General features: G+C 40.8%; 1 protein-coding gene across 2 annotated transcripts; it reads left to right on the top strand.

Moving 5' to 3' along the window:
- Nucleotides 1-28,891: 28,891 nt before the first annotated feature.
- On the top strand, nt 28,892-48,033 carry COPS8 (COP9 signalosome subunit 8). 2 transcript variants are annotated; one of them, XM_053698864.1, is made up of 7 exons: nt 28,892-29,046; nt 29,134-29,204; nt 29,869-29,917; nt 42,540-42,672; nt 43,127-43,234; nt 45,137-45,199; nt 46,614-48,033. In XM_053698864.1, exons 1-7 carry the CDS (start codon nt 28,969-28,971, stop codon nt 46,691-46,693), a joined length of 582 nt encoding a protein of 193 aa, XP_053554839.1. In that variant the 5' UTR covers nt 28,892-28,968; the 3' UTR covers nt 46,694-48,033. The 2 variants fall into 2 exon arrangements, with proteins under 2 accessions (XP_053554839.1, XP_053554840.1); XM_053698865.1 differs by lacking the exons at nt 45,137-45,199; nt 46,614-48,033 and adding an exon at nt 43,793-45,050.
- The last annotated feature ends 24,056 nt before the right edge of the window (nt 48,034-72,089 follow it).

Genomic DNA, 72,089 nt, shown 5'->3' with positions numbered 1-72,089 from the left:
CCAAAGTATTGATCTAGGCCCATTTTGGTATATTTCATGCCACCCTTTCACCGCCAAATGAGATCAAATAAAAAAAATTGTTCACTTTTTCACAATTTTTTTTCACAAACTTTAGGTTTCTCACTGAAATTATTTGCCAACAACTTGTGTAATTATGGCATAAATAGTTGTAAACACTTCTCTGGGATCCCCTTTGTTCAGAAATAGCAGACATATATGGCTTTGGCGTTGCTTTTGGGTAATTAGAAGGCCGCTAAATACCGCTGCGCACCACACGTGTATTATGCCCAGCAGTGAAGGGGTTAATTAGGGAGCATGTAGGGAGCTTCTAGGGTTAATTTTAGCTTTAGTGTAGTAGAAAACCCCAAGTATTGATCTAGGCCCATCTTGGTATATTTCATGCCACCATTTCACCGCCAAATGCGATCAAATGAAGAAAAAAAAAAAACGTTACATTTTTCACAATTTTAGGTTTCTCACTGAAATTATTTACAAACAGCTTGTGCAATTATGGCACAAGTAGTTGTAAAAGCTTCTCTGTGATCCCCTTTGTTCAGAAATAGCAGACATATATGGCTTTGGCGCTGCTTCTTGGTAATTAGAAGGCCGCTAAATGCAGCTGCGCACCACACGTGTATTATGCCCAGCAGTGAAGGGGTTAATTAGCGAGCTTGTAGGGAGCTTGCAGGGTTGATTTTAGCTTTAATGTAGAGATCAGCCTCCCACCTGACATATCACACCCCCAGATCCCTCCCAAATAGCTCTCTTCCCTCCCCCACCCCACAATGGTCCCCGCCATCTTAAGTACTGGCAGAAAGTCTGCCAGTACTAAAATAAAAGGTAATTCCAAAAAAATTTACATATGCTGATGTTTAGGATCCCCCCTTAGCCCACAACCTCCCTGATCCTCCCTCAAAGAGCTCTCTAACCCTCCCCATCTAACGTATTAGTAGCCATCTTGGGTACTGGCAGCTGTCTGCCAGTACCCAGTTTACAATAAAATATATTTTTTATTATTTTTTTTATAATTTTTCTGTAGTGTAGCTTGCCCCCCCACCTCCCTCCGAGATCCCTTAGATCATTTTTATTTTTTTCCCACTTTCTGTTCAAATTTTTTCTATCCGTGCGCGGCTCCCGTGCGCTCGCCCCGTGCAAGCGTGCGCTCCCGTGCACGCACCCCAGTGATCCCGCCCCCCTCCACATCACACGGCCCATCGATGGCCGCCCACCCGCCTCCCAGACTGGCTCCCACCCACCGATACCGGCCATCGATGTCCGGTGCAGAGAGGGCCACAGAGTGGCTCTCTCTGCATCGGATGGCCAAGGAGAGTTATTGCAGGATGCCTCCATGTCAAAGCATCACTGCAATAACCAGAAAGCGGCTGGAGGCAATCAGGATCGCTTCCAGCCGCTTTAAACCCTAATGTCGTACAGGGTACGTCGCTGGTCTTTAAAGACCAGGTTGTGTGCGACGTACCCTGTACGATATGCGTCGTTAAGGGGTTAAATAAAGCCCCGGGCCCTGATGGGCTAACGGCAGAATTATATAAAATACTAAACAAAGAATTACAGGGCACTTTATTGAAATTACTTAACCAATACATGTGTGAGAATATTATAAACTCTCTGTATTTTGTGGACTCTATCATAATACTTATCCATAAAAAGGAAAAGACCCAGAAGATATGGGGGCTTACTGCCCGATATCGCTGTTAACAATGACTATAAATTGTTGATGTCAATCCTAGCCAAAAGGATTAAGAAAGTAATTGGCCCTATCATTCATCCTGATCAAACGGGGTTCATGCCAGGACGGAATGTTGTTCGTAATATTAGAAAGGTGCTGTTGACCATAGATACCCACTATAATAAAATCAAACAAAATATCCTGCCCAGAAAAGACCTGACATAATTAATATTGGATGTGGCAAATGCCTTTGATTCAATAATTTGGGAACACCTTTTTTTGGCCCTGGCAAATTTTGGTTTTGATGGGAACATACTGAACTTTCTTTGTGGGATATATAAAAACTCTAGGTCACGATTATTAGTTAACGGGGATCTTTCCCAGCACATCATATTACAGAAAGGTACGCGACAAGGGTGCCCCTTATCCCCCTTCTCTTTAATATTCCCTTAGAGCTCCTCATAATCTGGCTTAGACAAGAGCTACGTGGAATGATATTAGGTAAACAGAATATTACACTGTCATTATACACGGACGACCTTATATTATACTAAAGTGACACCAAGAAGAGTATTCCGCATTCTCTTCATCTTATTATTTGTTTTAGTAAATTTTCGGGGTATATAATCAATGTCACAAAATCTGAGATCATGTGGATTTATAAGACTTCAGAAAGCAGCAAGCTTCATACCTTTAAAGAAGTACAATGTATAAAATACCTGGGTATTAAAATCAGCAGAAATCCCAATGAATGGTATAATCTTAAGTATGGAGATGTATTTAGAAACATCACTAATGAGATGAAGAGCTGGAAACTATTATATTTGTCTTTATCTGCTAAGGTAATGTTACTCAAGACTATTTTCTTTCCGCGGATATTATTTCTACTACCGAATCTTCCTTTGTTTATTACTAAACGTGATAGCCAGCGGTTTAATAGTGCATTAAAGTCGGCCGCAAATTTCTATGGTGAGACTGATACAAAAATTGCAATTGATTGGATAACTGAGGCAGATCACGTTACGCATTTAGACATTGAGACAAATTTAGTAGATCCTTTTGACTTAAGGGCACTGTTACATTATTTTCCCACTAGACAACCAGGTAATATTATACATATGCAGACATTTGCAAATATAATCTCCACCTGGCAGAAGTACTGTAAGACAATGGGTCACGACCCGTGTGCTTCTTTAATTCTACCCATTACCGGCAATCCTGATTTTGCTCCTGGGCTACATGACCCGGTGTTTCATATATGGAAAGGGAAAGGAGGTTTATATCTCATATTTTGCAAGGAAATAAAAAGGCGTTTCAATCTTTTGCTGAACTGTCAGTAAATTATAATCTCTCGACAAAAGATGTATATGCTTTCCTATAGATCAGGAGCTATACAGCCCAAACTTCATAGCCTGGAGTGGGGAGCTCCTGAGATCCCTAACAGGATTAAACTATACAAGGTATGGATCCCTGTTGATCAAGTTGGGGCAAAAAAACCTTAAGAAACTTAAAGATAATCTAATAAAATATTTTCCAAAAATAACAGAACAGGATATTACAAAGAGCATTAGATTATCAGTGGCTGCGACGGCTAACATAAACTGGAGGGAATCTCAAATAAAGTTACTGAACAATTACTATTTTACCCCATATAGAATCTATAAATTTTCCAAAGTAAATAAACATTTACAAAATAAAATATATTATATTGTTCCAAGTTTTTCTTTTTCTTTGTTCTTTGATAGTACGTAATATCGGAGTGAATTTGTGTTCATACAATTTGGTAGGATTAGCTGTGATGTGGATCCCCAAGTAAGTTAAATAGTTATCAACCGTACGAAATCGGGAAGAAAATGCTCTCCCTCCCCATGCCGAAGCCATAAAATCTCTGATTTGCCGACGTTCACCTTATATCCCGAGAACTCCCCAAACATTTGAATGGCCTCTAGAATTTTAGGTATATAGGTTTCAGGGTCAGAGACAAACAAAAGCATGTCATCTGCATAAAGGGCGATCTGCATCTTGTGCAATTGTATTTCAACACCTGGGAAGATAGCTCTCAAGTGAAGTGCTAGGGGCTCAAGAGCCAAGTTAAATAGGATTGGGGATAAGGGACATCCCTGTCGGGTGCCTCTATGCAATGTCACAGGAGGGGAGTAATGGTTATTAACCAATAGGTATGCAACAGGACTGGTATATATATTTTTTACAGAAAATGAGATTAAAATCCAGCACTCAGTGCTGGATTTTAATCTCATTTTCTGGATTACTACTGCTATTATCCCTGCACCTACCCTGCTATGGAGGACACATTAGATTCTCAAGGAGCAAAGGTTTTTGCATACACAGATGTTGAAGCTGCCAGAATCACTACCCTGGTAAGGGGCTCTCGTGACTTTCTGAGGACACCACAGACAGAAGTCAATATGAATAATTATGAGAGACTTGCTAAAAGAAATATGTCTTATCAATTGCATGCATCTACTTTGGCAGAATACTACAGAATTAAACGTATCCCTAGAGGATTGAGGATGAGTACAAGACCAACACTTTTATCAAGCAATAAGGACTACTGCACTAAATTTGAACAAATTTTGAACAAATGTTCACTGGACTTAATCGTACTCACGGTTGAGTATTTGCAGATGGCCATTGATGCCCAGACAGATGAAATCAAGGAGGTAGTCGCAAGCCTCAAACAATCCGCAGGAGATCTCGACATCGATAAATCTATAAAGGAAATAAACATGAAGATTATGGAGCTGAAAAAAGAGCTTGAAAATAAGAAGCGGATCAAATTCAACCGTGATGAGAACGATTACCTTACCAGAGCGGTTTACAGGTGGACCCGGGACCCAACCGGAAGTTCAAGAAACGTCACTTCCGGTGCGGCTCGTCGACGAGAACGGAGGTCACAGAAGACGGCTAGCAGCTCTGACAGTACCATGGAATCCACCTCAGGGGATTCAGATGTCAGAGGAGACGGGGCGGTAGGAGGCATCACCGCAAAACCAGTCCACAACAAGGTGTCACAGGTACCGCCAAGGAAGACACGCCGGGCGAACAAACACTAGTGCTGAACATCTCTAAGGTAGAACTTTCAAATGCCCAATACAAGGTGTTGGAGAAGGGACTTTCTTTTTGTAAACAAGATCATTGCAATTGGTTTAAATTAGATCAGGACCTTTACAAATTTAATAGAAACCTTAAGCTAAAATCCTTTTTTTCCAATGCTTATGATGGGTTTAAAAGTCAATTGAAAAATGTTTCTACCCCTGATGATTTAGCTATTAAGAGTCTTGGATTGAAAAATAAGAGTGCATTTGTTCCAACTTGCTATGATTCAAGTATTGATGTTTTCATGAAATTGGTTAAGTCTGATTTGGATAACCTTAAGAAAAAATGTTGTAAGAAGAAATTACGTTTTTTGCCCAATATGTCTAAAGAAGATAGTCAAGCCTTACAAGCAATTTGCAATAATAAAGAATTGATTTGCAAACAAGCTGATAAGGGCGGTGCCACAGTTATTTTAGATAGGGGGTACTATATTGGGGAAATTAAATCTCAATTAGCTAACACTGATGTATATATGCTATTAACCTCAGACCCCACATCTAAAATTGCAGTAGACATAAAAAGATGCATCCAGAGAGCATTCCAGAATGGAATTATTGATAATGAAACTAAAAATTATCTTATTAAAGAGGAATACACTATACCAGTACTTTACACTCTCCCAAAGGTTCATAAGAATCTAGGGACTCCCCCTGGACGTCCCATAGTGGCGGGTTCTGACTCTATTTTTACAAATATATCCATATACCTTGACAGACTGTTGAGACCATTTGTAGCTCAGGCTATGTCTTTTATTAAAGACACTAATGATTTTTTATCTAAGATTGAGGGTCTGCCAGGAAATATGGATAAATGTATCTTGTATAGCTTGGACATTGTTAGCCTCTACACGTCCATACCACATAGCAGTGGGTTAGATTCTATCAGATATGCTATTGGCAAAAGTAATAGGTTCACTGCTATGCAACAGCAATTTATTATAGAGTTAATGGAAATTATTCTGCACTGTAACTATTTCCTTTTTGAGGATTCTTATTTCTTACAAAAACAAGGAACTGCTATGGGGTCCAACGTCGCCCCTACCTATGCCAATATTTTTATGAATATTTTCGAGGAGAAATTTGTATATGAAAATGAGCTCTTCATTCTATGTGGCGCCACCTGGTGGCGTTACATAGATGATATATTTGGCATTTGGTGGGGTGACGTTGGATCCCTACAACAATTTGTGAGTGAATTGAACAGGGCATCAAGATGTATTAAATTTACAATGTCTTGGAGTGAAGAATCTATTAACTTCCTTGATACTAAAATCTATAAAGATGGTTCCCTTCTAAAAACAGATATATTTAGAAAGGATACTGATAGGAATAGCCTCCTACACTTCTCTAGTGCCCATTCACCTGCTTTGGTGAAATCTTTGCCTTACAGTCAAATGTTAAGAGTAAAGCGAATAGTGAAAGACAAAGCTTTGGCTTTGCAGAGACTACAGGAGATGGGCATTAGATTTGTGCAGCGTGGTTATCCCCCTGGTTTGATTCAGGGGACTATTGATAAGGTGATACAACTACCTGACGAAAGGGTCAATACTGGAACTACCAATAAGAGAAAGGACCCTGATAGGATGGTATTTGTGTCTGAATACAATTCTTGCAGTTCAGAAATACAAAGGATCATTAGGAAACACTGGCATATTTTGAGTGAGTGTAATCCTGAGGTACTAGCATTCCGCCAACCACCTATGCCAGCCTACACTAGACTTCCTAGTCTAAAAGACAAAATTGTTAAGGCTGACGTGGGTTCTAGTAAGAAATCCAAATTGGGGTACATTACTTCAGAGAGAAATGGCTGTTTCCCTTGTCTTAATTGCTCCAGTTGCAATAACATGATAAAATCTGATATATTCATCCACCCCCTTACGGGACAGAAATTTAAAATAAAGGGCTACTACAATTGTAATGCTAATTTTGTTATATATCTAATTAAATGTCCGTGTGGGTTAATTTATATCGGAGAGACGACCCAGAGGGTGAGAGACAGAATAATTCAGCATAAATCCAATATTAGGACAGGTGATTTAAAGGCCCCAGTTGCCCACCATTTTTTGAGTAAGGGTCACTCTATTGCACAACTAAGATTTCAAATAATAGATCATATACAGAGCCCTAGACGTGGCGGCAATAGAGAACTGCTGCTCAAAAAACGTGAGGCATTTTGGATCAATAAATTAGATTGCTTAATCCCCAATGGTATGAATAGGGAACTTGATTTAAGTGTATTCCTGTAAAGTAAAAGATCTTTATCTTTATACAATTCCTTTTCTGGCATTTAATTTTATAATTTTAAATTTTGACATTTTTTATATCTGCTCTTCAACAAATGTGATTATTCTCTTTTTTAAAAAAAAATATTTTTTTGTATAATAAAATTATATGTTTGATATGGGTTAGACCACTAGATGGCAATAGAGGCTAAGAAAAATGTATATCTAAGTAATTAAGGTAAAAGGTGTGGTCTCACCTGACTGATGGCTATTTAAAGGTGATTAAGTCTAACAAACAGTATGTGAACATGACTAAGGGATAACCACCCGAAACGTCGTTCTATTTTACCTGCTCCTACTATGTGTTTAATAAAGGAACTTTTTATATGAGAAGTGGTGCTGCTGCATTCTTTGAAGATTTTTTATATATATTTTTTACAAAATCAAGGAAGCAGCCACCTTTTCCGAAGTTTCCCATAGTGTGGAACAAGTGATTACACTCCCCTCTATTGAAGGCCTTCTCTGCGTCTAGTGAACAGCAGGTAGGCCTCCGGTAAATCCTGTCCATTCCCCTCTCTGCTCGCCTTCCAGTAATGGGCGACAACATGAAGGACCCGTCTAATATTAGTAACAGAGGTGCGCCTTGCTGTACAGCCAGTCTGGTCGGGATGCAGCAGTGTGGGTAATAAAAATTTAAGACGATTGGCTAGGAGCTTTATCAGCACCTTATAATCAGCATTAAGGAGGGAGATGGGTCTATAGGAGTCAGTTAATGTGGGGCCCCTTCCCGATTTATGAATGACCGAAATATTGGCTGCTGAGAAATTCATTGAGGGTCGTTGTGAGTGGGTGAAGTAGCTATTAAATAAGTGAGCTAATGTGGGGATGATCTGGTCAGTAAGCATACGATAGAACTCTGTAGGGAGTCCGTCCACTCCTGGTGCCATCCCCAAAGCTAAGGATTTTATCGTAAACTGCAACTCCTCCGGTGTTATTGGAGCATTAAGCTTCTCATTTTGGTTGGAGGAAAGTTATTTTGTGCATCTAGATTGGCAGGTTGTGTTGTATATAGATTTGCATAGAATTCTGTAAACTCCGCCACTATGTCAGCTGTATTATGGGTGAAGGATCCCCCTCTCTTAATCACTAAGATACTTCTGTTGGTTTGTTGATCTTAATTAACGAGGCAAGGTACTTGCCCGTTCTATTTCCGTGTCTCAGAAATCTGCCCTGTCTTCTATTCTCCTGGTGTATAGTGTTTTGAAGGAGAAACGTGTCCCTTTCTTTTCTCTTTTGAAAATAGTCGAGTCTGCTTGTTGTGTTTGGGGATTGTCGATACTTTACATAGGCCCTCGTCAATTCATTGTTGTATTGCTTTTCCCTGCTTCGTGTAATTTTATCATTTTGGTAAGGTAAGCTATAATGTCCCCTCTTAAAACTGCCTTAGCTGTTTCCCAGTAGAGTTCTGGGGTATGTTTATGTGATATGTTGTGTGTAAAGTCATCCCAAGGTATGCTCGAAAGTCTGGTGAAGTTAGCAGATATGAGGGGAAGCGGAACACTCTTTTATTGGTAGGGCTAGGAGTAGGGAATCTCATAGAAACAGGGGCATGGTCTGATATGGTGATATTGTGAATCTTAGTTTCAGTAATAAGAAGTTCTTGTGAAGTTGATGTAAAAAAAGATCTATACGAGAGTGTATTATGTGCCCTAGAGGAGCATGTGTAGTTTCATTCTGTAGGGTTTTGTCTTCTCCAGATATTCTGAATGCCTAGTTTGAAATATAAAGTGTTGAATATTCTCTGTGAATATGTATTAGGAGTGTAGGGTTGCAAAGTTACATGAGGCCTCTCCGGGTCTCCGAACCTATCTAGTACAGGATTAGGAGTCATATTATAGTCTCCAGCAAGAATAAGCCTAGTATCCAAGAAAGGAACTAAGTGTTGGATTAATGCCTGCCAAAAACCTAGGCTGCGCTGATTAGAACCATTGACATTACATATAGTATACCATTGATCATGCCATTTCAATTTGAGTATCACAAATCTTCCATTTGGGTCTACAATCTTATCATCAATTTCACATTTAAAGTCTTTGTGTAGCAGCAGTGCAACACCCCTGCTGGAGTTATTATAAGGGGCACAAATTATTTCAGATATTCAATTTGTTTTAAGCTTTTCATGCTCACAGGAGTTAAGGTGGGTCTCCTGCAGCAGCATGATATCTGCACAGGTTTTTTTTAAGATAGTTTAGGATTGTTTTTCTTTTCATAGGGGAATTTATTCCTCCAACATTCCAGGATATTATTTTAGCCGTCATTGGGGCATACTAAACAACTGATCATACAAAAAGATATATATATAAATATAAGCACAGGGTAATCCACATTTCTCCAGCAAAGGTGGGCATCCAAGGACAGGCTACCCAACAACCAGCAATCTCTCACAGTTAAACCATTTACCAACCAAAACATTTAAAACAGTATATAACATAATAAACAGTCACTACATAAACTTTCATACAACCTGAGAGGATCTGCATCCATTAGCATTCCTCAAATTTAGTATAGTCACTGTACCCCATCAACAGGGTGCTACACAGTGTAGGAGTATACCTGGAGGTAGAAACATCAACCAGGAGAGTCTTGGTGTTGTTCTGAGGAGGGTAAGAGGGCGCTTCTATGTTGGTCCAAGAATTCCTTTCTTCTCTGGGGGTGTCAAAGAGTGTCACCTCGTAGTGTGTCGATACGGAGACAAGCTGGGTAGAGCAACGTAGCTTGCCTATTCTATTTATGAAGTAAGGTACACAAAGGTGAAAACTCTTTTCTTTTCTTCAGTCCTTCAGCCGAGTAGTCTTGGAACAGGTACAGACGCTTATCATCATAGATGAGCATTTGAAGCTTATGATATGCCCTCAGAAGCTGTATTTTAGATTGAAAGTTAAGATATTTGATCATAACCCCTCTTGGCGGGGCATTCTTTTCAGAAGAGTGGGTTCTGTCTCCTCCGATTCTGTGCACTCTCTCTGCCTTCATTGGGATAAATTCAGCTGGAACTTTCAGGAGATTAGGAAGGGAGTGCTCTGCAAAATATAATAGCTCAGAGGGTATGTCAGGGTTTTTTCCCTGTTGTGTTTGCCATGTGCTGCTGGCAGCCATTTTACTCACCTCTCTTCCTGACTATGGTGCATTGTGGGGGATGCTGCTCATTTCCTGCAATTCCTTTTATGGCCAGACTGGTGTGCATCATCCATGTGAGACAGGATGTAGTCTCAGAATTGTGATGTCATCACTTATTATTTAAATGGCCTCTGTTCAGTATGCTTTGCCTTTGCGTTGTCTCAGACCTGTTTGTGAGAGTTCCTGTGTATTACCTGGCTGCCTGACGTCCTTCCTGGTTCCTGATCCCTGGCTTGTTCCTGACTCTGCTGTTTTCCTTGTTCCTGATTCCGGCTCATCTGACTATTCGCTTTGGCTCCTGACTCGGCTCGTCTGACTACCAGCTCTGGTTTTGACTCCTGGCTTGTTATTTGACTTGTGGACTTTTTATTATTTTTTTGCTATTAATAAAGGTGTGATTATTTTTGCATTTCTCGTCTCAGTCTGATTCCTGGCACCCTGACATTACGCAAAGGCAATGAATCCTGATGGTGCTAATAATCCACCTTTACCTACCATCATTTCCAGGATGGATGAACAGGATCACCGCTTGGATCGATTTCCACTAGCCCTGCAAACCCTGCTGACTCTCACTGCACATTTGGACCAAAGTGTCCCGCAAGTTATGGCTGCTCCTGTTTCCGCTGCTGCACCTATGCCTACCAGGAGCATGTCCGGTTCTGCACCTCTACCTCAGCGATATGGAGGTGATCCTATTCAGTGCAGAGGGTTTTTGAACTAGGTGGGCATTTACTTTGAGATGTTACCTCAGGCGTTTCCCTCTGACAGAGCTAAGGTGGGATTTTTTATCTCGTTACTCTCTGACACAGCTTTTGCCTGGGCTAATCCCTTGTGGGAGACTAATAAACCTGTGATTTCAAATTACCCTGAATTTGTGGCCTCCTTTCGAAGGGTATTTGATGTTCCGGATGGCTCCTCCTCTGCTGCTAAACGACTCATGTCCATTCAGCAAGGTACAAGATCTGTTGCTTAGTATGCTGAGTTCTGTACGCTTGCCGCAGAGGTAGGTTGGAACAATGAAGCCCTTGTTGCCGCCTTCTTTCATGGGCTCTCTGATGCGATTAAAGATGAAGTTGCTGCCAGAGATTTACCAGAGGATCTCCAGGCATTGGTGTCTTTTTTTATCCTAATTGACATCAGACTCAGAGAGAGGCCCTCTTTCAAGGAGCGCTTGCAGAAGCCTCCTGTTCCGTTGTTTCCTACGTGTTTGTTCCCACCCATGCCTCCCTCTCCTCCCATTCCTCCTGGTCCAGAGTCATCAGGTACTGCTGAGCCGATGAAGTTGGGATTCACGCGTCTCTCTGCGGAGGAGAGGGCCTTTAGGAGGAGGGAGGGGCTCTGCCTCTATTGTGGGTTACAGGGCCACCTTTTGAAGTCTTGTCCTACACGGCCGGGAAACGCTCACACCTAAGGTCCTGTCGGGGGCAGACCTTGGGTGGTTTATCCTCGTCACCGGAACCTTTGGTCACGGTTGTCCTTTCCTGGGTGGACTCCTCCATAGTCACTCAGGCTCTTGTTGACTCCGGTGCTGCAGGCTATTTCATTGACAGTGCTTTTGTATCAAAGCACTCAATTCCTGTTTTGCCTCGGTCCGTTCCGCTTGCTATTGAGGCCATTGATGGCAGGCCCCTTCAGCCCGCACTCGTTACTCACGAAACTGCTCCATTGTCCATGGCTGTTGGGGCTCTCCATTTTGAAACCCTCCAGTTCCAGGTGATAAACTCTCCACATTTTCCGGTTGTTCTGGGTTATCCGTGGCTCCAAAAGCACAATCCCAGTCTCGACTGGTGCAGGTCCGAAATGTTGTCGTGGTCCCTGCAATGTATTTCCACTTGTCTTCGGAAACCAGTTAAAGTCTTGTGCACTTCTTCGGTATCTCAAATGCCAGAGGAGTACCAAGAGTTCCTAGACGTGTTTGACAAGGTGCATGACGGTACGTTGCCTCCTCACCGGTCTTACGATTGTGCCTTAGACCTGCAACCCGGAGCCATTCCTCCTCAGGGCCCGGGTGTACCCTCTGTCTGTTGCAGATAATTGGGCTATGGAGGAGTATGTTGCCTATGCTCTGTCGCGGGGGATCATCCGCAAATCCTGCTCTCCTGCAGGGGCTGGCTTCTTCTTTGTGAAGAAAAAGGGTGGCGAGTTAAGACCATGTATTGATTATAGGGGTCTTAATCGTCTTACCATTAAGAATGCTTACCCTATTCCGCTTATTACGGAACTCTTTGACTGCCTCAAGGGAGCTACGGTCTTTACTAAACTTGATTTGAGAGGAGCGTACAATCTCGTTAGGATTAGGGAGGGCCACGAATGGAAAACAGCATTTAACACCAGGAGCGGGCATTATAGGCCCTTTGGCCTATGTAATGCTCCTGCTGTTTTTCAGGAATTTATTAATGATGTCCTACGAGATATGTTGCAACAGTGTGTTGTGGTGTACTTATACAACATCCTGATACACTCACCCACACTTGAGGCTCATCGTTCTGATGTTACACGGGTTCTTCAGAGACTACGTGAGAATGGCCTGTTTTGTAAACTCGAGAAATGTGAGTTCCATCAGACTCATGTAACCTTCCTAGGTTATGTTATCTTCATTGCAGGGTTCTCCATGGATCCTGACAAGTTATCTGCAGTTCTGCAGTGGCCTCGCCCAGTTGGTCTTCGGTCTATTCAACGTTTTTTGGGGTTCGCCAATTACTATAGAAAGTTTATAAAACATTTTCTTCCTTGGTCAAACCTATCACAGACATGACCCATAAAGAGAATGATCCACTCCATTGGTCACCTACTGCCATTAAGGCCTTTGAAAGTCTTTAGACTGCCTTTGCTGCCGCTCCAGTTCTGGCTCATCCTAACCCTGTCCTGCCTTTCATTCTTGAGGTTGATGCGTCTGAGACTGGAGTAGGTGCCCTCTTGTCTCAACGTCCTACGTCTGACGGTTCCTTGCATCCGTGTAGTTTCTCCTCTAAGAAATTGTCTCCAGCGGAGTGCAATTATGAAACTGGCGACAGGGAATTACTGGCCATAATTTTGGCACTTAAGGAATGGAGGCATCTTCTCGAGGGTACTAGCGTGCCAGTGCTCATTCTTACTGACCACAAGAATTTAACTTATCTATCTGAAGCAAAATGTTTGTCGCCCCGACAGGCCAGATGGGCGCTATTTTTGTCTCGGTTTAATTATGTGGTCTCCTATCTGCCTGGTAGTAAGAATGTTAGGGCTGATGCCCTCTCTCGACAATTTTCGCCTCTGTCCAAGGAGGAGTCTGTACCTACTCCTGTTATACCCCCTGACCATATTTTGGCTACCATACGTACTAATTTGACTTCTCCCTTGGGGGAGGAGATGCTGGCTGCACAAAGCAATGAACCTCCTGAGAAACCTAGTGGTAAGTGTGTTGTTCCTGAGAATCTTCAAACTAAACTTTTGCACACTTACCACTATCCTAAAGCCGCAGGTCACCCAGGCAAGAACCAAATGATTTGGTCTGTCACTCGACAATTCTGGTGGCCAGGTCTTTGTTCTGATGTTGCTGCGTATGTTGCCTCCTGCTCAGTTTGTACACAGAATAAGACTCCTCAACGTCTTCCTGTGGGTCTTCTTCAACCTATTGCTAATGGTGAGCGTCCTTGGACAAATCTTTCCATGGACTTCATTGTCGAGCTCCCTGTTTAGAATGGCAATACTGTTATCCTTATGGTCGTTGACCCTTTTTCTAAAATGTCACATTGCATTCCCAGGAGCTTGCTTCAATTTTTGCCCGGGAGGTCTTCCGTTTACATGGGTTACCCAAGGAGATAGTGTCGGACCGGGGTAGCCAGTTTGTCTCCAGATTTTGGCGTTCCTTTTGTGCTCAAATGGGGATCCAGCTTTCCTTCTCCTCGGCATATCACCCTCAATCCAATGGGGCTGCAGAACGGTCTAATCAAGCTCTGGAACAGTTCCTCCATTGTTGCTATGTCTCAGATCACCACAATAATTGGTCTGAACTGTTACCTTGGGCAGAGTTTGCTTGTAATAGTGCTATTAATGCTTCCTCCAAGTTATCCCCGTTCATGGCGAATTATGGGTTTCAACCATCCTTGTTGCCCGATTCATGTCTCAGGGTATTCCGGCTTTGGAGGAGCATCTCCGGTAACTCCGTTCCACGTGGGTGCAGATTCAGGATTGCCTTCATCGTTCTATGCAGCGCCAAAAGTTGCAGGCTGATCGTAGGCATCTGCCCGCACCTTCCTACCAGGTTGGTGAGAGAGTTTGGCTGTCCTCCCGCAACTTGAACCTTTGTGTGCCTTCCAATAAATTGGCTCCCCATTATGTTGGTCCTTTTCGAATACTCCGATGGGTTAATCCTGTGGCCTACACTCTTGACCTTCCTCCTGCTATGCGCATCTCCAATGTTTTTCATGTCTCCCTCTTGAAACAATTGGTTTGTAATCGGTTTACCACTGTGTTGCCTCGTCCCCGTCCTATCTTTGTTGACAACCATGAGGAGTATGAGGTCAGCAGCATTATTGACTCTCGTATGTCCAGTACATACGTATGTCTCGTATGTACAGTATTTGGTTCACTGGAGGAGCTACGGTCCGGAGGAGCGTTCTTGGGTTCCCTCCTCTGATGTTCATGCTCCCGCCCTCCTCCGTGCCTTCCATGCCCGTTTCCCCAATAAGCCTTTTGTCCTCACACGGGGGAGGGGTCGTTGAGGGGAGGGTACTGTCAGGGTTTTTTCCCTGTTGTGTTTGCCATGTGCTGCTGGCAGCCATTTTACTCACCTCTCTTCCTGACTATGGTGCATTGTGGGGGATGCTGCTCATTTCCTGCACTTCCTTTTATGGCCAGACTGGTGTGCATCATCTATGTGAGACAGGATGCAGTCTCAGAATTGTGATGTCATCATTTATTATTTAAAGGGCCTCTGTTCAGTATGCTTTGCCTTTGTGTTGTCTCAGACCTGTTTGTGAGAGTTCCTGTGTATTACCTGGCTGCCTGACGTCCTTCCTGGTTCCTGATCCCTGGCTTGTTCCTGACTCTGCTGTTTTCCTTGTTCCTGATTCCGGCTCATCTGACTATTCGCTTTGGCTCCTGACTCGGCTCGTCTGACTACTAGCTCTGGTTTTGACTCCTGGCTTGTTATTTGACTTGTGACTTTTTATTATTTTTTGCTATTAATAAAGGTGTGATTATTTTTGCACTTCTCGTCTCAGTCTGATTCCTGGCACCCTGACAGGGTCCAACTTTCTCTGGCAGGCCCACCAGTCTGACATTATTCCTGCGAGATTTTTCTAAATCATCAATCTTCTGGTGTAGAGAAGTATTTTGCAGTTCTTTTAGCTGGATAGAAGCGGAGTTTTGACCATCCTCCTGATCAAATATGCGCTGCTCTGCAACTGTCAATCTAGAATTAAACTGTTTTACTTCAGTTGTGAGGTTGTCAATACCTTTTTGTAGGTTATCTAACTTGGCCAGGAGCAAGGAAGTCACCTGTTGTTTCTGCCGGCTGTAATGGGGCTTCAGTATGGGTATTATCATTCACCCCAGATGGGGAGTGTATTGTAACTTCAGGGGTTCCCTTCGCCCTTCTCTCTTGTGGCTTATTGCTATGCGACATCCTCTGTGAGGTCAAGAACCTGTCCATTTAGCAAGTACAAAATTGGTAGAGATTGAGAGCCAAAAACACACAATACAGTCGTCATTACCCCAATATGCTGTATCTTAGACATGTGGCACTGTTTGTGCAGAGTTTCACATGTCACAGTCTTAAAATATTGTAAAACGATCTCCCAGGTGGATACCTTCAGTTTCAGAGCTGCATACCACAGATGCCATTAGCTTTGCAGCTGTGATGTCTCATCATCAAGATAAATACTGGCCGGTTATATTACTTCCCTCCTTCAGGGCTCTATCATGGGGTTTCTGCAGCATGGGACAGCCAGGTTCCGCTTGCTGCTTATATATAAATGTAGCGCAATTGGAGGTGTGGTTCTAGTATTAAGAGTTGGCTATGTTTAGGTGTAGTACATAGAGGTACGTGTAGGGTACTTATCTACAACACCCGTATATCCTGAATCCTCTCTCCTCCAATCAACGTGGCAACTGTGTGTTGTATAAGGCTGCAGACAGAGCATCCATTAACAACAGGAGCGGCTTAATAATCGCAGTAGATACCGCCCTTGCTAGCAGACTTTCCTCCTATCTCCCAACACCTGTTGCCTTAGACCCGCGGTCCGTGCTTGATGCTCTCTCCATGAGAACGAGTAGGCCTCAGTTCTGCCAAGATGGCAGCTAAGCGGTCGTGCCAAGGTCTCGTGCGGGCTCCCTGGGGCAGGGCAATGAAGCGGCCCTTCACGCTATTCTGACCAGCTGGCTTAGTAAAGCTATACAGCAAGGTTTGCGCATGGGAGAGCGAGTAATAAACAATTTATGTGTCTAGTTGTGTATTATGAACATGGAGCTCTGAAGTCCCCAAGTTTTTTTTTTATTCCCTGTCCACTGTGTTGCCGGGGAACGACTTTTGATAAACTTTACTATCTTGGCGGTTCGTAACCAATTATTACGTGAGTGGAAATCTGTTAAGGTTCCTAGTATAAGTGAATTTGCTGAAATTACAAATGGCTATTGAATCACATGACCTAAAAATAAATTCTGACCCACACTGTAGAGCTTTCCTTGCCAAGTGGAAAAATCTCATTTTTGCCTGGCCTGTAGCCTTACAACACCAATTTATAGAACCTTATAGAAATTTCCCCACTCTGATATCACTTGTACTTGAGGGAGAGTTTCCTCAGCACTAGTTAGAGTGTGATTGGAGGCCTGAATAGGGAAGATAAGCTGATTCTCTAGATCTTTGGACTTGAATAACCCAGCGAGAGGGGTTATACTACGGGGGGTTGTGTCAACCCCCCTATATTTCGGTGCTGTATAAATTTATATTTTGTTTGTCTCTCTTTCCATGACCCAATGGATATGTTTCAATTATACTATTTCTGCTAATGTTGAATAGAATAAGGTGAAATTAATTATGCATAATTATTCATTTGTTTTGTCGTTTTTCTTTTTTTTTCTTTGTGTCTTTTCTCTAAAAACTATTATGTACGGTAATTCTTCAAGGTAAATGTAATACATTTGGTATTGTTTTATTCTTCTTTTTCTCATATTCTGGTGCTGTATGAACCCATATAATTTTGTTTGAAAACCCAATAAAAAAAAAAAAAAAAAATCCCTCTCAATAATTACGGCTACTCTATACTAATTTCCTTATCCCATGCCATGGAAGACATCCCGCCAGTGCTATAAGCTCTCATCGAAGACTTCGAATTGGCAATACTGCGAAGCTTGGATTGCCTAACGCAGATAACTCAGCCTAGGAAGGTGCAAGATCCTGATACTATGAAATCATCTTTAAATGTGCAGATACCAATAGAAGAGCAACAGCGACAAACTATTAGGAGTCCTGAGTTGATATGTGATGACCAGACCTCATGGGAAGCGGTCGATCCCTTGGGGCGAATGACAGAGCATTTAGCTTGCAAGCTTGAAGATTCGGATGCTATTCAGGATCAGGACACCTTATGAGACAGCGCAGTATGTGTATTGATGAGGGCAGAAGTGAGGGACTCTAACTGGCAACGTAGTCAATTATGTAGCTGGACAACCACTATAGCAGAGACCGCGCTACAGAATACCTACCTCCAAGACACAGAGCGGACAGTCCGACAGGATCCAAAAATACCCCATATTACCCCTTTGCGACAAGAAGTCTGGAGCACCGGCATCGAGAGGACTGTTTTACAAGTTTCAAAGATTGCATACAATGCCCCTCTGTGGCAAGAGTTCTTGAGCACCGGTATAGGGAGGGTAGACTATCATGCTGTGCCAAACTTCAAAGGGACTGCGTCAATGTGTCAACTCGGCATCCCACTTGACCACCTTAATAATCCTATTTCATAATTGGAACTATCTGAGCAGACATTGAGATTTGAAGCACAGACCCCCTGATATTTACAAGACCCGCTGCCTAAAGGGACACTGAACCCAATTTTTTTCTTTCGTGATTCGGATAGAGCATAAAATTTTAAGCAACTTTCTAATTTACTCCTATTATCAAATTTTCATTATTCTTTTGGTATCTTTATTTGAAATGCAAGAATGTAAGTTTAGATGCCGGCCCATATTTAGTGAACAACCTGGTTTGTTCTTGCTGATTGGTGGATAAATTCATCCACCAATAAAAAAGTGCTGCCCACGGTCTGAACCAAAAAAAGCTTAGATGCATTATTTTTCAAATAAAGATAGCAAGAGAACGAAGAAAAATTGATAATAGGAGTAAATTAGAAAGCTGCTTAAAATTGCATGCTCTATCTGAATCCCGAAAGATTTGGGTTCAGTGTCCCTTAAGTTAGAGCTAACTCCCACCTATAGTTAACATTTTTATTAAATGGCTGTGAATTCTATATCCCATGTGTATCATATGCCTATAGTCTAGTAAATTATCTTCTTTGTTGTTTGTAAACTTTAATTAAAATGCGTATATGTAATGTATAACCATATTTATATTTTCACTATATATGTTGAGGCAGGAACTAGTTATCCCCTTTTATCCGACTGTTTATTTTTTGTTTCCCAGCAAAAAGCCCTTTTAAGGGCTACTGGTAGTTTATTCTTAGAGTAGGGGTGTTTTTATTTTGGGGGTGCTTTTTATTTTCATAGGGATTAGGTATAATTTTTTTTAAATTTGGTCATTTTTTTTTTATTTTATGTAATGTTAGATTTTTTTATTTTATGTAAATTTAGCTTAAAGGGACAGTCTACACCAGAATTTTAATTTTGATTAGACTGTCCCTTTAATTTATACTTAGTTTATTTTTATTTTTAAAGTAGTGCTTTTTTTTTATTTTAATAGTAACTTTAGTATTTTGTAATTTAGGTAATTTTGGTTCATTTAGGGGGTGTTAGGTTAGGGGGTGTTAGGCTAGGGGGTGTTAGGCTAGGGGGCTTAGTAATTTATTTATTTGCATTGTGGCTTTGGCGGTTTAGGGGTTAATACTTTTGTTAGGTTTATTGCGTTGTGGGTATTGGCGGTTTAGGGGTTAATAATTTAGTTATTAATTGCGGTGTGGGTTTGATGGCAGATATAGGGATTAATAGTTTAATTAGGCTTATTGTGTTGTGGGGGGGGGGTTGTTGGTTAAGGGGTTAATATTTATTAGTTCCGATGTGGGTTTGATGGCGGATATAGGGGTTAATACGGCTTATTAGTTATTGCGGTGGGGGATGGGGGATTGACAGGTAGATAGATATTGCGCATGCGTTAGGTGTTAGTTTATTTTTGCAGCCAGTTTCGGGAGTTACGGTGCTCCCATACTCAGCGCAAGGCCTTTTGCGGCTGCCTTGTATGGCGAGGTCAAAATGGAGTAAGATTTCTCTATTTTCTCCACGTAAGTCCTTGTACTGAATATTGGATAACGATTTGCGACACGGTCCCATGTTAGCCTATGGGAATAAAAATTGCGGCCGACGGGTGAAATATACGTGCCGCATTTATATGCGGCGCTGTATATAGGATATTAACCCGCGCAAAAACCGGCGTTGCCAGCTTTTGCGGGCGACGCTGCATATGTAATGGGGCCCTATATGCGTAGCAGAGTTTTATTCCCTTACTTGTAATTTGATTCATATATATATATTTGAGTTTAAGCCTATGACTTTATTGTAGAAATGTATAGAACCTTGACAGAATTTGGTATTTGTACCTATATATATTTACTCTTAATGCAGCTTAAAACCTTAAAAAAATGTATACCTAGGTAGATGGTAGATTTCTAGTATATTTTTATCTACTTATTTATTTTTTATTTTTGGTATCTTACATATATACCAGATTTATCCACTAGGTGGGAGTAAAACCATAATTCAAATATTAGTGATAATAACTGTTCATTACCCTATATATTTGTTTTGATGATTACTATGATACTATAGGGATAGTTAAATATATATACCTGATTTTATAGTTCATTTTAAGCCTCAGAAGTTTTTGGCTAATAGCTAAACTAATATGTTTCAGTTGGGGCTCCAAGTGTTTGGAATACATCCTGTAAAAATTGAGAATCCATTTAATATTTCATTGTGATTGGATAGGCTTTCCTCCTATGTAGTCATTGTCTAGTTTAATGAGACCCAAGAGTGGCCTCTCTAGTTTGAGGAGGGCAAGTTACTTTTCTAATATAATTAAAAATGAGGATGATATTACTAAGTGCAAGAGAATATTTCCTATAAGACAGTGGCTATAATAGTTAAAAACTGAGGTTCAGTAATATTTTATTATTATCGGTTATTTGTAGAGCACCCTCAGATTCAGCAGCGCAATAAACATAGGCGGAACACAAGGAAACAGTTATAGGGATCAGACAGGTAGAGCGCCCTGCCAATAGTCACACTGTTGTAGTCAGCTCTAAAGAAGGTGATCTACAAACAGCATGGCTCTTAGGCTTACATGCTAAGGGGGTTCAAGGGGATAGCAATGGAGAGGAAATGGTATAAAGAAAGGTTAGTGTAGGTTGTATGCATCCCTGAACAGTAGAGTCTTTAGGGAGCGCTTGAAGTTTTCAAAACTAGGGGAGAGTCTTGTGGAGCGAGGCTGAGAGTTCCACAAGATGGGAGCCAGTCTGGAGAAGTCCTATAAGCGGGAGTGTGCGGAGGTAACAAGAGAGGAGGAGAGTAGGAGGTTGTGAGCAGAGCAAAGGGGACGGGAGGGAGAGTATCTGGAGACAAGGTCAGAGATATAGGGGGAGCAGTGCAGTTGAGGGCTTTGTATGTCAGAGTGAGAATTTTGTGTTAAATCCTAGAGCCAAGAGGAAGCCAGTGAAGGGATTGGCAGAGAGGTGCAGCATATTAAGAGCGACGTGTAAGGAAGATGAGCCTGGCAGAGGCATTCATTATGGATTGTAAAGGAGCTAGGTGGCAGCTGGGGAGACCAGAGAGGGCAGAGTTGCAGTAATTGAGGCGGGAAAGGATAAGAGAGTGGATTAAAATCTTAGTTGTGTCTTGTGTACGGAAATGTCTAATTTTAGAGATGTTTTTAATGTGGCAGGATTTAGCCAAGGACTGAATGTGAGGAGTGAAAGATATGAGTCAAGTGTGACATCGGGCATGCGGGGTAGGGGTAATGATTTAGTTGTCAACAGTTATAGAGACATTGGGGGTGGAGATTTTGGAAGGAGGGAAAATAAGGAGCTCAGTTTTGGAGAGATTTACAAAAAGTAGAAGGCGCCACATAGGGTAGTAGACAGGCAAAGTCAATCCTACTCACGTGGTAATCAGCACGAATGTGCTATACAGGCAGACCGGAACCAAATATTCGTCCAGCAGACTCTTGGTGTCAGAGTCTATACCTTTTAGGACCCAGCAGCTCTCAGCTACCTACACCTGCCTAGCTAATAAAACACCTGGCCTCACAGCGCTCGGCGCTTAGTATTTTGTTTGTAGCATGCAAGCTACTGTTTCCTGAGCCCTTACCTATTGTGGATTACAAATACAGAATACCTAAAGTTATTCTGTTCATACTTGAATACTTCATATTATCTCCAGAAGCTGAGTTTTTAAATACCTAATTGTGTTTGTAAATACCCAGGCGCCTGCAACATCTTCCTGTGTCAACTACAGCCGCGGCTGCTTCCTCTCATCACCTACCGCAACTACCGGACTGCTGTCAGCTGCATTCCTAGCTCTGACCTTCCACGCTGCGCAGCGCTACACCGGAATCAAGTCACTGACAAGTGAGACACCGGAACGGCTGTAGCAGTAGCGTGATACTTCGGTCACGCTCAGAGTCTATTTTCCTTTTCAGCGTGTGTGCGCCAGCAGCTCCTTGCCTGCAGGATAATCCTCTCAGTTACACACGCTGTAAGACAAACCAAGACCTTTCTCCTACCATACATTCAGCTCAAGGAGATTCAAGAATTAAAGTAAGACCGTTACTTAATTATTATTTATCACTTGGAGATAAAGTAAGACTGTTACTTAACTATCATTATTGCATTTGGAGTTAAAATAGACTGTTACTAATTTGCCTATGAACACTTGGAGATTCCTGCATTATTTGAGTATTGTAATTGGAATTGTTATTTCTTCTGCTGAACTCTACACAAGTTGTCAATACAATTATAGTGAGAGTTTCGGAGACATATATAACCTAAACCATTTTCCTAACAGGATTACTGCTGTCTATCTGTGAACTTATTATTTTGAGTCCAGTCTTAGCACCTCTGTCCTAACTAGAACTTTAACACGAGACTAAAATTCACTCCTACGCTTATTATAGCACGTGTTCAGTAGTGCTATATGCAAAGGGTTGAAACAAACTACCCACTACCATAACTCACTAATTTACATCAGGTATTCTGCAGTTGTGCTCCAATACTAATCATCATATTCTCACTCCCTGAGAGTAGCAGTGAGAATCATTACACTTAGGCACACCTGGAACAGGATATATCCTCGTCCCACCAGGGGGAGTTCAGAGATGATCACTAGGAGCCACAAGGGGTGTCGAGCAGGGGGTCAGCAATCAGTGAGAGACTGATTGCTCTCAAACACTCAACAATAGGCAATCGGCAGTCAGCAGGCAATAGTCCAGGGTAAAGAAAGTTCAGCAGCGAGATGGTATAAGGTTTAAAAATGTAATATACAATTAAAAACAACAGCAACGCGTTTCTCAGTGACACAGCACTGTTTCCTCAGGCTATACAAACAATCTCACAGCTGCTACATTTATACCTAACGACAACCAATCAGCAGTCAGAATAAATACACTCCCACTGAATAGCATGTGTAATGCAAACAATATAACCACATAATGAACCTGTGTCAATAATCCAATCAGAAAGAGGAAAATCCCATAAGTATGATATCCAAAAGATCTCAAAGGTAACAGAACAAAAGTATTGTAAATATAATAATATAATGTGATATATGAAGCGTCTATGTTGTTAGAGAAGTGGCCTTTTGATTTTGCTGTAAGTAGGTCATTGATAACCTTAACGATTGCTGTCTCTATGGAGTGATGGGGACTAAATCCAGATTGCAGTGGGTCGAGGAGGGAGTTTAATGTAAGGAAATGGGATAGATGTGCATATACTAGCTTTTCAAGAAGCTTTGAGGCAAGAGAGAGTAGGGAAATAGGGCGGTAGTTGGATGGGGAGGTTGGATCAAGAGGTGTTTTGAGGATAGGTGTGACCAGTGCATGTTTTAGAGATGAGGGAAATATACCAGTGCTGAGGGAGAGGTTGAAAATGTGTGTGAGTATAGGGGTAAGGGTAGAATAGAGGGAGGGGAGCAGCTTTGAGGGGATAGGGTCAAGTGGACAGGTAGTTAGGTGAGAGCTCAGTATAAGTGCCGAAACTTCTTCTTCAGAAACGTCTTACTTCTTCTATAGTTTATATGTTTTTACAGTGTTCTGAAGGTCCAAAAGTGGCCTTATATCAATATATCTCTCTTAATAGTCGTGGTGTTAGCTAAGCTGAAGGTCCAAAAGTGGCCTTACCTGTTATTATTATCGGTTATTTGTAGAGCGCCAACAGATTCTGCAGCGCTATAAACAAAGGCGAGGAGGCGGGAAAATGAGGGTCAGAGTCTGATATTTTCTGTTTTTTTTTTTTTTTAAATCAAAGTTTTTTTATTAAGGTATTTAGCTGGATTACAAACATATAATAACATGAATAGGAACTTCACAGAGTGAAACCAGTTTCAGGCTTACATGACATAGTATAGATAAGTAACTCCCAATATGCATCAGAATCTGAATAATTGAACTTGAATAAGGGGAACATATATAACTTATAGGACTATGGGGTCCCTTCTCAGAGCAGATATGTCATACTTTAATTCAAACATAACTTAGCTTCACATATTGCTGAACTTGCAATGATACCTTACATTTTTTATTTAGTGTACTTTACTGTAAAACCTCTATATCTCAAAAAAAGTGCCTAATGGGATGATACTTGAGAGTAAACTGGTTAACAGAAACAGCTAGCTATCTTGGCTAAGAGGCACCATTCTTTTAGGGGATTGAAATTAGATTGCAGATTTATACCGCAGAGGTATTCACTAATCCGAGTGAATTTAAATAGATGTAGTCATAGCACATTAACATAAATAGTAACTCCACAAAGTAAAACCGGTTTCGATTTACATGACATAGTACAGATAAATAACACCTAATACGTATCAAGATCAAAATAATTAAACCTGAATAATGGGAACAAATAGCACTTATAGGACTGTGGAGACCTTTCTCAGAGCAGATATGTCATACTATAATTCTAACATAACATAGCTTCACATATTGCTAAACTTGCTATGGCACCTTACATTTTTTATTTAGTGTACTTTACTGTAGAACCTCTATATCTCAAAAAAGGTGCTTAAGATGATGATACTGGAAATTAAACTGGTTAACAGAAATAGCTAGCTATCCTAGCCAAGAGGTATGATACTTTTAGGGGATTGAAATTAGATTGCGGGTTAATACCGCAGAGGAATTCACTAACCTGAGTGAATTTAAATAGATATATACATAAACCTTCTAATGTTAACTGATATATATTATATTTTGGGGGGGAAGATGCTTAATTGCAATGTTTTGGATGTACTGAGTGAACCCTGTTGGGTCACTTTAATTTCGTAGTAACTAGCTAATGTCATATAAGACACCAGGAGTGCATACTGTCAATATACCACCTATATGTACTCTCTCTAAATTACATGTACTCTGCACCCAGAATGAACTGATGTTAGGAGACAAGACCTGTGGCTAATCATCTAAAAAATAAGTGCAAATGAAACTATAACCAAAATATTATAATTGCTTTTGTAAAAATCTTTAGCTGTAAAGTCATCAGTAAGACAGGGTATGTCCAGCTGGCAGCCCAGTCTCATATTTATATTTCCTACCAACAGGTTATCATGTGCATATGAGGGACTGTTGTGCACAACACCGCAATGTAAAGTCCGGTATATTTACCCCACACCCTTACGTATTTTGCTGGGATTATGGCTGGGAAAGCAACAGGTCACTACAGGGCTAAAAATATGAGAGAGTTCGCCAGAGACACCCCTCAAGGATGTGTTGGACCTCCGGTGTCGGGGAAATCGGTAAGTGTGTATGGGCAAGGTCGCGACAAGCCCCATCAGAGAAAGTCTCACCATACGCTCCAAGCTGTCGGTCGTCCCCTGAGCCTTTAAAAAAATTAAGCTTCGTGTCGGGTGGTCGGCCGCATCCTCCCGCACTGATAGTTGCATCCTTTTAGGGGTTCTCCCGACCTTCGTAGTAAAATGGTTGTGTGAGTCATTGCAATCCTCCAGACTCTGACAACTCTTGGTGACTTGCTGCTGTGTACCGCAAAGAGGTCCCCTGGGGTCTACGTGCCTAGATGTCCCCACTAAACTGAGGAAAGACTGCGGGTAGTGACTCTGCTTGTCTAGCTCCAATAAAGCCGCCATTTTTCTCTCCGGGTGCGTTGGTTCTGGAGGGCGGGCTTTCACCAGGGACATAAGATGGGCAAAGTGGTAGTCTATTTTCCGAGCCAGTGCAGCTACTAGGTCTTGAATTTCTGCATGCACAGTACTATCCATTTTGACACTTAGTTAAACCCCCTTGAAGCGGTTATGTAGTGTGTCTGCTTTACCCCGCAGACAGGGGGGGGGGGAGCTGATAAAAGAAATATTTCCGCCTTGCCTGTCCAGATACCTAAAGCGATCGATCTGCATTTAGAAACCACATCTGTTAGGTATCAATCTGATGCGCCGAGCTTCATGAGGTTGTTTCCAGTACATAGGGATCTGAATTTTGTAGCTGATGAGAAATAAACAATATATTCCTGTTCTAAGGCCTGGAGCAGTTAAGAGAAGCATCTGGACATGGCGGCTGCTAAGACACGCCCCCCAATATTTTCTGTTTTATACAACAGGTACTACTTAGATATTTGGCTATATTTATTGTATGTCACTTTTTCTTGTACTAGCTGCAATTATTAGTTTACATGTCACTTTACTGTCATGGAGTTTCAAAAAAAATATTTAAAAAAAAAAAATTGCATGAATCTGAACCATGAAAGAAAAATTTTGGGATTCATATCCCTTTAAACAATGACAGAGACAATGGGACCACAGCATGAAAAAAATCTGGAATGTGTTTTTTTGTGGTTTCAGTGTGGCAAAGTTCAGTAGTGTTACTTCCTGGGTTTGGAATTCAGCCTAAAGTTCCAGATGACTTTTTAGACTATGGGGCCGATTTATCATGGCCCGAATGGGGCCAAATACCCGTTTCCGCGGAAACAGCAGTTAAGAAGCAGCAGTCTTAAGACCGCTGCTCCTTAACTCATCCGCCTGCTCTGAGGCTGTGGACATCAATCCGCCCGATCGTGTTGATTGACACCCCCTCCTAGAGGCCAATATAGCCATGAATCTGCAGGGGGCGGCATTGCACAAGAAGTTCACCAGAACTGCTTGTGCAATGTTAAATGCCGACAGCATATGCTGTCGGCATTCAGCGATGTCTGGCAGACATGATCCACTACAGCGGATCATGTCCGCCAGACTGATAAATTGGCCCCTTAAACTGAAAAGTATGTTTATTAAGCAGAAAGGTGCAGATCTATCACATTTCACAAACAAGCGTATTACAGGCGGAATGGGTACAGGAACAAGGTTTCCCTGGATGTTTTGTGGCTGATTAAACTTATCACATGTAGTCAAGTGTTGCTGGTGAATTTGGTCTATGTTACTGGGAAGGTGAAGTTCTGTCACTTTCTTATTGTGGAAAAGCACATTACAGGAGTGACAGATATTGGATCAATGTTTACGTGGCTGATTAAACTTATCACATGTATGTAGCTTGGAAGTTGGAACGTTGGTTTGTCTATATTGCTGGTAAGGTGCAGTCCCATCACATTTTGTAAAAAGAAAAAGTGTTTTACAGACAGAATAATTAACAGAACGTGGTTTCCATTGATGTTTTGTTGCTGATTACATTTATCACATCTAGTCATGTGTGGCTAATGAATTTCCTCTCACTGGTTACTGGAAAGCCACGTTCCATCACATTTCTTGTAAAAGCATATTACAGACGGAACACGTATAGGAAAGTGGTTTCCGTGGATGGTTTGTGGCCCATTACACTTATCCCATCTAGTCATGTGTGGCTGGTGAATTTGGTCTATCTGGGTCGCTGGAAAGTTGCTGTTCCGCCACATTTCATGAAAAAGTGTTTTTCATGAACAAGTGTGAAATGCTCTATATAGACATCCCAACCTGCAAAAACTCATTTCAGGGAGGTGGTTTCTCCCGCTACTGTGCTGCCACCCCCACACAGTTATATATTGGACACCTTGAAACCCTAAATAAGATATAGACTTATCATTAAAGTAGCTTCCCACTAAAGTCACGTTAAAAAAGTAGCTTTATTGCACAACCACATACAACAAATCTATTTTCCAGTGATCGTATGCTTGTTGAATGCTCAAATATTTTAGAATACAAAGTTTAATTACATGCATTAAAGGGCCATAATACCCAAATGTTTAAACACTTGAAAGTTATGCGGCATAGCTGTAAAAAGCTGTCTATAAAATATCTCCTGAACATCTCTATGTAAAAAAGAAAGATATTTTACCTCAAAAGTTCCTCAGTAGCCACCTCCCATTGTAAAGGATTACTAAGCAGCATTTTAGTGTGTTTGTCCCGGGACATCTTAGGGAATGAGCATCGTGAACTCTCATATTATTTCACCAATCAGGTAAAGGAAGTTTACTATGAAATCTGAGAGTTAAGTCAAATCTCATGAGATCACAGTAAGAGTTCATGACCTCAGCACTGCTAATGCTGATTGGCTGCTATTCATTTCTTCATTTTTTTTTATTTTTACCTGCAGCTGGGCAGCAACTGAGTATAACTTTTTACACAGAACTTACTCTGCTGAGCTGAGGAAATTGTGAGGTAAAATATCTTCCTTTTTTACATAGAGATGCTCAGGTGATATTTTCCTGTCAGCTTTTTACAGTTATACTGCATCAGTTTCAAGTGATTTAGCATATGAGTATTATGTCCCTTTAAATAAGGTAGTATTTGTGTTTTATTTTATTAGACTAAGTGGGGTTTTTGTGGTTACTAATGCATGCTTTGAGAGTTCTATAACGTCCCAGCAACTAAAGGCATTCCTTAAAGAAACACTTTTCCGGATTTGGACCACATTGGATCATAATACTTGGAGTTTCAGGGAGATTGCACTCCATTTGCTGGCATCAGGGGGGGGGGGGGGCACTATTAAAATCAGGGAGACTCCCTGAATTTCAGGGAGACTTGGGATGTCTGCTCTATATAATAAACTGTAATATGTAAATTAGTATTGTTATTACTTACATATGATTATATTTAGAGGTTGGTAAATACATTACGAGCTGCCGAATTCAGACACAATGGGCAGCAGTGGTGACACAGACATAACTGAGGAAAATAGGCAGCATTACATCTTTAGCTTTGCTGCTGGGTTACTCATTGTGAAAAATCCAATGTTCTAAAAGCAACACGCGTGGGGGACAACACAAATAGATAACCGCTATATATTACCGCCCCTAAACTTAGCCAATCACAAAACAGTCACTTAGTTCATTGCAACCAATCCGTCGGCCAGATTCGTGATATTCCCGGAAGCGGAAGTGTCTGTCAGTGGTTTCTGTGCGGTACGGAGGCCCCTGGGACCGCGGGGAAGATGCCAGTGGCCGTGATGGCGGAAAAAGCGACGAGCTTCCAAAGACTGCTGGAGCAGTGCGAAGAGCAGGAGCTTGAGGTGCGCAGGCCTTGGCTAGCAGCGATGGGTATGACGGAAGATTAGCTGTCAGCCTCCACCTTAGTAACTCAATTCTTGTCATTACAGGCTCCAGGAGGCGTGGCCTCGCCTCAGGTTTACAGCCAGCTTTTAGTTCTGTATCTGCTGCACAATGACACGTAAGTGCCCTGCTACATGTCTGTTTTCTAGCTCTTGGGCTAGGGCACGAGGTGGTAGGACTGTCTGAGGCTGAAATTCAGCACATGTAACTTGGAAGTCTCCTATACCCACTTTATATCCGAATCAATATTGCAGTTTACTATTAAAGTTATATTAAACATATCATGCATACAAAAGAGCAATATTTAAACACTTATATTTGCATTAAAAATGTTAGGCTAAAGCTACTTGTTTTGACTAACAGGAAGCACACAACTCGTCTGTGGGGTAGAATATCCCCATAAATATCCATTTAGAAAAGTAGAAAAATCCATGAGCATGATTAAGGGATAATATCCCAAAACGTTGCTGCTACCTGCTTTGTACCTATATGGGAGAAAGATAATTCAATAAAGTGTTGAAATTTGATAAGGTGCTGTGGATTTTTCTACATGTTTGGAGGTAATTTGGACGGTCCCTCCTGCCACTTGCATCTTATAACTGTGGAGCTGTACACTGCCTGTTCGTATACTACATAAATATCCATTTAAGTATTGCTTGTTGTTTGTTCTGATACTACCTTTTTGGGTGCACAATACTCTACATTGAGTAAAAGACATAAACCGTCTTATTGATTTTGTGTGTTTATTTGGTTTGTAATTGTGGATGCTTTTCTTTTATTAGGAATAATGCTCGTTACCTGTGGAAGAGGATCCCACCTGCAGTCAGATCTGTAAGTAAATAGTGCAGTTTGTGAATGAAATGGTAATATTTATCAGTGGTGTTACTATTACAGTTCGTGAGAGTGAAATGTTCACAAAATTCACACACTGAAATGTATGGTTTTCACTTGCTGTGTGTTTTTTTTTAAGGTACAGTCTACACTAAAATAGTTATGGTTTAAAAATATAGATAATGCCTTTTCTACCCATTCCCCAGCTTTGCACAAACATTGATATATTTAATATACTTTATAACATTTAAACCTTTAAATTTCTGCATTTTTCTAAGCCACTATAGACAGCCTCTTAATCATATGCTTTTTTATTTGCTTTTTACAACAGGAAAACTGATAGATCATGTGGGCCTTATAGATAACATTGTGTTCACGCCCGAGGAGTTATTTAAGTTAGCACAACACAGTACTAAATGCAAGTCAATAATTAATACAAAGTCATGTGATCAGTGGGCTTTTAGAAGATGCTTAGATACAAGGTAATCACAGAGGTAAAAAGTATATTAATATAGGGATTATCTATCTTTTAAAACAGACATCCTCAAACTTGGCCCTCCAGAGGCTTCATGGGAAATGTAGTTCCAAAACCCCTGGAGGACCAAGTTTGAGGATGTCTGTTTTAGACTGTCCCTTTTTAAAGGGACACTGAACCCAAATAGTTTCTTTCATGATTCAGATAGAGCATGCTATTTTAAGCAACTTTCTAATTTACACCTATTATCAATGTTTATTTATTCATTCTTTTGTTATCTTTATTTGAAAAAGGCATCTAAGTTTTTTTGTTTGTTTGTTTTTTGTTCAGAACTCTGGACAGAGCTTTTTTATTGGTGGGTGAATTTATCCACCAATCGGCAAAAACAACCCAGGTTGCTCACCAAAAATGGGCCGGCATTTAAACTTACATTCTTGCATTTCAAATAAAGATACCAAGAGAATGAAGAACATTTGATAATAGGAGTAAAATAGAAAGTTGCTTTAAAATTTCGTGCTCTATCTGAATTACGAAAGAAAAAAATTTGGGTTCAGTGTCCCTTTAAGGTAATGACTGCTTCGTCAATTTTTTTTTTTTTTTTTTTTTAAAGTTTGTGACCTACCACAGATGTGGCACGCTGTATGTGAAGCAGTGGGGATTTTTAACCCCTTAATGACCGGACCATTTTTCAATTTTCTTACCCTTAATGACAATGGCTATTTTTACATTTCTGCAGTGTTTGTGTTTAGCTGTAATTTTCCTCTTACTCATTTACTGTACCCACACATATTATATACCGTTTGTCTCGTCATTAAATGGACTTTCTAAAGATACCATTATTTTCATCATATCTTATAATTTACTAAAAAAGAAAATAATAAAATATGAGGAAAAAATGGAAAAAAACACACTTTTTCTAACTATGACCCCCAAAATCTGTTACAAATCTACAACCACCAAAAAACACCCATGCTAAATAGTTTCTAAATTTTGTCCTGAGTTTAGAAATACCCAAGGTTTACATGTTCTTTGCTTTTTTTGCAAGTTATAGGGCAATAAATACAAGTAGCACTTTGCTATTTCCAAACCACTTTTTTTCAAAATTAGCGCTAGTTACATTAGAACACTAATATCTTTCAGGAATCCCTGAATATCAATTGACATGTATATATTTTTTTTTTAGAAGACATCCCAAAGTATTGATCTAGGCCCATTTTGGTATATTTCATGCCACCATTTCCCCGCCAAATGCAATCAAATAAAAAAAAAAAGTTCACTTTTTCACAAAATTTGTCACAAACTTTAGGTTTCCCACTGAAATTATTTACAAACAGCTTCTGCAATTATGGCACAAATGGTTGCAAATGCTTCTCTGGGATCCCCTTTTTTCAGAAATAGCAGACTTATATGGCTTTGGGGTTGCTTTTTGGTAATTAGAAGGCCGCTAAATGCCGCTGCGCACCACACGTGTTTTATGCCCAGGAGTGAAGGGGTTAATTAGGGAGCTTGTAGGGTTAATTTTAGCTGTAGTGTAGTAGACAACCCCAAGTATTGATCTAGGCCCATTTTGGTATATTTTATGCCTCCATTTCCCCGCCAAATGCGAGCAAAAAAAAAAAAAAAAGTTCACTTTTTCACAAAATTTGTCACAAACTTTAGGTTTCCCACTGAAATTATTTACAAACAGCTTCTGCAATTATGGCACAAATGGTTGCAAATGCTTCTCTGGGATCCCCTTTTTTCAGAAATAGCAGACTTATATGGCTTTGGGGTTGCTTTTTGGTAATTAGAAGGCCGCTAAATGCCGCTGCGCACCACACGTGTTTTATGCCCAGGAGTGAAGGGGTTAATTAGGGAGCTTGTAGGGTTAATTTTAGCTGTAGTGTAGTAGACAACCCCAAGTATTGATCTAGGCCCATTTTGGTATATTTTATGCCTCCATTTCCCCGCCAAATGCGAGCAAAAAAAAAAAAAAAGTTCACTTTTTCACAAAATTTGTCACAAACTTTAGGTTTCCCACTGAAATTATTTACAAACAGCTTCTGCAATTATGGCACAAATGGTTGCAAATGCTTCTCTGGGATCCCCTTTTTTCAGAAATAGCAGACTTATATGGCTTTGGGGTTGCTTTTTGGTAATTAGAAGGCCGCTAAATGCCGCTGCGCACCACACGTGTTTTATGCCCAGGAGTGAAGGGGTTAATTAGGGAGCTTGTAGGGTTAATTTTAGCTGTAGTGTAGTAGACAACCCCAAGTATTGATCTAGGCCCATTTTGGTATATTTTATGCCTCCATTTCACCGCCAAATGCGAGCAAAAAAAAAAAAAAAACTTAACATTTTTCACAATTTTAGGTTTCTCACTGAAATTATTTACAAACAGCTTGTGCAATTATGGCAGAAATTGTTGTAAAAGCTTCTCTGGGATCCCCTTTGTTCAGAAATAGCAGACTTATATGGCTTTGGCGTTGCTTTTTGGTAATTAGAAGGCCGCTAAATGCTGCTGCGCACCACACGTTAATTATGCCCAGCAGTGAAGGGGTTAAATTAGGTAGCTTGTAGGGAGCTTGCAGGGTTAATTTTAGAGATCAGCCTCCCACCTGACACATCCCACCCCCTGATCCCTCCCAAACAGCTCTCTTCCCTCCCCCACCCCACAATTGTTCCCGCCATCTTAAGTACTGGCAGAAAGTCTGCCAGTACTAAATAAAAGAGGTTTTTTTTTTTTTTTAAATAAAAATAATAAAGTATTTTAGCTGTGATGGACCCCTGCCTTAGCCCCAACCTCCCTGATCCCCCCTCCAGCTCTCTAACCCTCTCCCCTACCTAATTACCGTCATCTTGGGTACTGGCAGCTGTCTGCCAGTACCCAGTTTGGCCTCAAAAAACCCCCAAAAAGTATTTTTATTTTATTTTTTATTTAAAAAACTATTTCTGTAGTGTAGCAGCCCCCCACAATACCCCCACCCCCTCCCAGATCCTTTTTATATATATATATATTTTTTTTTTTTAAAAATCCCTTTTTTTTTCCCCTTTCTGCCCTCATTCATTGGTGTCAGTGTGGCTAATGGGTGCACGCGCGCCCCGTGCACATGCACGCTCACGTGCACACTCGCGCATCGTGCACCCGGCGGACACTGGCACTATCGCTACCGGTGCAGAGAGGGCCACAGAGTGGCTCTCTCTGCATCGGAGGCTTGTAAAGTGGTATTGCAGGATGCCTCCATATCGAGGCATCACTGCAATACCCTCAGAGCTGCTGGAAGCATTTGTGATCGCTTCCAGCACTCTGTTTGACAACTGACGTACCAGGTACGTCCATTGTCATTAACTGCTTGTTAATGCATGACGTACCTGGTACGTCAGTTGTCATTAAGGGGTTAAAGAAAGTTTTTTTTTTTTTTTTTTGTACAAGTCTAAAGCAAAAATGTAGGAAAAGGAAGAACCAATGGCACTACTCACACAAGAAAATTATTTTACCCCTTTATTCCTAATATAATTTGTGAACTCTGTCACGTTACTTATGAGATAGGAAAATTAGGTGCAATGTAGTGAAAGAACAATTCAACAACTTACAAGAGAGGCTGGGCCAGCCTATTCTTGAAAAAGACTACATCTATAGCACTCACGGGGTTACATGACCATGATAATATCCAAAAAGGAAATACTATGTAGATAGTCAGACACGAGACGTGCAGACCTGACTAAGATTGACAACTGATGGAGGTTAAAAATAACTTTTATTAGAAGCGCAATTTAAAATTGGGAAAAAAACACTAATTTTAAAAACACACTTAGGAGCCTATAGATGTGTATAATAACTATAGATTAATTAGGGGCTAGATATAGCAGGACTTAAACCCCTCTGTTTACGGTATAATGTGATATTGGCACTCAAGACAAAGAATACCTAATACTAAAGATAAAGTGAGTTATCATCCTGCTGGCGGTATGGTACTTATATACTTACTCAGCTCAGAGGTGATAGATGGTACATAAAAGGTTAACTTATAAAGTGTCCGGTAATATACAGACTGCTTGAGTCAATATTTTAACGTAAATATACGTGTAATTAAATATACTGTTTGGTGTCCCTGTACCAGTTTATACCCGTAACTGATTAAGAAACCAACTGTTATTATTCACTTCAATAGTAAAGATTCTCTCGCTATGTGAGCCTTAAAAGGAATTAGGCTTCAATAGTATATCATGCTTATATTATAAATTGGTAGGAAATTCTTAAGATACTGATATTGTCAGGACTAAATGAGAACGAGAAGTTTGCAGTCAGTACTTTATTATAAACAAATAACATAACCTAGTATATGGTAATATTTAAATTGCACATTGATTTCTAGATCTATGACAAAAGCAGCTTATGTATACTGCTGTAAGAGTTAATTTTACTTCACTCACAGCTCATTATTAGAGTTACTCAGTAGGTAAAGTTTGTCAGCTGCATTGCTCAAATTCTCAATAATGACTGCAATAATAATGTTTGGTCTGTTATGTGTATGTAATCGTATTTTCACAATATCTGCAGTTTGCCTGATTTCACTCACAATGTATACAACAAATAGAGCTTAGATAGCTGTGATGCTCAGTTAGTGAATGGTAGTTACCATATTATCATATATAACGTTGTTTGTATATAATCGTATCATTAATTTCAGCAAGTTGCTTGTTAGTACACAATCTATATGCAACAGATAGAGCTGACAGGTATATTGCTTAAGTTAACTTAATATCGATTACAAATAGCTTGTTATTTTAACGTTATAGCATATAAAATTAGACGGGTATATTGCTCACACCTTGAATAGTAACTACTGTATTAGTGTACTGTATATTCTATTATTAATATACCATTATATGAATAATAAAGCTGCAGATTGTCTGGTGTCTCTTGGTCTGGACACAACTAATAACGCTTGGCAGCTGTGCTGCTCAGACTGTGAAAAGTAATTATTATATTGTTACATAAGCTTTACTTGTATACAAACATGTCGATAATAACACCAACTGATTGCCTAATGGTACTCGATCTATGTACACTAGATCGAGCTTGGCAGATATACCACACAAATTGTAATTAGTAGCGTCAATATAAGCGTATATAATGTTATTTATATAAAGTTACGACAGTGTCTCTGGCAACTTGCCAAATATAACGCTAACATTCCCACCAACAATTGTAAAGCAAGCAGGTAAATAGAGACCGTAATTGTCCCTTCACCATCTCAAAGGTAACGGTAATGTTTTTAAAATTATTGATAACCAAGGTTGAGTAATGAAAACTGTAAGTAAGTTATTTTGCAGTTCCGTGTAAAAGTTTGCCCAACGCATAGCCCTTAAAATCTTTGTTAAAGTATTATTAATTAAATATCAACTAAGGCTGCCTAAGGCATACTAAAAATACAGGAGCTCCAAGGACTCCTCACCAGAGAGACTCTTTGAAAAAGCCGAAAGGCGAAACATGTTAGGGTACTGGTGAGGAGTCCTTGGAGCTCCTGTATTTTTAGTATGCCTTAGGCAGCCTTAGTTGATATTTAATTAATAATACTTTAACGAACACCTTACCGTTACCTTGAGTAAAGGTAAAAACATTTTTGTTAAAGGGACACTCCGAAATTTAAACCTAAAAATTACATATGCAACATGTATTTAACAAAAGTTTCATTCCTCAATTTTTAAAAAAACTTATTTTTTTTTCTTTATACTATTTTATTTTTTTCTAGTTTTTAAAAATTTGTGGTGATATCTGTCGCGCTATGTACCAGATTAGTGAATGCGCACACAATGACATCATCTACTTCAGTTATGCGCATGCCCAAAATCCTACGTTCACCGGAAGCAATAGATGCTTCCAACATTGTATATAACCCCTTAACGACCAACGTCCTGCAAAAAAAATGCAGTTAACGACTGACAACGTACCCCATACGTCAATGGTCTTTGGAAGCGGTGGAAGCAATCCTGATCACTTCCAGCCGCTTTCATGTTATTGCAGTGATGCCTCTATCACTCTGTGGCCCTCTCTGCATCAGACATCAATGGCCGTGATCTATGAGTTCCAGCAATAAGAGGGTGGCGGGGTCACAGGGTACACGCGTGCACGAGCGGGAGGGAACCGCTACACTATGTCTGACAGTAGGAGCGAGCTGCAGTTAGTGTTATGACGCGGCCGGGCTGTGACTATACAGCTGGCCCGATGCGCTGTGTAATAAAAACAGACCCGCTCAGAAGAGCGCAGAGAGCGGGTCTGAAAACCTGTCATATTTTAAAAAAAATTCAAAGGGGAAATATATAACATTATTTTTTTAGGTTTACTGTCCCTTTAAGATAGCAGGGACAATTGTGGGGTGGGGGAGGGAAGAGAGCTGTTTGGGAGGGATCAGGGGGTCTGATGTGTCAGGTGGGAGGCTGATCTCAACACTAAAGCTATAATTAACCCTGCAAGCTCCCTACAAACTACCTAATTAACCCCTTCACTGCTAGACATAATACATGTGTGATGCACGGCGACATTTAGCGGCCTTCTAATTACCAAAAAGCAACGCCAAAGCCATATATGTCTGCTATTTCTGAACAAAGGGGATCCCAGAGAAGCATTTACAACCATTTATGCCATAATTTCACAAGTTTGTAAATAATTTCAGTGAGAAACCTAAAGTTTGTGAAAAAGTGAATCAATTTTTTTTATTTTTTTTTAATTGCATTTGGCGGTGAAATGGTGGCATGAAATATACCAAAATGGGCCTAGATCAATACTTTGGGTTGTCTTCTTACATAATTTTTTTTAATTTTTTTTTTATGTATATGTATGTCAAGGGATATTCAGGTATTCCTGACAGATATCAGTGTTCCAATGTAACTATCACTAATTTTGAAAAAAAGTGGTTTGGAAATAGCAAAGTGCTACTTGTATTTATTGCCCTATAACTTGTAAAAAAATCAAAGAACCTGTACACATTGGGTATTTCTAAACTCAGGACAAAATTTAGAAACTATTTAGCATGGGTGTTTTTTGGTAGATTGGTGGAGTTTGGCTATGGAAAACTAATTACCCAATGCTTAGACATGGCTGATATGCCGTTCTATAGCAACACACCAGGAACGTCTTGTAATTCCAAGGTGTTTACTGTCCCATTAACTTGATGTACAAATGTACAGAGTTAAAGGGACAGTCTACTTGAAAATGTTTGTTCAAAAAAAAAAAAAAGACAGATAATTCCTTTTTATTGCCCATTCCCCAATATTGCATAACCAACAGTTATATTAATATACCTTTTACCTTTGTGATGACCTGCTTTTGCAGACTACTCCCTTATCTCGGTTCTTTTGACAGGCTTGCATTTTACCAGATAATGGAAAACAGCAATCTCCTTGATGTGAGAGTGCACATGCACTCTCACATCAAAGACTTGCATTTTAGTAAATCAGTGCTAATTCATAAATGAATCCACGGGAGTGAGCGAAAGGTTATCTATATGACACATGAACTAGCTCTGAAAAGCTAATAAAATGCACTAAGATAACAGGCGGCCTTCAAGGGATTAGAAATTAGCATATGAGCCTACCTAGGTTTAGCCTTCAACAAAGAATATCAATAGATCAAAGCAAATCTGATGATAGAAGTAATTTGGATAGTTGTTTAAAATTGCATAACCTATCTGTATCATGAAAGTTTAATTTTGGCTAGATTGTTTTTTTTTTTTTTTTTTTTTTTTTTTTTTTTTTTTTTTTTTAAACCTTAAGAATCCAGAGTGGGTGTTACAACTTAGGTATATAACATAGTCTTGTATATATATGTATATATATGTATATATGTGTATATATATATATATATATATATATATATATATATATATATATATATATATATATAAATAAAAGCAGGAACCCAAATGTCTTACTGCTTTGGTGGTTTTAGGGGGGAAGAAACCCAGTGTGTCTTTTTTAAGAATAGCTGATCACAACAGAAGTGCTGTAACTCTGGGCCCCACTCTTAGTGTATCTATGAAAGTCACCAGACACAACACCTGTGTCTGAATCCTTAGTATACCCTGCAAGTACTGTACAGGGGCCTGAAGAGCTAAGGATAATATCCGATTCACATATTCCCGGTCTCTGCTCCTCAATTCCCTCTATACTGACAAACCATTTGGTAATAATTCTGTGTTTTGGGAATAGTTTCCTTATAAACTATCTTTACTTTATCAGAACTGATTGTTTAAATTTTAGAGAAGGTTAATTTTCTCTCATAGTGGAGACTGCATTGAAAAAGGTTAAACTTATTTATATTCTATGGGTCAAGTGGAATATTTGATATCTACACTTTATACTGAAAGGGCTCAAAAGCTGCTAGTCTGATGTCGTGAGATCACTTTACTAAGCTGCCTTTTTATTAATGTTATGGGATTAACACTGAAAACAGACCGTTTATATAGAAGTTAGAAGGCTAAATATTAGTGAAGTTTAAAGGAGAAGCATAAGAGATGGCAATAAGCAACGCATCAGCTTCATCTTGCCATTCTGCATAATTTCTCTTTAGCTCTTGCTCACTGTGTGAAAAATTACAAATGAAAAAAAATAAATTAATTCAAAAGTCAACACACATCCAACACAGCCATTGTTTGCTCATTGTAGTACCTCTTGTATTTGTTTTAATATGGCTGTGCCCTATACTTTATGGAGACTAAAATGTAATGCTTATATTATCAATGTTTAAACAACTGATATAATTGAAAAACGTACAACTGTATATTATCATCAGGCTAATCTTTGCTTTGAACATATAATTATATAGCATTTACTTAGTGTTATATGTCCATTTAAATTACTTCAGTTGTTTGCCTTTTGCAACAGCCCAGTAACAAGGGGGGAAATAGGCAGTCATCTAGGGAAGCTTGTTGAAGTAAGATAAGCTAGGGAAGGAGTGTAGTCAGACCTAGAAATTAAGAAGGACCAACTAGAGCAGGGATGGGGAATCTTTGCCCTCCAGGTGTTTCAGAACTACTTTTCCCATGATGCTTAACTGGACTTCAGAGTGCCTAAGCATCATGGGTAATGTAGTTATGGAACATCAAGAGTGCCAAGGTTCCCCATCCCTGAACTAGAGCAAGGACTCCAGTATAATAGCCAGGGTGTAAAACGGCATCTTTGGGTGTCTAAAATCTGTCTTGCTAAATAACCTTTCGGTTATTTTTTATTTATTTTTTTGGATTAAATGTCCCAGTGAAATTCCCTCAAAGGGTACTTGCTGTTGCTAGCCAGCTCCAGTTGCTGTACCCAGTCATACACCATAAAAACAGATTTTTTTTTTTTTTTTTTTTGTCCCCCGAAATTGTTTTTGGCCTAGGTGCTAGATATGCCAAACTGATTATAAATATATTGTATAAATGAAAGAACAAATCTCATGTAGTATGGTAATTTATAGAACACAGTACTAAATTAGCAGGGTTAGATGCAAAAGGGATCAACATCATATAATATTGGTGTCTCTTCTACATATCCAGAGCCCTGCATGGCTAGATAAACAGCCCTCAGACCTCATAGATGATCTCAACACAAGAGAGATTTAGATTATCAGTCTGCTAGTGATAGAGAGTAGGAAAGGAGAGAAAATAAAGGAAATGGTTTGTCTACAGAAACTGAGAAGATTATAGGCAAGGAACAGGCAAAATGATCAAGATCAGGGTTGAAGCTTCACTAGTCAACATAGCTGTGATTCAAGGTGCCCAAACAAGCATTTCTGACTTGAAAATGTACTAAATTTATTTTCTGGAGCAGCCTCACTTTAATGTATTCATTATGCTAAAATAAAATATACATGTGGTGCGATTTTTAGTGACTTATTCGTTTAAAGGGACACTAAAGTCAAAATTAAACTTTCGGGGGCGTGTCCGGGCAGCGGCCATCTTTGGTCGCAATATTTGAGGCTGCTGAGGAGATCTAATTAATCCGCCGATTAACTTTGGAAATTTACAGCATACCTGCAGAAAACTTGTGTATGAAGGACGCTTATGCTCCACTGATTCTATTGATCCTAGGATCACTGTGTTTGTGTCCCTCCAGCCCAGATCTGGACCGTTGTAACTTCAGGCGGCGGCCTGCTACGAAGAGCACAACACCCCCCCCCCCCCGGTAACACGGGTTAGGCAGCCACTATTTGGCTGCAATATCTACTCCTGGATCCTACAAGTATGGCATTCAGCATTCACCCATTTGAGGCTACGATATGCTCTATACTAGATGGGCACTACCAGAAACTTGCCCACATAATCTCCAGCGGGCTGAGTACTCGACCCCAACAGGGAACGCTAGAAGATGTGGACCGACCCCCTGCAGCACTCCCGAATGCGGGGATATCCTCCTTAATCCCAGCCACCTTACCTGATACTCCGGCTATGGAAGAGACAAAAATTCCGCTCATACCTGGATCCAAGGGCGGCCGACACCTCGAGTGGGCAGGCGCAACAGAAAGCAGCCGAGACAGGCAAACCCGATCTCCCTCACATGCCCTGCATACTCGGGGAGGCGACTAGATCAGCGTGGTAGAAAGACAATGAGATGGGCTTCTTTTCACTCCAGAGACCCGCACATCCCACAAAGCACTGTAGAAGTAAAAGGCTTGAAAGCTGAAAATACTCACCCGAGTGTTTCTAGCCCACATATCTCTCCTGATCATCAAGACTCATGGAATACAGCCCTTGAAGAGGGTCGTGAGCCGCTTCAGAGACGCTCCGGTATCGGTTGATCCCGTGGAGCACTTTCATACTGCAGCTGCTGTACTAGCTATTTTGTTTGCTGGTGTCAGGAAACTTATTGCACAGTTTTGGCCGTCTTGAACAGAACAGTCTTGTCAGATATGGAATGCCAGGTTTTTGTCTGAGAAAAACGGTAAAATGGGAATGGGGTGACACTTTTTAGTTTAAATTTAAGGCCAGGTAATTTTATTGTTGCTGTAGAGACTTTGAGTACCCTCCCAGTACCCACTGTTGTATTTCAGGGCAGATCACAACCAGCTGCTATGTCCCTGATTTTTTTTTTTCTTCTAATGACAATCTCGCGATCTGAGAACTGAAGATGTTATGGGACTGTTTATACACTATCTGAGGATTAAGAGATATGCTTAGCATTATTTTATTTTTCTTGTTCGTTCCTCATACTGTTCCATGTTTTGTCACACAAGGGGTTGTTTGCTGGCCTTTTTGGAAAGAAGATTGTATATGTTGGGATTTGGGACTTTATTTCTTGGATATATTCTGATTTGCTGGTGCCAATGTTTATGGGGACATTTATACCATAAAACTGATAGTCTCCCTCTCTTTGAATTTTTCTATCAAAAGTTCTAAGGCCCAAAAAGAGGCCTGAACAATTTCAACTACAGTTCTCCCTAAGCGCAATATACATATTAACCTCTTAAGGACATATGACAGAATTTTTCCGTCATAAAACAATTGAGCAAACTGAAAGCTGTGTCCTTAAAGGGTTAATTGAAGTCCAAAAGTGGCTTCCTTTTTAGATGGGAGATATATAAATATATACGTTCATAATTTTAAAAATGAGGTTATGTTATAAATTACTTGCTCTATGTTTACTAGTCAAGTTTCGTGTGTTAATAATCACATGTTGTGGTCTTATCATTTAGCATTGTAATATTTGCGATATATGTATTTGTATACGGGACAGTCATTCCATTGTTTTCTGTGTCTTGCCTGTGATTTTGTATGTGACTTTCAGAGGCAAATAATGCTTGTTTTTGTATTCTTTCAACCTCCATAAAAAACCTTTTTAAAAAAAAAAAAAAAAAATTAAACTTTCATGATTCACATAGAGCATGCAGTTTTAAGATCCTTTTCTATTTACTTTTATTATCAAATTTTGTACTTGCTTTTTATATATACACTTTTTGAGCACCAGCTCCTACTGGGCATGTGCACAAGTTCATAGGGTATATAGTCTGTGATTGGCTGATGGCTGTCACATGATACATGGGGGGAAATAGAGTAAGTGTTGTTGCATTGTCTTTTTTATTAAGTGCTAATTATTCTATTATACTGTATTGAGTGGTCCTTTTTTTAAAATATTGATACAGCTACATTGTAATCCTTTGAGGTGGGTGTTCATTTTATTTATTCTCTACAGGCCAACTCAGAGCTTGGTGCAATCTGGGAAGTAGGACAGAGAATCTGGCAGAGGGACTTCCCAGGAATATATTCATCAATTGCTTCCCATCAGTGGTCAGAGAATATCCAGCCAATCATGGAGGCTGTGAGAGGTACAGAGATCTAGTGACTGCTTGCAGCAGTACCTTGGCAATTTATTTCATGCATAACTGGGGAACAGCCTTCATTACCTAATTGTGCCATATATTCCTAATCCAGAACTTTCGTTTAACCATCCAGGATTTTGAGTTATTTTTTTGTACTATAGCACAAGTGTACTGAGAGCTGTTTATTTACATATGTGCGCCCTATCTGATATAGTCTTAAAGGCAATGTTTTTATTTAATGGATGTTCCTTTGTGGAATAATCCATGTTTTTTATGTTGGAGTTGTGCAATGATAGATATATATATATATATTTTAAACCTGTTTCTCTTTCATAAGAGTAATAGAAACATTTTGAGTATTGTTGCCTTTAATCCCAGTTATGGAGCTAGCCAATTAAAAGCATTAGTGCATTTCTATGTATTTTTGTTCTGTATTAATTATTCCTTATCTTGCCAATAGATGCAACACGGCGACGTGCATTTGGCCTCGTCTCCCAAGGATACACATCAATCTCTGCTGATGATTTTGCAGCGTTTGTAGGACTTCCTGTGGAAGAAGCTGTAAAAGGTTTGTGATGAAGAAATGTGCATCATGCTTATACAGTTTGCTTTTTAATCTAGAATATCGTTTTGTTTTGCTTTTATGTAGTGATTGCTTTAAACTTATTTAAAAACTATATAGACAATTTTTATTTATTATTAATCTTTTTAAACCAATAAATATTCTGGTGTAGACTGTCCCTTTTTAATACAGAGAACCCCAATATTTCCATTGACTTGTTCTACAAGCAGCAGAGTATAAAAATGTATGATAAATTGCTTCTATAGGTTTAATTTTGTATAGGAAATAGCTAGTTTTGTTTGACACAACAACCCATCAAAATGGGCTGAGCTTGCAGAGAAATCCAATTTTCCTTATTTTATCACTTTCTGTAAACACACATGCTTCTTTATATTTTCTCCGTTTGTATACCAAAGCCCTAATGGTTAGAGAGAACAATTGGAATTTTAACATTTTATTATTTATCTCGCCTACCTCCCACTGGGAGTTTTATTTCTTCTGCTGACTGTGTGTTTATACAGATTTTCTAAAGCCTATACTTAAGTGTACACACTTTCATTATAGGTAGGGATACCACAGGCAACATCGGTTATTCCGATATGAAGGTAATGGAGCTATCTATAAACAGTTTGATGCACTCCAAGGGGGATCATTGGAAACACATTAAAGGGGAGAAAAATTTAGGTTGACTGTCCCCCACGTCTATAGTTTTTGTGCACTGCTGCTTCATTTCACAAATGACAACTATTATCACTAGACACTTTAAAAAGAGATCAGTCAACAACCATATTGTTTGTCGTTAATTGTGTGTTTTTGGCCTTTTGAATTACGAGACTTGCAGATTGGTGCATGTAGTTTTAAAGAGGTAACAATTGTGAGCTTCAGAGGTATTAAAGAGACGGTAAACGCCTTAAGATTATTATTTTTTTGTCTTGTCCCCTTTTCATGTAATTTAGCTCTGAAAATTGTGAATTTTGTAATTCTCAAACATTGAAATACACACTGCAGACTTCTTAATCCAACCCTGCTACATATCTTTCCCTAATTTACTTTAAATGGTAGCAACTGCAAAACAAGGCACTTTATACTAACATTATAATCGTGGCTTGCCTTGTTGTCTGCAGACACAAAGCCTCTAAATTAAAGTGATTGTAAATTTTAATGAATTTCTGGCCAGTATCTTAAAAACAGGGGCACTTTAATTCATTAAAATTTTGAGACGCTTCATTCTTAAAATAAATATTTACCATTGAGTGATGGTAAACTTACCGCTGTTCCTCCACAACCATCTCCTACATTCTTTAGCAGATCGTCAACGAATCTGGCTTCCTCCAGTCGTTGTGTGCCCCTCAAACTGGATGCCAGATGGGGCACGCAATGATTACTGCATAGTAATTCATAAACGCTTACAATCATTTTAAGCAAATGGTAGGTGGAGTTTGGCTATTGAAAATTATTTGCAGCAGTTTGTTTAAAAAAAAAAAAGTTTAGAAATATCTTGCAAATAAGTGTTTACTGCCCCTTTTTTAAAAGGAGCATTTTTGTGATGTTTAGAAAACCACACTGACAGCGTTGTACGAAGTTCAGACATAGGTATTGTGATGAATCCTGCCAACATCCGTGTTTTTTTTTTTTTTTAAAGCTAATGCAAATAGTGCTATCAGTGCCAGGTATATATTTGGTATCATGGTTCTGTCTTAACTAAGTGTAGAAAGATTATATTGGGATGCAAGTGCTATTGTTGTTCCTTCCATTTTGTTATACGTTTTCTATTTTTATTTTATCTGCAATTTAAATTGATCCCCTATACGCAAGTAATTTTAAGTTTTCAGTTCTTTTTATGGGCTTCAGTAGTTTAATGTACACCGTGAAACACGAAGTTGTTAACTATGTGTTTGTTTTGCACAGCGGTACTGGAGCAGGGCTGGCAAGCAGATTCTGCCACTCACATGGTGATGCCAAAGAAGCCAGGTAGGTGGCGCTGCTGTTTCATTTTACATTATAGAAGTTTAGAAAACCTACATTGAAATAGACATTTGTACAAAGAATGTATCTGTAGACCATGGAAATAATTATGTAAACGAAATGTGTAAATACAATATTTGTACACTGTTTACATACATAATACAGACCAGCACTAAGTATTATTTCAAAGTATTGCACCAGTTTCCTTCCATACACACCTTATGTGAACATAATCTATATTACATGTGTAAATACTTCCCAATTAGTCACTACTTTTACAAGTTCTGCATTTGGCTTTGTGCAGTTTTGCTTTGGCAATGCATTAGCTTTAGTTTAAAGTAAAACTGTGATTTCAAATGAAGTCACCCAAGACCCCTTTCCTCCACCTAACCCAGAGCTAAAAATAAGACAAGGTTTTATTTTCCGTGTTCCTGTAATGCTGGTGGAACATAGTCAGTTCTGATACTCATAGTTTCCTAAAGCCTTACAAGTCTCTCTTTAGAAATACATCTGTAGACTTTGACTATTATTTATTTATAAAGGGCCAACATTTTTTGCTGCGCTATACAAAGGTATATTACAATCATAAGGGTACATTACAATAAAAAACTTACAATGAGACATTATATAAGACTATAGTGCACATTACTACACTATAAAGGAGAGGAGCATCCTGCCCTTGAGCACAATCTTTTGTAGATGCACTTTTTATACAAAGTGAGTTACAATTAGAGAGGCATCTAAAGTAAACAGTGCTATCTGCCAGCTGTAGAGGGACCTGTGCTATCTGTAAGCTCCCTGGACATATATAAATGTTGTAGGTGCGTCAAGCTATGCGGAAGGGAAGCTAGAGGTACTTGGGCAGTGTCAATGGCTGGTAGGTGATATTTATTCTGCAGATTGAGTGTCTGGTTGCCAGTTTCATGGTTTGTAGTTGTTGCTGTATGGATAAATAAGTGCAACAGGCTGAGTGTAGTCTTAGGGCAGTGTTTCTGAATTTCAGTTCTCAGTGTACCTTATCGGACCAGGTTTTCAAGACTGCTCTTGCCCATGGCAATCCTGAAGATCTGACCTGTTAGTGTGTCCTTAGGACTGGCATCAAACACTGGTCTAGGAACCGTAGATATTAGATGGCTGAGCACGGCGTGCAGTTGCTGCTGCCTGATAACTTGCGTTATTAGTAGTTCAGGCTCGGTTATATGCTACAATACAAGGCAGCTGTACTTTGTTAGTGTTTACTTGGATGTTCAAATATCCACTTGCTGCTATGAAGCCACTTTGCTATATTTTTGTAAAAGGCCTTTATGAAAGGAAGTATATGGTCATTATGGTTAGGATGCGTGGTTGGTTTAATCATTTTGTGTAAAATTGAGGAAGCTGTACAAACACCATAGTGATTGTTTATGTGCATTTCTTACAGACTCTGCTCCCCTGTCTCTGATTCCCAATGAGCAGCAGCTTGCTAGGCTCACGGATTACGTGGCTTTTCTAGAGAATTAAGTAACGCTCCAAGACGAGAGAAATGCTGAAACATGAGTGAGATGGCAGAAGATCCCTGCACTTCTGGACACCTTTACATCACTTGCTGAATCTGTTGCTGCTGCGTAACCACACACATTGTCAGAGTAAAGGACTTGCCTAGAAAGGGAGACCATCATGAAGACTGCTGCATGCTGGGCTGTGGGGCTAAAACGCCCTTCTCTGCCAGAGAGACATTAAATGCTTTACAAAGCCATATATATTACTGGCTCCTTTGGCAAGGAAAGGATTCAGTTTTTCAAAAGAGGCTTTAACAATAGTTATTAGCTTAGTTTTCCCCATACTGGTTTGACATATTTTTTCCCCGTTTGAGTTGTATTTTCTTATAGGATTCTGAGTATTTGATATCTAAACCTTTTAATGGTGACAAGGTGCATGCACTCAGGATTATGCTCAATTATATTTCCCCATTGCTCAAAGATAAGTGAGACCAGCTCCAATAACATTAGATTTATTAACAAACTTTTTTTTGCTGGTGGCCTAACAAGTTTCTGGCGCCCAAATCATCATGTGAAAAATGAAACCATTGCTTCTTACCTAACTGAGTGCACTGTTGAAAGCTTTAAGAACTCTTATGTCCAGTCAATGAACTCATTGACTTGCAAAAGAAACAACTTGCAGTTCTGGCTAAAATGATTTGTCATCTTGCCCATCTTTTAGTGGTCGATCTATCAACCCCATCGGCAGGCTTCATCTGCCTACGACTGCAGGTTCTCACAAGAGACCGCTACTTCCCTAACCTTTCCCCACCGTTTAGGTGGCAAATTTCAATCTCCCCGGTCTCGTCTGACTGGGGAGATTGACAGCTCCTGCCCACGCATAATTGGCTGTGTGCGGGCAGGGGGGTGGGATTGCACGCAAGCGCAAAATAGCGCTTGTGTGCAGTGCTGAATTCTAGCAGCGGAATTTATCCCGCCAGAGGCGAGCTGCAGCAGACAGGGGCGCATATGTGCACCCCTGTCTGCCTCAGCTTGATAATTCAACCCCTTAGAGTTAGATTAATAGGTGTACTTAGAGGCTGAAATGTAAGCACTGCTGGGTGATGGATACCTTAGGGGTGCTGCATGTTAATATTCACCAATGTTTTATTTGTTAAGTTGTAGCCTGGTATTAAAACTATTTAATAGAGACGAGAGATTAAAACTTTAACTATGGGGGAAAAAAGTGTGTCCTTTTCATAATGCTTAAGAAATATTTTCTTTAAGTTCCTTATGTTTTTATTTATATTTTTAAAATCATATTGTTTTATGTAATTTTATCTGTCAGTGACTTGGAACAAATATTGACCTGGTAGGAAATGAGACCAGTGTTTTGCTTTGATTTTTGTTTACTTTGAGTACACTGCATCCCGACACTAAGTCAATATCTTAACCTATAATACAATAGCTAGGTTGTGTGTTTCTGCTTCAGGATCTGGGGATCACTTTCTTTTTTTTCTCTCTCTCTCTTTTACCTTCGATAGGACACAGCACAGTTTTTTTACATGTAGCTGAGAGTATTTTTACCAAGTCAAGAGCAAGTTAAAATCTGCTATCTTTGCTCACCTTAGCAAGCCAAAGAAAGACATTATATAAACAGCACAAGTGGCATGCACCTAAAATAGCGCATATAAAGCAGCCTGCAACTTTCTAGCTCGGTGAACACAATCCATGGGCCACACAAGTTCTAGCTGATTACTGCATTTTTATTCTTATTAAAAATGATTAACCTGTTTCTCAGCTAATTACAACTGCAATTTCTTCAAGCTTTTCATTTTAAATATCATTTCTCACAATAAATAGCTCTATTGGCATCACATGACATACAACATCCAAGCATTGCCCATTTAAAAATCTTATAGTAGAACATTATCGGTGACAGACAAAAATGACTGTTAGCCCATTTAGAATAAGGGGGAAAAGTCACAAGAATGGATCCATCCTATACATATTACAAAAGATTGGAAAATTTAAAAATAAAAAGATCAGTGTGTTTTGGGACTGAGCCCACATATCTTCCAAGTCGGGTACCTAGGGACTTTTTTTTTTAAACTCCTATCCTCTATCAATTTAGTTTCTAAGATATAGTTTCCCAGTAAAGCTGGCTGTTGCAGTAAAAACAAAACACTAGCTGTTATTTGGTTAAAATAATACTTTTATCTAGAGTCCCACTACAGATTGCATTGAATATTTCCCATAACCCACTATTTCATGTAAGAAGTTTAATAAATGCTTCAGTACCAAATTTCTGCAGTAGATGAAGACCAGGGTAGTTGCAACCCTGGCATAGGAATATCTGTTGCTACTAAGCTTTTAGAAATAACTTAAATAGACTTAACTTAGTATCTTATGCCCCAATTACCAAAAAAAAGTAATCCATATGAAAAATATCTCCCGCTTTCTGACTTACTAATGATCTATTTAGCATTATTTCATAAAGTCTGAATTGCTTTGTAACAGTCATTAGTTTTTGGAGCTAGGTCCAAAAAAATATTCTTTTTCTCCTGTTAAGTGTAGTCAGTCCACGGGTCATCATTACTTATGGGATATTAACTCCTCCCCAACAGGAAGTGCAAGAGGATCACCCAAGCAGAGCTGCTATATAGCTCCTCCCCTCTACGTCACACCCAGTCATTCTCTTGCACCCAACTAATAGATAGGATGTGTGAGAGGACTGTGGTAATTATACTTAGTTTTTATATCTTCAATCAAAAGTTTGTTATTTTAAACAGCACCGGAGTGTGTTGTTTCTTCTCAGGCAGAATTTGAAGAAGAATCTACCTGAGTTTTGTATGATCTTAGCGGACGTAACTAAGATTCATTTTGCTGTTCTCGGCCATTCTGAGGAGTGAGGTAAACTTCAGATCAGGGGACAGCGGGCAGGTTCACCTGCAAAGAGGTATGTTGCAGTATATTATTTTCTAAGGAATGGAATTGACTGAGAAAATACTGCCAATACCGATATAATGTAAGTTCAGCCTTAAATGCAGTAGTAACAACTGGTATCAGGCTGATATGTATATATGTTTACACTTCAGTATTCTGGGGAATGGCACTTCACTGGGACAATACTGTATGCATATAACTTTTAGCCTAACTTGCAGTGTGAACGACTAGCAGCAGGCTTTTTAATGACATTTCATATAATTAGATTTTTAACGTTTGCTGGCATGTTAAATCATTTAATTATCTGAGGTACTTGGTGAAAAATTGTTTTGGGCGTTATTTTCCACATGGCTGTCGTTTATTTTAAATTAAAAACAGTTTCACTGAGCTTCCCTCACTGTTGTGTGTGAGTGGGAGGGGCCTATTTTGGCGCTTTTGCTACGCATCAGAAATTCAGTCACAAGTCTGTCTTCTCTCCCTGCATGATCCGGAACGTCTCTAGAGCTCAGGGGTCTTCAAAACTTATTTTGAGGGAGGTAATCACTCACAGCAGACCTGTGAGATTGTGCTTTGACTGTGATAAAAACGCTTATATTTTAAATGTTATACCTTTTTTCTGATATTAAGGGTTAGTCATCCATTGCTAATGAGTGCAATCCTTTGCTAATTTTATGCTTTTACCGGGAAAAATTTGGTTTTTATAACTAATCCGGTTCATTGTTATTCAACTGTCATAGTTTTTTCTGTGCTTCTTAAAGGCACAGTACGTTTTACATATTACTTGTAAATTTAGTTGAAAGGTATTTCCAAGCTTGCTAGTCTAATTGCTAGTTTGTTAAACATGTCTGACTCAGAGGAATATCTCTGTGCTATATGTGTAAAAGCCAAGGTGGAGCCCAATAGAAACTTATGTACTAATTGCATTGATGCTACTTTAAATAAAAATCAATCTGTACATGTTGAACATCATTCACCAGACAACGAGGGGGAAGTTATGCCGACTAACTTGCCTCACGTGTCAGTACCTGCATCTCCCGCTCGGGAGGTGCGTGATATTGTAACGCCAAGTACATCAGGGCGGCCATTACAAATCACTCTACAGGACATGGCTAATGTTATGACTGAAGTTTTGTCTAAATTGCCAGAACTTAGGGGTAAGCGAGATCACTCTGGGGTGAGAACAGAGTGCGCTGATAATACTAGGGCCATGTCAGATACTGCGTCACAATTTGCAGAACATGAGGACGGAGAGCTTCATTCTGCGGGTGACGGATCTGATCCAAATAGACTGGATTCAGACATTTCAAATTTTAAGTTTAAACTAGAAAACCTCCGTGTACTGCTAGGGGAGGTATTAGCGGCTCTGAATGATTGTAACACGGTTGCAATCCCAGAGAAATTATGTAGGCTGGATAGATACTATGCGGTACCGGCGTGTACTGACGTCTTTCCTATACCTAAGAGGCTTACAGAGATTATTACCAAGGAGTGGGATAGGCCCGGTGTACCCTTTTCCCCCCCTCCTATATTTAGAAAAATGTTTCCAATAGACGCCACCACACGGGACTTATGGCAGACGGTCCCTAAGGTGGAGGGAGCAGTTTCTACTCTGGCTAAGCGTACCACTATCCCGGTGGAGGATAGCTGTGCCTTTTCAGATCCAATGGATAAAAAGTTAGAGGGTTACCTTAAGAAAATGTTTGTTCAACAAGGTTTTATATTGCAACCCCTTGCATGTATTGCGCCTGTCACGGCTGCGGCCGCATTTTGGTTAGAGTCTCTGGAAGAGACCCTTGACTCAGCGCCAATAGATGAGATTTCAAACAAGCTTAAAACCCTTAAGCTAGCTAATTCATTTATTTCTGATGCCGTAGTACATTTAACTAAACTTACGGCTAAGAATTCCGGATTCGCCATTCAGGCACGCAGAGCACTGTGGCTGAAATCCTGGTCAGCTGATGTTACTTCTAAATCTAAATTACTTAACATACCTTTCAAGGGACAGACTTTATTCGGGCCCGGTTTGAAAGAAATTATCGCTGATATTACAGGAGGTAAAGGCCATGCCCTGCCTCAAGACAGAGCCAAACCTAGGGCTAGACTGTCTAATTTTCGTGCCTTTCGTAACTTCAAGGCAGGAGCAGCATCAACTTCCTCTACTCCAAAACAGGAAGGAGCTGTTGCTCGCTACAGACAAGGCTGGAAACCTAACCAGACCTGGAACAAGGGCAAGCAGGCCAGAAAACCTGCTGCTGCCCCTAAGACAGCATGAAGTGAGGGCCCCCGATCCTGGAACGGATCTAGTGGGGGGCAGACTTTCTCTCTTCGCCCAGGCTTGGGCAAGAGATGTCCAGGATCCCTGGGCGTTAGAGATCATATCTCAGGGATATCTTCTGGACTTCAAAGCCTCTCCCCCAAAAGGGAGATTTCATCTTTCAAGGTTGTCAACAAACCAGATAAAGAAAGAGGCGTTTCTACGCTGTGTACAAGATCTTTTACTAATGGGAGTGATCCATCCGGTTCCTCGGTCGGAACACGGACGAGGGTTTTACTCAAATCTGTTTGTGGTTCCCAAGAAAGAAGGAACCTTCAGACCAATCTTGGATTTAAAGATCTTAAACAAATTCCTAAGAGTTCCATCGTTCAAAATGGAAACTATTCGGACAATCTTACCCATGATCCAAAAGGGTCAGTACATGACCACAGTGGATTTAAAGGATGCCTACCTTCACATACCGATTCACAAAGATCATTACCGGTATCTAAGGTTTGCCTTCCTAGACAGGCATTACCAGTTTGTAGCTCTTCCATTCGGGTTGGCTACGGCTCCAAGAATCTTCACAAAGGTTCTGGGCTCTCTTCTGGCGGTACTAAGACCGCGAGGAATTTCGGTGGCTCCATACCTAGACGACATTCTGATACAAGCGTCAAGCTTTCAAACTGCCAAGTCTCATACAGAGTTAGTACTGGCATTTCTAAGGTCGCATGGGTGGAAGGTGAACGAAGAGAAGAGTTCTCTCTTACCACTCACAAGAGTTCCCTTCTTGGGGACTCTTATAGATTCTGTAGAAATGAAGATTTACCTGACGGAAGACAGGTTAACAAAGCTTCAAAATGCTTGCCGTGTCCTTCATTCCATTCAACACCCGTCAGTGGCTCAATGCATGGAGGTAATCGGCTTAATGGTAGCGGCAATGGACATAGTACCCTTTGCACGCCTGCATCTCAGACCGCTTCAATTGTGCATGCTAAGTCAGTGGAATGGGGATTACTCAGATTTGTCCCCTACTCTGAATCTGGATCAAGAGACCAGAAATTCTCTTCTATGGTGGCTTTCTCGGCCACATCTGTCCAGGGGGATGCCCTTCAGCATTCCAGACTGGACAATTGTAACAACAGACGCCAGCCTACTAGGTTGGGGCGCTGTCTGGAATTCCCTGAAGGCTCAGGGATCATGGATTCAGGAGGAGAGTCTCCTTCCAATAAACATTCTGGAATTGAGAGCAGTTCTCAATGCCCTTCTGGCTTGGCCTCAGTTAACAACTCGGAGGTTCATCAGGTTTCAGTCGGACAACATCACGACTGTAGCTTACATCAACCATCAAGGAGGGACAAGAAGTTCCCTAGCGATGATGGAAGTATCAAAGATAATTCGCTGGGCAGAGTCTCACTCTTGCCACCTGTCAGCGATCCACATTCCAGGAGTGGAGAACTGGGAGGCGGATTTCCTAAGTCGTCAGACTTTTCATCTGGGGGAGTGGGAACTTCATCCGGAGGTCTTTGCCCAAATACTTCGACGTTGGGGCAAACCAGATATGGATCTCATGGCGTCTCGCCAGAATGCCAAACTTCCTTGCTACGGGTCCAGGTCCAGGGATCCGGGAGCGGTCCTGGTAGATGCTTTGACAGCACCTTGGACCTTCGGGATGGCTTATGTGTTTCCACCCTTCCCGATGCTTCCTCGTTTGATTGCCAGGATCAAACAGGAGAAAGCATCGGTGATTCTAATAGCGCCTGCGTGGCCACGCAGGACCTGGTATGCAGATCTAGTGGACATGTCATCCTGTCCACCTTGGTCTCTGCCTCTGAGACAGGACCTTCTAATTCAGGGTCCTTTCAAACATCAAAATCTAATTTCTCTGAAGCTGACTGCATGGAAATTGAACGTTTGATTTTATCAAAGCGTGGATTTTCGGAGTCAGTAATCGATACTTTAATACAGGCTAGGAAACCTGTTACCAGGAAGATTTACCATAAGATTTGGCGTAAATACTTACACTGGTGTGAATCCAAGAGTTACTCATGGAGTAAGGTTAGGATTCCTAGGATATTGTCTTTTCTACAAGAGGGTTTAGAAAAGGGTTTATCTGCAAGTTCTTTAAAGGGACAGATCTCAGCTCTGTCCATCCTTTTACACAAACGTCTGTCAGAAGTTCCAGACGTTCAGGCTTTTTGTCAGGCTTTGGCTAGGATTAAGCCTGTGTTTAAAACTGTTGCTCCACCATGGAGCTTAAACTTAGTTCTTAACGTTTTACAGGGTGTTCCGTTTGAACCCCTTCATTCCATTGATATCAAGTTGTTATCTTGGAAAGTTCTGTTTTTAATGGCTATTTCCTCGGCTCGTAGAGTCTCTGAGTTATCAGCTTTACATTGTGATTCTCCTTATCTGATTTTTCATTCAGATAAGGTAGTTCTGCGTACTAAACCTGGGTTCTTACCTAAGGTAGTTACTAACAAGAATATCAATCAAGAGATTGTTGTTCCATCATTGTGCCCTAACCCTTCTTCAAAGAAGGAACGGCTTCTACACAATCTGGACGTAGTCCGTGCCCTGAAGATTTTCGTCAAACTTCTTCCCTGTTTGTCGTTTATTCTGGACAGAGGAGATGTCAAAAAGCTTCTGCTACCTCTCTCTCTTTCTGGCTTCGTAGCATAATACGTTTAGCCTATGAGACTGCTGGACAGCAGCCTCCTGAAAGAATTACAGCTCATTCTACTAGAGCTGTGGCTTCCACTTGGGCCTTTAAGAATGAGGCCTCTGTTGAACAGATTTGCAAGGCTGCAACTTGGTCTTCTCTTCATACTTTTTCCAAATTTGACACTTTTGCTTCTTCGGAGGCTGTTTTTGGGAGAAAGGTTCTTCAGGCAGTGGTTCCTTCCGTATAAAGATCCTGCCTGTCCCTCCCGTCATCCGTGTACTTTAGCTTTGGTATTGGTATCCCATAAGTAATGATGACCCGTGGACTGACTACACTTAACAGGAGAAAACATAATTTATGCTTACCTGATAAATTCCTTTCTCCTGTAGTGTAGTCAGTCCACGGCCCGCCCTGTTTTTTATGGTAGGCCTAAATTTTAAATTATACTCCAGTCACCACTGCACCCTATAGTTTCTCCTTTCTCGTTTGGATCTCGGTCGAATGACTGGGTGTGACGTAGAGGGGAGGAGCTATATAGCAGCTCTGCTTGGGTGATCCTCTTGCACTTCCTGTTGGGGAGGAGTTAATATCCCATAAGTAATGATGACCCGTGGACTGACTACACTACAGGAGAAAGGAATTTATCAGGTAAGCATAAATTATGTTTTTTTTTCCTTTTTTTTTTTTTTTTTTTTTATTGAGGCATTGAGTAAAAGCAATACAGCAGAGAATATGTCCAGGCACAGAGCAGAAGCAATATAGTTACTTATACATTTCACATGTGAAAAATAAGCAAGGGGTGAGGTTTTGGTGCACTAATGTAGCGTTTGTTATCGCGCTAAACTATAGTAGTGTAATATTTATATAGGAGTAGAAGTCTGTGTCATGAAATATAGCTAGATCAGTAACATAAGGATAACAGTTGAAACAGGTTATAGCACCATCTTTGTAACCTTGAATACAAAAATGTAACACTGTATGTATGAGACATATGTGACTGGAAGAAATAGGAATGAAACCTCGATTTTTTTTTTTTATTTTTTTTTTAAACAGATAACTCTAGTGGTCCCTACCCCGCTATCAAAGGTAATCTATTAGCTGAAAGTAGTGGGAGGTAGGGAATTGTCTTTTGTCAGTCCTCCTGTAGGCCTGAGTGTATGGGGGGGGGGATTCAGCGGGCAAGAGCCACTCGCAATGGGGGGAGGGCGGAGCCAGTTAGGATATTAGGAGGGCACAGACTACAGGGCTAATTAACTTTATAATGTGAAAAACTCCAAAGTGGGTAAACCTGAGAGGTCAATTGTAATGTATAGGATCAAAGTATTAGAGATAGGATAATGACAATTTCTCACTAAGGCTACTAGGCTGGACTACATATGATCTTGGGGTATGGGTGAATAAGATTGGAGTTATTAAGTATGCAATCTAGAGTCTCGCAACATGACTAAAGTGCCTAATATATTTAAAAAAAAAAAACAAGTAGAGGCAAGGAATGAGTGGTTAGTTTACTGCGTATACAATGTGGATATACGCTATTTGTGGAAAGGGAGAGTTCTCTTCTGCCTAGGTGTTTCCTTACGAAATAAAGATTACTGTAATATACACACATTACAGAGATAGATGATAGCAGTACAAAATAATATAATTTGAAAATTAGGAACAGAACTCGTTGCAGACCAGATATACCTAACTATGAATGGCTATATATTGGTGGGGGGTAGTGTTGATTTAACTGGAGGAGCGTGTGTCAAATGCTATGCAAGTATTGTCCACATGAGATAGGCAAGAAAGTGGTGGTTTGCGCTAAGCGTGTGTAAGGCATAAGTGTCGACCCTCACTTTCTAACAGGTGGGAGGCTGCAGGATATAATGGGAAATAACATGACAGACAATGTAAACTATACACAGTGACCTCTAATATAACTTAGGTAGTTTCATTCACATCAATGAAGTCTGAAAAGGACCCTCTAGTCTTAGCAATTAATTAAGTAAATAGGGCTAAATATACCTTAATATCTCCAGCAGTATACATTGTTTGACAGTATGGGTATGAGTATATTATAAGCTATACGCTTCACTAGTTAGGGTGAGGTCACTGAGGTGGCAATATAGAGATATACAAACATTACCAAACACAGGGCACCAGTGTATATAGGAGAAATAGGTAATAGCACAAAGGAAACAAACATGTTATAATATTAATTGGACATTTAAACTCAAATGCTTAGATAAGAGACAGCTAAGGTAGCAAGCAACTTAGTCATATATTTTCTGTAATATGATACAACAGGTATCATAAAAAGACTAATAACAAGGGGAGTTAATATTGAACCAGGCTACTTGCTGGGCTAGCGAGGAAAGAAAAAGTCACCTGTAATGTAGAGCATTATCACAAATTAAACCCTCAATCCAGAATTTTCAAGCTTATGGGCCGTCATTAGGATATAGTAGATCAAATATATCAAAAATGGAGGGCAGTGACATAGTAATTGCATGGCTCTAGTAATAGATCAGTGTTGCAAAGTATCAAGCATTGTAGATGCCATCTCTTAGCAAGTTCCTGGATGAAGACAGTGAAAACAAATATTGTTGGAGTAATATCTATCACTATATTCGTAGTAACAAATGTTCAGAACCAGGTAACTTGTGTGTAGGGGCTTTGGGCTGTGCAAAAGAATAGGAATATATAAGAACAAAGGATAAGCAATAATCAATATAAAGGTCAGTTTTAAATTTATGGGGCAATGCATAGCGGAACACAGATTACTGAAAGCTATTATGAAAGACAAGAGCGTTAACGTGAAAATCAAATGTAGTGTGGAATCCCATAACAAAACCATAGTTGCAGAGCAGAAGGGTAACACAGTAACTACGGTCTAACAGTTTATTACAACCAGTCTTGTTCTTTTCGTAACGGTCAGTGCCATCTGCTATAGAAATGAGCCTTAGGTGCCGGGTCTGCAGTGTTGCGACTGTGTCGTCTTCATAGATGGGAGCGATGATCCCTGCCGAGGATATGGCTGACAAGATGGCTCTTTTGGGGAAACGCTAGCCAATCCCTTTTTTCATTTGAGAAGCAGCCGTGAGGTATGTGTGTGCGATCGGTAGTGTCACCCTATCTGGCCCAGATGCCTTTAGTAATACCCATGCCTGATGTGTAAATGTGGAGCGGCAAAATTCCTCTACGAGAATCTCTGGTTCCTTAGAATTGACCGCATGAGTGTTCACCTCCGACCCTCTGTTTACATCAGAGTCTGAAGTTTTTGTCTTGGCTGGTGTTCGTTCGCCGCATGGGCTGCAAGGAAGTATGCTCTCGCCTGCAAGGGTGTCCATCCCTGTCGGTGGCGTATTTTTCTCCTACATGCGGAAAGGTTGTGAGCAGGTTATAACTTTCGGTACTGTTAGATGACCCTTCTCATGATACCCTGACTTTAACCCCTTAATGACCGCAGCACTTTTCCATTTTCTGTCCGTTTGGGACCAAGGCTATTTTTACATTTTTGCGGTGTTTGTGTTTAGCTGTAATTTTCCTCTTACTCATTTACTGTACCCACACATATTATATACCGTTTTTCTCACCATTAAATGGACTTTCTAAAGATACCATTATTTTCATCATATCTTATATTTTATAATGTTTTTTTATAGTAAATTATGAGGAAAAAATGGAAAAAAACACACTTTTTCTAACTTTGACCCCCAAAATCTGTTACACATCTACAACCACCAAAAAACACCCATGCTAAATAGTTTCTAAATTTTGTCCTGAGTTTAGAAATACCCAATGTTTACATGTTCTTTGCTTTTTTTTGCAAGTTATAGGGCCATAAATACAAGTAGCACTTTGCTATTTCAAAACCACTTTTTTTCAAAATTAGCGCTAGTTACATTGGAACACTAATATCTTTCAGGAATCCCTGAATATCCATTGACATGTATATATTTTTTTTTAGAAGACATCCCAAAGTATTGATCTAGGCCCATTTTGGTATATTTCATGCCACCATTTCACCGCCAAATCCGATCAAATAAAAAAAATTGTTCACTTTTTCACAAATTTTTTCACAAACTTTAGGTTTCTCACTGAAATTATTTACAAACAACTTATGCAATTATAGCATAAATGGTTGTAAATGCTTCTCTGGGATCCCCTTTGTTCAGAAATAGCAGACATATATGGCTTTGGCTTTGCTTTTTGGTAATTAGAAGGCTGCTAAATGCCCCTGTGCACAATACGTGTATTATGCCCAGCAGTGAAGGGGTTAATTAGGGAGCATGTAGGGAGCTTCTAGGGTTAATTTTAGCTTTAGTGTAGTGTAGTAGACAACCCCAAGTATTGATCTAGGCCCATTTTGGTATATTTCATGCCACCATTTCACCGCCAAATGCGATCAAATAAAAAAAAAAACGTTAATTTTTTCACAATTTTAGGTTTCTCATTGAAATTATTTACAAACAGCTTGTGCAATTATGGCACAAATAGTTGTAAATGCTTCTCTGGGATGTCCTTTGTTCAGAAATAGCAGACATATATGACTTTGGCGTTGCTTTTTGGTAATTAGAAAGTCGCTAAATGCTGCTGCGCATCACACGTGTATTATGGCTAGCAGTGAAGGGGTTAATTAGGTAGCTTGTAGGGAGCTTGCAGGGTTAATTTTAGCTTTAGTGTAGATATCAGCCTCCCACCTAACACATCCCACCCCCTGATCCCTCCCAAACAGCTCCCTTCCCTCCCCCACCCCACAATTGTCCCCGCCATCTTAAGTACTGGCAGAAAGTCTGCCAGTACTAAAATAAAAGGTTTTTTTTGTTGTTTTTTAAAGAAAAAAAAAAAAGCATATTTACATATGCTGTGTTTAGGATCCCCCCTTAGCCCCCAACCTCCCTGATCCCCCCCAAAACAGCTCTCTAAGCCTCCCCCTCTGCCTTATTGGGGGCCATCTTGGGTACTGGCAGCTGTCTGCCAGTACCCAGTTTGCACACAAACAAATGTTTATTTTTTTATTTTTTTTTATTTTTTTCTGTAGTGTAGCTTCCCCCCCCCCCCCCCCCCCCACGGACCAACCCCCACCACCTAAATGACACCTAAGGTTTTTTTTTTTACATTCTAGGTCCCACTTTTATTTTGTTTTGGGACACATTTTTCTGTAGTGTAGCGGTTCCCACCCGCTCCCTCCCCGTGCGCGCGCCCGCCCCCGCCCCCTTGTGCACGTGCGCGCGCCTGTGCGCGCCCCCGGACTTCACCGCCCACGATCCCGCCCCCTCCACATGACCAGGGCCATCGATGGCCGCCACCCACCTCCCACACCGGCTCCCACCCACCAACGATACCGGCCATCGATGTCCGGTGCAGAGAGGGCCACAGAGTGGCTCTCTCTGCATAGGATGGCCGTAGAAGGTTATTGCAGGATGCCTCCATATCGAGGCATCACTGCAATAACCGGAAAGCAGCTGGAAGCGAGCAGGATCGCTTCCAGCTGCTTTCCACACCGAGGACGTGCAGGGTACGTCCTCAGGCGTTAACTGCCTTTTTTCTGAGGACGTACCCTGCACGTCCTCGGTCATTAAGGGGTTAACGTTAGCTTTGTCCTGTTGAGTGTAGGGAGCTGACTTTGGGAACTAGCAGGCATTGTTAAGGCATCCGGTCCGTTGATGTTAAATCCAGGATCCACAACGCCATCTTGTATGCCATATGAAGTAGCGACATTTTTGAGTAGTTGCGCCAGTAATAAGCTCAGTTCCGAGTAGTGGCCTTCCAAAAGCACACAGACATGCTTCTCAAACTTATGCCACGACCCATCTATAACTCTGTAGTGGTTATTATAGGGAATGTGCCCTGATACAGACTTGTCAGCCATTATAGGTCTACACCATTAAGGTTGCTGGAAAAACATTGAAATCAGTAGAAAGTAGATTTTTACTCCTTAAAAGATTATACAATATAGTTATCTCTGGAGTTGTTTTAGCAGTTCAGTTTGCTATAATATTAGCTATATCCCCATTATTGAGCAGTTTAAACTGAGGAGCTCCTAGTACACATGTCTGTTCCCCTTGCTGGCAAGCTCCGCCCCCCAAACTATTCTTTTTAAATAAGCACCATAAGCATTTTTTATAATTGCTGGGCATTTATTTACTCTTACGGTTGTGAGTGCACATGAATCATGAGACTTGTTAATTCTGTTAATATGCTACCTATTGGTAAAAACCATTAAAGGAATACTGAACCCTATTTCTCTTGTAAGGTGTATCCAGTCCACGGTTTCATCCATTACTTGTGGGATATTCTCCTTCCCAACAGGAAGTTGCAAAGAGGACACCCACAGCAGAGCTGTCTATATAGCTCCTCCCCTAACCCCCACCCCCAGTCATTCTCTTTGCAACTCTCGACAAGATAGGAAGTATAAAGAGATATGTGGTGATTTAGTGTAGTTTTGCCTTCATTCAAGAGTTTATTTTTAAACGGTGCCAGCGTTGTACTGTTTTACTCTCAGGCAGAAATTAGAAGAAGAGTTCTGCCTGGAGGTTGATGATCTTAGCGGTTTGTAACTAAGGTCCATTGCTGTTCTCACACATAACTGAAGAGTATGGGATAATTTCAGTTGGGGGAACGGTCTGCAGATTACCTGCTTTGAGGTATGTTCAGTACTTTTATTTCTACAGAAAGGATAAGTTCTAGAAAATGCTGACAGAACCTTGTGTATATTGAGGTAAGCTAGATGCAGTGATTTTGCAACGACTGGGATCATGCTTACAAAGTGGGGTAATACTCATGTTAATACTCATATTAATTATGGGACGTTTTTTTCTCTGAGGGTGATAAGTCTTTATTTGGGGCCTAGTTTCCCACATGGCATAGTCAGATACTCCTAGGAGAATTTCCTTAAGGCCCCTCTGACATTGAGTACAGGGTGGGAGGGGCCTATTTCCGCGCTTTAATTGCGCAGTTTCTTTCAGACTGAGACACCCAGCTTCCCTAGAGGAGTCCTCTTGCATCTGAGGACCACTATAGAGGGTTTATTTCTTCACTAATCGTATTTGAGGGCAGGTAGGAGCCACAGCAGAGCTGTGGCAAGGTGCTTAACTGTCTTTTACCGGTGGTTGACGTTTTTTAAATCCGGTTTGGGGGCTAAGGGGTTAATCATCCATTTGCAAGTGGGTGCAATGTTGCTTTAGTCCCTTACTCACACTGTAAAAATTTTGAAGTCTTTACTACATTTTAACACTGTTTTGCAGTTTAAGTGTTAGTTTATTTTTTCTTAAAGGCACAGTACCGTTTTTGTTTAATTGCTGTTTTCACATTTATTAAAGTGTTTTCCAAGTTTGCTGGTGTCATTACTAGTCTGTTAAACATGTCTGACATAGAGGAAACTCCTTGTTCAATATGTTTAGAAGCCATTGTGGAACCCCCTCTTAGAATGTGTACCAAATGTACTGAAGTATCTATAAACTATAAAGACCATATTATGGCGCTTAAAGATTTATCACCAGAGAATTCTCAGACTGAAAAAAGGGAGGTTATGCCATCTAGCTCTCCCCATGTGTCAGAACCTATAACTCCCGCCCAAGTGACGCCAAGTACATCTAGCGCGTCTAATTCTTTTACCTTACAGGACATGGCGGCAGTTAGGACTTCTACCCTCTCAGAGGTATTGTCCAAACTGCTAGGGTTACAAGGAAAACGAGACGGCTCTGGGGCTAGAACAAATACAGAGCTTTCTGACGCTTTAATAGCTGTGTCCGATATACCCTCACTAGGCTCCGAAGCCGGTGCAAGGGAGTTTCTATCTGAGGGTGACATTTCAGATTCATGGAAGGTTTTACTTCAGTCCGATTCTGAAATGACAGCATTTAAATTAAAGCTCGAACACCTCCGCTTATTGCTCAGGGAGGTTTTAGCAACTCTGGATGACTGTGACCCCATTGTGGTTCCAGAGAAATTGTGTAAAATGGACAAATACTTTAAAGTGCCTGTTTACACTGATGTTTTTCCAGTCCCTAAGAGGTTTTCGGAAATTATTACTAAGGTATGGTATAGACCAGGTGTGCCGTCCTCTCCCCCTCCTGCTTTTAAAAAGATGTTTCCCATAGATGTCGCCATACGGGACTCGTGGCAGACGGTCCCTAAGGTGGAGGGAGCTGTTTCTACCCTAGCTAAGCGTACAACTATCCCTGTCGAGGACAGTTGTGCTTTCCTAGATACTATGGATAAAAAATTGGAGGGTCTCCTTAAGAAAATGTTTATTCATCAAGGTTTTATTCTCCAGCCTCTTGCATGCTTTGCTCCAGTTACTGCTACAGCGGCTTTTTGGTTCGAGTCTCTTGAGGAGGCTCTACAGGTGGAGACTCTGTTAGATGATATCTTAGACAGGATTAAAGCTCTTAAGTTAGCTAATTCCTTTATTTCTGATGCCGTTTTTAATTTAACCAAGCTAACGGCTAAGAATTCAGGTTTTGCCATTCTGGCGCATAGGGCGCTATGGCTTAAGTCCTGGTCAGCAGACGTTACTTCAAAGTCTAAGCTTCTTAACATCCCCTTCAAAGGACAGACCCTATTCGGGCCTGGCCTGAAGGAGATCATCTCTGACATTACTGGAGGAAAAGGTCACGCCCTTCCTCAGGATAGCTCCAATAAATTAAGGACCAAACAGAATAATTTTCGTTCCTTTCGAAACTTCAAGAGTGGCGCAGCTTCGGCTTCCTCTAATGCAAAACAAGAGGAGAATTTCGCCCAGTCCAAACCAGTCTGGAGACCTAACCAGACTTGGAACAAAGGGAAGCAGGCCAAAAAGCCTGCTGCTGCCTCTAAGACAACATGAAGGGGTAGCCCCCGATCCGGGACCGGTTCTAGTCGGGGGCAGACTTTCTCTCTTCGCCCAGGCTTGGGCAAGAGACGTCCAGGATCCCTGGGCACTAGCGATTGTTTCCCAGGGATATCTTCTGGAATTCAAAGGTTCGTCTCCAAAGGGGAGATTTCACCTCTCACAACTATCTGCAAACCAGATAAAGAGAGAGGCATTCTTAAGTTGCGTTCAAGACCTACTGGTTATGGGAGTGATCCACCCAGTTCCAAGGGAGGAACAGGGGCAGGGTTTCTATTCAAACCTGTTTATAGTTCCCAAAAAAGAGGGAACGTTCAGACCAATCTTGGATCTCAAGATCCTAAACAAATTTCTCAGGGTCCCATCATTCAAGATGGAGACAATCCGAACCATCCTACCTATGATCCAGGAGGGTCAATATATGACTACCGTGGACTTAAAGGATGCTTATCTCCACATTCCGATTCACAGAGATCATCAGTTCCTCAGGTTCCCCTTCCTAGACAGGCATTACCAGTTTGTGGCTCTTCCCTTTGGGTTAGCGACGGCGCCAAGAGTCTTTACAAAAGTTCTGGGGTCCCTTCTGGTGGTCCTAAGGCCGCGGGGCATAGCAGTGGCTCCTTACCTAGACGACATCTTGATCCAGGCGTCGACTCTTCAAATCGCCAAGTCTCATATGGACATTGTTCTGGCCTTTCTGAGGTCTCACGGGTGGAAGGTGAATGTAGAAAAGAGTTCTCTCTCCCCTCTCACAAGAGTTTCCTTCCTAGGGACACTGATAGATTCAGTAGAAATGAAAATTTTTCTGACAGAGGTCAGGATATCAAAGCTGCTAACTTCCTGCCGTGCTCTTCATTCCATTTCTCGGCCATCAGTGGCTCAGTGTATGGAAGTAATCGGCCTAATGGTAGCGGCAATGGACATAGTTCCGTTTGCCCGCCTACATCTCAGACCACTAAAACTTTGCATGCTCAATCAGTGGAATGGGGACTACACAGATTTGTCTCCTCTGCTAAATCTGGATCAGAAGACCAGGGATTCTCTTCTCTGGTGGTTATATCGGGTCCATCTGTCAAGGGGAATGAGCTTTTGCAGGCCAGAGTGGACTATAGTGACAACAGATGCCAGCCTTCTGGGCTGGGGCACGGTCTGGAACTCCCTGAAAGCTCAGGGTTCGTGGACTCAGGAGGAAGCCCTCCTCCCGATAAACATTCTGGAATTGAGAGCGATATTCAATGCTCTTCAGGCATGGCCGCAACTGGCTGCGGTCAGGTTCATCAGATTTCAGTCGGACAACATCACGACTGTAGCCTATATCAACCTTCAGGGGGGAACAAGGAGTCCCCTGGCAATGATGGAGGTGTCCAAGATAATTCTATGGGCAGAGGCTCACTCTTGCCATCTTTCAGCTATCCATATCCCAGGAGTAGAGAACTGGGAGGCAGATTTTCTAAGTCGGCAGACTTTTCATCCGGGGGAGTGGGAACTCCATCCGGAGGTATTTGCCCAGCTGATTCAACTATGGGGCACACCAGAACTGGATCTGATGGCGTCTCGCCAGAACTCCAAGCTTCCTTGTTACGTGTCGAGATCAAGGGATCCCCAGGCAGCACTGATAGATGCTCTAGCAGTGCCCTGGTCCTTCAGCCTGGCTTATGTGTTTCCACCATTTCCTCTCCTCCCTCGTCTGATTGCCAAGATCAAGCAGGAGAGAGCTTCAGTGATTTTGATAGCACCTGCGTGGCCACGCAGGACTTGGTATGCAGATCTGGTGGACATGTCATCCTTTCCACCATGGACTCTGCCGCTGAGGCAGGACCTTCTACTCCAAGGTCCATTCAAACATCCAAATCTAGGGAGGCGGAGCTAACCGCCAGAGCGAGAGGACGTCTTATACAGGAGCTCCTCTTCACTTTTGCCTATAAGTACTTAAAGGGACACTGAACCCAAATTTTTTCTTTCGTGATTCAGATAGAGCATGAAATTGTAAGCAACTTTCTAATTTACTCCAATTATCAAATGTTCTTTATTCTCTTGGTATCTTTATTTGAAATGCAAGAATCTAAGTTTAGATGCCGGCCCATTTTTGGTGAACAACCTGGGTTGTCCTTGCTGATTGGTGGAAAAAAATCATCCACCAATCAAAAAGTGCTGTCCAGAGTTCTTAACCCAAAAAAACTTAGATGGCTTTTTTTTCAAATAAAGATAGCAAGAGAACGAAGAAAATTTGATAATAGGAATAAATTAGAAAGTTGCTTAAAATTGCATGCTCTATCTGAATCACAAAAGAAAAATATTGGGTTCAGTGTCCCTTTAAAATTAGGACCAAAAACAGTGAAAAAAGGAAGAGAGATAATTGCCCATGAGTATAATTGCGGATCCCTCATATGTGGAATATTCTGAGATGCTAGTGAGACCAAGCGGTGGATTCTGAAACACTCCTGTCAGCGGGCGTGCGCACATCCTATGTCGGTTAAATAGAGCAGCTGGCCTGGTGAGCTATCAATACCGCCGAGGGCTAACTTACTAGTTCAACTTCACTCCGGAGGGTCGGGGCTCCGCTCCGGAGTGTTACTATAATATTTACAGACGCCCGTTGGATTAACAGCCAAGTCAGGAGGTATATGTGCTGCCACGAACATGAGCGCTTACCCGCAATTCCAACCGTAGCTCCCTGGATCAACCTTCAGGCTTAGGAGTTAAGTGCCGGCCGGTGACTTGCACAGAGAGGGTTGGCAAGTGGAGGTACAGTCTAGCCACAATTTAACATCTAAAAGTTTGCAAGTGCGCCATCACAACTTTGGCGCGAACACCCGCCATCTTCCGGATCTCAAGCAGACCTACGCAGGAGGCATATACTACTGCTTCAGGCGGATCTACCATTACAAGCTTCTAACGCTATACAGAGGGTAAGATAGATATATAAGCAACACTTGCTGGAGACTACTACCTCTCTGATTGATAAGGGTATATAGGAGGGGGGGTCTGGGCTTACCACTATTGCAGTATAACGACTCAGGGGCTTACTGCTATTTGGTGTTTGCAGGGAATTATACAAAACATATTATCCTGCTAATAATACTAACCGCCAGGACTGACTTGCACATAATAAAAGAAACTGTCCTACACTTTCAAACTACAGTACTTTGTGCAACCAGAGCCACATTATAGATTGCTGCAAGAGGAGTGAAGATTCCTTTCACTTTACATGTACATTAAGGAAACCCAGACTGGCTAAATAAAATATAATTACATCTTGCTGTATAGTGGGAGCTGCAGCATATCCTAGACACCTGCTAATAAATTGCTTAGACCCACCACGGTTGCTATCTAAGCAAGACAGAGCTGCATTACAGTTTTTCTTCTAATCCCTGCATTATCTGACTCTCTCTAACCCAAATACCTTGAGGGTCATTATAAAGAGCTTGTTTTCTTCCCTAGACCCCCTCTCTTCCTTTCCCGCTGTTCTCATCAGCGGGTCATAACCGACTTCCTTTTCCCCACTTCGCCAAGTAGGTGGCACGCCCCTGAGAGTTGGGTCTAGTTTACACCTTCACTTATATCAGTATCATCTTCAATCCATACATTGGCATATCTGCAACATAATGCAAGGCTAAAGGCAAACAAGTAGGGGTGCAGGATTAGGGATTCCCTCCAGGAGCCTCTTAAATTAAGGACCCAGCCTTGGGATCTATCTACATCAGCTACAGCTACCAATACCCACACAACTTATCATGGCCAACATAATGGGGAAAAAACAAAAATCCCAGAAAAATCCCAAAAGGACTCTAACGGATCATTTTCACAACAAACATCCTTCTGACCCAGAAAATTCAGAAGATGACTCCAGAGATTCACCTTCATCACTCAATAGACTCCATAAATCAGACAGCCGCCATAGAGAGGGCCCCTCCCTCTCCCAGACGACTTTTCTAGATACCATACAGACCCTGTCTGACAAAATGGATACACATCACACCTCTTTACGCCAGGAGTTTAGACAATCAGTGGCTGAACTGAAAAGGGAAATATCGTCAGTGAATGAACGCACTGAAACCCTAGAAAAGAAACACGAAGATTTAGCTCTTGACCACTCTAACCTCCTGGCCTATTCCCAAAATCTAGCAGAAATGATCACAGAATTGGAAGGCAAATTAGCAGACCTCGAAGACAGGTCCCGTCGTAATAACTTGACGATACGTGGCATACCAGAGTCCGTCGCCACAGCAGACCTCCCAAAATATCTACAGGGACTATTCAAAGAATTATTGGAAACTCTCCAACCACAAGAACTAATGTTAGATAGAGCTCATAGAGCCTTACGACCACGAAACTCATCGACAGATACCCCTAGGGATGTTATCCTGAGATTACATTACTTCACAACCAGAGATAAAATACTAAGAGCTTCATTTGCTAACAAGACGCTAAAAGACCCACATCAAGGAATACAAATTTTCCCAGATTTGTCCCAGCACACTTTAGCAAGGAGGAGATCCTTCCAACAGTTTACAAGAGTCCTGAGACACCACAACATCAAATACAGATGGGGATTTCCTGTAAAGCTCTTTCTCCAGGAAAGGTCCTATGTGATTTCCACACCAGATCAGGGAACGAAACTCCTCCTTACTCTAGGACTTGACCTTTCCCAGAAGAAGAATCAAAACTTGGAAGATAACCCAGCACCCCTTGACACTTCTGCTCCGGAGTGGAACCCTCGCTCTTCTTCATCTGGTAACCCTTATCCTGCAAAATAAGATGGTGAGCTAACACACGGGTACATATCTTACTCCTATCTAAGCTCAAGTTCCATCCCACCCCATTTTCTTTTATTCATCAAAACTCCACCTATTTATTTAGGTGTTATGTGAGCTCACACACGGGTACATATCTTACCCCTCATTGGCTTACATACACAGATCCTCACCAGCGGTCAGTCGGACTGACTCTTCAGAGTCCCCACTTTCACTGAGAGCTGACTTCATAGGTTCTCAACTGCAGTAAAGAGTCAAGATATGAAAGACACATCATCTTTATCTTTGAGAACTGCTGTTAACCCGATCAGATGATACTTACCAGAACTTATATACCACTCTGAGATCATCCGGATTTTGTCCTCACACAGAGGGCGAACAGGTGAAGCTATCTGTCTTACTACAGTGTGTTTATATTGCTTATTGGGTATAAGAATATCTCTTACATTGCAGGTGTATATCTGACGGTATATGTAGATGTTTAGATATGTTACATATGGTTTGCCCTTAAATATATACTTGCAGTACGAAAGTTAATTGTTATTTAGTTTTGTCGTTTCATGCTCCTAGCCAGCAGACGGGGTTGTCGGAATGCCCGCTGCTCTAATATGTTTTACTGTTGTTTATAGCTTATTGTAATGATGTTCACATTGCCATGTATATATATTTTGATTCTTCTCTACTTCCGCACAGTAAGACTCTAGCGATTCTTTGCTTCACAGATACAAATGTTTCCTAAACATAACATATGAGATTATCTTTCTCTCTTTCCGCAGAATGCTTGAGTTCCTTAATATGTTAACACCATCCCTCCAAATTGTTAACCTGGAGGGTCCTGATACCCTGACACCCCAACATTACTCCTTCTACACTTAAAGCTCCGCCCCCCCCCCCCCCCCTCCTACGGGTCCTTCACCCATTTTTCAACTTCAAGCGGCTCTTGTCCGCTGCACTCTTTAACCTCTTTATTCACTCCAAATATATACAGCTCCACCAGTAACACAGGTTACTAAACTATACAGAGTTAAACATTCAGACAACATAGTTGCCTAATTCCAGAGAACAGAACCCCTTGTATCTCCTCCCATTCATTTAGCATTACCCCGCTCATACCTAGATATAATAAAATATGGAGCAACTCCACATCCTATCCCTTAATACACAAGGTCTGAATTCCCCAACAAAGCGCAGATTACTCTTTATCTTCAAAGAAATAAAATAAGCATAGCCCTGCTCCAAGAAACCCATTGGACAACCGCGCCACATGCTAGCCGCACAACTAAGAAGTATCCAATAGTACTAGAGGCATCTTTTCTTTTCAATAAAGACATACAAGTAGAGCACATACACACTGAAATCGATCCTCAAGCCAGGTATATCATAGATTGCCCTCCTACACATGCCAATTCCTATCCTGAATAGCCACACTGACGCACTCGCGATCTATCTTTTTATGGCCACTAAACTGGCTATAGCCAGAGCTTGGAGGAATAAATCTTCACCAACGTTCGCACAAGTATTATCTATAATCAGACATATTAGGCTAATGGAACAGTACTCCTTCAGAGTACTTGATAAGGTTGATCAATACCTTCAGATTTGGCACCCATGGCTCACGCTCTTTCCAGACTAAACAACACCGTACTTAAACATTAATGTATCCTAACTATCAGGGAACCTTATCCCCTCTCCTCCCCCCCTTCTTGTCCTATCCCCCAACCTTACCTCTGGACGCACGCAAACATACAAATCCATATATATTTATGATTATCCAACTATGTATTGATATCCATGTCTAGACCAACGTTACTGTTTATATCTCTGAAAATTTGTTCATCTATACATGGACCTGTTGATCCTAAAGCACTCGAGTGCTGTATATCACATTGTACGTATTCCTTACATTTATTACTTTCTTTAATATAATAAAATAGAGACATGGTACTTATAGGCAAGTAACATTACCTTACTGTAACCAATGAACACTTAGGCCCATCCAAGAACAATCCCACCATTAACAATTTTATGTGTTCATAATGATGTGAAAGTATGCAACTGTAATGACTTGCAATTGTTTTTTTTTTCTCTTGTTGTTTATATCTTATTTGTCTCAATAAAAATTTATATTTAAAAAAAACAAAAAAAAAAAACATTCAAATCGATTTTCTCTGCGTCTGACTGCTTGGAGATTGAACGCTTGATTTTATCAAACGTGGTTTCTCCGAGTCGGTCATTCATACCTTGATCCAGGCTCGAAAGCCTGTCACCAGGAAAATCTATCATAAGATATGGTGCAAATGTCTTCATTGGTGTGAATCCAAGGGTTACTCATGGAGTAAGGTCAGGATTCCTAGGATTTTATCTTTTCTCCAAGAAGGATTGGAAAAGGGATTATCAGCTAGTTCCTTAAAGGGACAGATCTCTGCTCTGTCTATTCTTTTGCACAAACGTCTGGAAGATGTTCCAGACATTCAGGCGTTTTGTCAGACTTTAGTTAGAATCAAGCCTGTGTTTAAACCTGTTGCTCCGCCATGGAGTTTAAATTTAGTTCTTAAAGTTCTTCAAGGGGTTCCATTTGAACCTTTGCATTCCATAGATATCAAGCTTTTATCTTGGAAAGTTCTATTCTTAGTAGCTATCTCTTCGGCTCAAAGAGTTTCTGAGCTATCTGCCTTACAGTGTGATTCCCCTTATCTGATCTTCCATGCAGATAAGGTAGTTTTGCGTACCAAACCTGGGTTTCTTCCTAAGGTAGTATCTAATAAGAATATCAATCAGGAAAATGTTGTTCCGTCACTGTGTCCTAATCCTTCTTCAAAGAAGGAACGTCTGTTACACAATCTTGACGTGGTTCATGCTTTAAAGTTTTATTTACAAGCTACTAAGGATTTTCGTCAAACATCTGCATTGTTTGTTGTCTACTCTGGGAGGACGAGAGGCCAAAAGGCTTCGGCAACTTCTCTCTCTTTTTGGCTGAGAAGCATAATCCGGCTAGCTTATGAGACTGCTGGCCAGCAGCCTCCTGAAAGAATTACAGCTCATTCTACTAGAGCGGTAGCTTCCTCTTGGGCTTTTAAACATGAGGCCTCTGTTGAACAGATTTGTAAGGCGGCGACTTGGTCTTCGCTTCATACTTTTTCTAAATTCTACAAATTTGATACTTTTGCTTCCTCTGAGGCTATTTTTGGGAGAAAGGTCTTGCAGGCAGTGGTGCCTTACGTTTAAGTTCCTGCCTTGTCCCTCCCTTCATCCGTGTCCTAAAGCTTTGGTATTGGTATCCCACAAGTAATGGATGAACCCGTGGACTGGATACACCTTACAAGAGAAAACAAAATTTATGCTTACCTGATAAATTTCTTTCTCTTGTGGTGTATCCAGTCCACAGCACGCCCTGTCACTTTAAGGCAGGTGTTTTTATTTTTAAAACTACAGTCACCACTGCACCCTATAGTTTCTCCTTTTTCTTACTTGTCTTCGGTCGAATGACTGGAGGTGGGGGTTAGGGGAGGAGCTATATAGACAGCTCTGCTGTGGGTGTCCTCTTTGCAACTTCCTGTTGGGAAGGAGAATATCCCACAAGTAATGGATGAACCCGTGGACTGGATACACCACAAGAGAGAAATTTATCAGGTAAGCATAATTTTTTTTTCTTCATGATTCAGATAGAGCATGCAAATTTAAGCAACTTTCTAATTTACTCCTATTCATTTTTCTTTGTTTGAAAAAGCAGAAATGGAAGCTTACAAGCCGGCCCATATTTGGTTCAGAACCTTGGTTGTGGTATCCCTCCCTATTCCTCATTACCCCAGTCATTCTTTGCTTTTCTTCACATTCGGAGGTGGCAAAGAAGTGTGGGAAGATTCAGAGAGTCCTGAAAAAAGGGTATCTTCCCTTTAAGATAGGACTGGAGTTTTAAGTAGTCATGTCAACCTCTCAGCAAGAGTATTGATGAAAATTAGAGTCTGAAGATGCAGAGAGAGGTTTTTTTTTCCTGCGAAACCA

This window comes from Bombina bombina, chromosome 1 (assembly GCF_027579735.1).
Source record: "Bombina bombina isolate aBomBom1 chromosome 1, aBomBom1.pri, whole genome shotgun sequence".
Lineage (NCBI taxonomy): Eukaryota > Metazoa > Chordata > Amphibia > Anura > Bombinatoridae > Bombina > Bombina bombina.
The sequence above is the reverse complement of the archived record's forward strand: the minus strand, read 5'-3'. Positions and strand labels throughout refer to the sequence as shown.

Excerpts from the sequence above, each read along its gene's own strand:
- COPS8 (XM_053698864.1), top strand. The coding sequence starts at position 28,969 with ATGCCAGTGGCCGTGATGGCGGAAAAAGCGACGAGCTTCCAAAGACTG. Across the intron at positions 29,918-42,539 it reads TCCCACCTGCAGTCAGATCT|GCCAACTCAGAGCTTGGTGC; the intron begins GTAAGTAAATAG and ends TATTCTCTACAG. Across the intron at positions 45,200-46,613 it reads GGTGATGCCAAAGAAGCCAG|ACTCTGCTCCCCTGTCTCTG; the intron begins GTAGGTGGCGCT and ends CATTTCTTACAG.